The sequence below is a fragment of the Papio anubis genome, chromosome 10 (genome assembly GCF_008728515.1).
Source record: "Papio anubis isolate 15944 chromosome 10, Panubis1.0, whole genome shotgun sequence".
NCBI lineage: Eukaryota > Metazoa > Chordata > Mammalia > Primates > Cercopithecidae > Papio > Papio anubis.
This window is the reverse complement of record NC_044985.1, coordinates 121,706,291-121,776,898: the sequence shown is the minus strand read 5'-3', so window position 1 is coordinate 121,776,898 and position 70,608 is coordinate 121,706,291. Positions and strand designations below refer to the sequence as shown.

Sequence of the window (70,608 nt, the reverse complement as noted above, 5' to 3'; positions counted from 1 at the left end):
TGACAGCAGGGGCAGTGGGGCTGCCCGTGGGGCCAGCTTGTGGTGGCTGGGGACTGAGCTGTGCCTGGAGACACACAGATTCCTCCCTGGGCTGGGTGGCCTTATGGTCCCAGCGTTTTCCCATAACTTGTCCTGGCTGTGGGGCTGAGCTTGCCAGCCTTCCTGGGGGAACAGGGGGCCAGGGCGGGACTCCATCCCCAGGAAGCACAGATGAGGCTTACGAAACAGGTGCAGGACTTGCAGACACAGCTCCCCTTTCCGCACACCCTGCTGAGAGGCAGAACGGAGGAAACAGAAGGTGCCCCAGTTTCTTCTCCCGGGTAAGACTTAGACCTGTCCTTGAACCTGATGGGCCAGAGAGAGTGCCGAGGAGAACCAGAGCATCCCGTGGGGTTCCCTGGGCTGGGCTCCGTCAGGAGGGTTTCCCAGGAGATCGGCCGTGACAGCTGCTGTGTTGGGCACTCCTCCAGGGCAGGGGTGGCCCTGGGAGAGCTTGGGCAGGAGGGGGCATGAGTCACGCAGAGGGTGGCCCACTAGGTTGATGGTACCCGGAGTTGCAAACACTCAGTTGTGAGCCACCCAAGTGTACACATGGCTGGAGGCACACAGCCTCCCTTGTCCTCCCCTCCTCGAATCCCGGTTCCTGATGGTTCTGCTCTCTCCTGTGCCAAGGAGGTCCGCACAGACTCGTTAGCGAACCGGGGGTCCTGGAGTCGGAGAGCTGGCTTCCAATCCTGGCTCTAGTACCTGCGCTCAGGGACACTGGGCACATGTTGTCACCTGCCTGTGCCTCAATCATCTTAACTGCAAAGTGGACATAACCTCCAGGCTGATGAAGACTAGGAGAGCAGAGGTCAGGGACAGGCCCCTTCAGAGGGGCTCAGTGCCTTTCTGTTCCTCCATTGCTTTCTCCCGGGCTGGCCTGCTGTGTGAGGCTGGCCGGCAGACATCTGTCTCTCTCAATGTAAAAAAAATTTTAGTAGGGACAGGATCTCACTGTGTTGCCCAGGCTGATCTCAAACTCCTGGCCTCAAGCGATCCTCCCACCTTGACCTCCCAAAGTGCTGGGATTGCAGGGGTGGCAACTCTTGGCCTCAGGAAGCAGGCCCAGGCTGCACTCCTGCCCTCCTTCCCCACCTCCTGCTGCAGGTTGATTTGTCGGTCCTGCCCTCTCTCCCCGCCCCCGCCATCCCCCATAGGGAACATGGGCATCAGTGAAGAGGAGAGTTGCCCATTTTTCAGAAGTGGGATGACAAGCCCTGCTGCCTTTCACCAGTGCCCGTGAATGCACCTGCTTGGGAATCCTCTTTGGAATCTCCCTGAGGTCTTGCTGCCCCTCCCCGTGGCTCCCTCATTAAACCACATTTTCCCACAATGAGAATGTGCCATGATGTGCATTGATGCAAAACAGGTCTTTATTCAATCTTGTGATGTTTCTGTAGCCAAGGCCTTACTGCAGTGCTGTTTTCCATGCCTTTTCACGTGAATTACAACACTTTAATTCCATCCCACCTGAAATTGGCTGTGTTGGGTCAGGTAGAAAACCCCACTGCTGTGGGTGACACTTTTATGGTTGCGGAGGTGGCTCTTGTCCTGGGCTAAGTTGTGTACCTGCCTCAGAATGTGACTTCACATCTTGAAGTCCTAACCTGAAGTACCTCAGAGTGTGACTGGGTTTGGACCCAGGGTCTTTACAGAGGTGACTAAGGTGAAATGAGGCCACTGGGTGGGCCCTAACCCAATGTGACTGTGCCCTTGTAAGGAGAGAAGGTTAGGGCCAGTTGTGATGGCTCACACCTGTAATCCCAGCACTTTGGGAGACCAAGATGGGTGGATCACCTGTGGTCAAGAGTTCGAGACCAGCCTGGCCAACATGGTGAAACCCCGTCTCTACTAAAAATACAAAAATTAGCCAGGCGTGGTGGCACACGGCTGTAATTCCAGCTACTTGGGAGGCTGAGGTGGGAGAATTGCTTGAACCCGGGAGGTGGGGGCTGCAGCAAGCAGAGGTTGCACCACTGCACTCCAGCCTAGGTGACCGGGTGAGACCCCGTCTCAAAAGAAAAAAAAAGAGAGAGATTAGGATGCAGGCACAGAAGGACGACCATGTGAGGCAGGGAGGAAATGACAAGCCGAGAAGAGAGGCATCAGAAGAAACCAACGCTGCCGACCCCTTGATCTCAGCCTTCCAGCCTCCACAGCTGCAAGAAATGCACTTCTGTCGTTTAAGTCCCTAGTCTTACAGCAGCAGCTTGAGCAGACCCTGACTGCACTGCTGTATCCTCAGCCGAGCCCTAGGAGGAGGAGAGAATCCCCAAACTTGATCACATCACCGCCTTCTGACCCCACCCGCACCTCTGCCAAACACCGCATGCACTCCACGATGTTCATGCACCTGCAGCCACAGCTCCCAGCCCTTCTGTGAAAGTGGACCACCTGCGGCCCCAGTTAGCAAGCAAGCCCGCATCGCACAGGCTGTTCCTCACTGTGAGTCCAGTGTCCATTTCACCCTCTGCACACCAGCCCAGGGTTGAGGATGGTTCGCTTTTCCTCCCTCCCTCTTCTCTCCCTCCCTCCTCCCCCTCCCTCCTCCCTCCCTCCCTCCCTCCTCTTCTCCTCCTCCTCCCTCCTCCTTCCTCCTCTTCCTTCCTTCCTTCCTTCCACCTGTCTGTTTGTCACCCAGGCTGGAGGCAGTGGTGTGATCATGGCTTTATTGCCTCGGCTCTCGGCCCTCCCCTACTTGAGTAGCTGGGACTTCAGGCACATGCCACCACACCCAGCTAATTTTTACATTTTTTTTTGTAGAGATGGGGTCTCACTATGTTGCCTAGGCTGGTCTCAAACTCCTGGGCTCAAGTGATCCTCCAGCCTCAGTCTCAGCCTCCCAAAGTGCTGGGATGACAGGTGTGAGCCACTGCACCCTCACCTGCCTCACCATTTTTAATTGGCACAGCCAGCATTTTGTTTGAACTCAGCTTGGTGCCATCACTTCTATGCTACAACTTTTGAAAAAATTAGTTTTTAAAAACATTTTATTTACATTATATACTTTCACACCTATGACCATCTGAAACTTTTTTCTTTTGAGATGGGGTCTTGCTCTGTCACTCAGGCTGAAGTGCGGTGGCACGATCTCGGCTCGCTGCAGCTTCCCACCTCTGGGCTTAAGTGATCCTCCCACCTCAGCCTCCAGAGTAGCTAGGAACACAGGTGTGCGCCACCACACCTGGCTAAGGTTTTGTATTTTTGGTAGAGATGGGGTTTTGTCATGTTGCCCAGGCTGGTCTCGAACTCCTGAGCTCAAGCAATCTGCCCTCCTCAGCCTCCCAAAGTACAGGGATTACAGGTGGGAACCATTGCACCCGGCCTGACCATCTGAAATGTTTTAAAGGTGGCACTGCTTCTTGTAAGAAGAGACCTTAGGTGTCAGGGGCAGGGCTGGGATGTAGGTGCTGTCACGGCAGGCTGCACTGGGGATGGAAAGCAGCTGCCACCTGTCATGGACATACACCTCCAGTCACCCCATCTGCCTCCTGCCCTGCCCCCAGAAAACAGGGAGCAAACTTCCCCAGCCTCCTGCCAGGGTGTCTGTGGGGAAGGGATCCACCTGGGGGCATGAGCGCTGTTCCCAGGCCCAAGGATTGTGACTGGTATGGGGCAGAGAGGGATGCTCTGGAGGGCTGCCCTCTTTCTGCTGTTCCTCTGCACCCCCTTCACATTTTTGTAACTCAAATAAAGACGGGCACCCATGGCCCACCTCGCACAGGCCCAGGAAGAAAAAACAAAGTCAGATCCAAGTTCACCTCCTAAAATAGCCTTGAAAAGCAATTTAGGTCCTTCTTAAATTTGTTCTAGGGGGAACCAAAGGGCAATTTTGTTCACAATCTAGAGAAAAATGTCTTGAAACCTCTTTCCTCTCACATTCTCAATGCTCTCAGCCTACATGTGCTCTCTTCTTGCATCCCATCCTCATCCCTGTCCCCGCAAAATGCGGGTCCTCTGGCAGGTGGCCTGCTCTTTGGAGCTCAGACACCATCCTTGGAATAGGGCATATGACCAATGCTAAGGCATCTTTTCCATGCACATAAAATTATCGAAAGATGAAGAAGTTGCTCAAAGTCACACAGCTAAAAAGGGGTCCAGTCAAGACCCAGAACCTGCTGGGCATCGTGGCTCATATCTGTAATCCCAGCACTTTGGGAGGTCGAGGTGGGTGGATTACTTGAGGTCAGGAGTTCAAGACCAGCCTGACCAACATGGTGAAACCCCATCTCCACTAAAAATGTAAAAATTAGCCAGGTATGGTATCGGGTGCCTGTAATCCCAGCTACTCGGGAGGCTGAGGCAGGAGAATTGCTTGAACCCGGGAGGCGGAGCTTGCAGTGAGCGGAGATCGTGCCACTGCACTCCAGCCTAGGAGACAGAGCGAGACTCCGTCTCAAAAAAAAAAAAAAAAGGGCTCAGAACCTACTAAATCTGATCTAATGCCAAAGAGTGACAGCCCAGTAATGGGGATGTGGCACCTAGATCCAGACCATAGCCCTGTTGCTACCGTTTCTGCTAGTTGTATATGTGCTCTTCCCCCACTTGGATATGGCCTGGGGAATGTGTTCACACACACTCCAAAACTGAGATCAGTTCACTCTCCTTTTTCATAATCTGCCTTTTCCAATTAACTCTACACTATGAAAAAAAATTCCCATGTACTTAATTTAAGAACTTGTTTTTCTTGGCCAGGCATGGTGGATGGCTCACGCCTGTAATCCCAGCACTTTGGGAGGCCAAGGTGGGTGAATCACTTGAGGTCAGGAGTTCCAGACCAGCCTGGCCAACACGGGGAATCCCTGTCTCTACTAAAAATACAAAAATGCAGCAAGGCGTGGTAGTGCACACCTGTAATCCCAGCTACTTGGGAGACTGAGACAGGAGAATCGTTTGAACCCGGGAGGTGGAGGTGACAGTGAGTGAACCAAGATCGTGCCACTGCACTCCAGCCTGGGTGACGGAGCAAGACTCTAAAGAAAAAAAAGAACCTATTTTCCCTGTCATCTGGATTGGATTGAACAGTTCTTCCCTGTCATCTGGATTGGATTGAACAGTTTTTCCCTGTCATCTGGGTTGGATTGAACAGTTCCTCCCTGTCATCTGGGTTTTAATCTGATTGACAGTCCTCCAGTGTTGGGCATTGAGGGTGTTTCCACCCTTTGCTCTTATAAATAACTCCAGGTGAAGAGCTTTCCCTGCAAGTCCTTTTGCATATCTTTAATTACGTCCTTGGGATACATCCTTAGAAGGGAAGTTACTGGGAATAAGCATTTCAAGACTTTTGGTACATATTTCCAACTTGGCCTCCAGAAAGATGGTACCATTATCTATCTATCTATCTATCTATCTATCTATCTATCTATCTATCTATCTATCTATCTATCGCTATCTATCTATCTATCTATCATCTATCTATCTATCGCTATCTATCTATCTATCTATCTATCTATCTATCTGTCTGTCTGTCTGTCTGTCTGTCTATCTATCTATCTATCTATCTATCTATCTATCTATCTATCTATCTATGAGACGAGTCTCACTCTGTCTCCCAGGCTGGAGTGCAGTGGCGTGATCTCAGCTCAAAGCAAACTCCGCCTCCCGGATTCAAGTGATTCTCCTACCTCAGCCTCCAGCGTGGCTGGGATTACAGGCGCCTGCCACCACGCCCAGCGAATTTTTTGGGAATTTTAGTAGAGATTGGGGGTTTCACCAAGTTAGGCTGGTGTGGAACTCCTGACCTCAAATAATCCCCCCCGCCTGCCTCAGCCTCCCAAAGTGCTGGGATTACAGGCGTGAGCCACCGCGCCCAGCCCAGTTTTCATTTCTGATGAACGAGAGGCAGAGCGCATCTCCAGAGGCCTCAGGGCTTTCTCTCCGGCAGGAATGACCTGTTCCCAGGCTCAGACTCATTGTGCATTCTGGTGCTGCCTCCGCCCCTACGTTCCCAGGCTGTCTGTGGCCTCCTTAGTGGCAAATCCAACAGGGATGTCCTTTCTTTGAAGATTTTTCCAATCCAGAGCTGCTTCTTGGTTTACAAGAAACGCTGTCCCCAGAGCAATTTTATTTCTGGGAGCTCATTAAGACAAGCGACTTTGGGAGCAGTGACGTAGTTGGGCAATTCCATTTCCCATGCTAAATTCCATATTTTTCCCTTGCTTTTTAAAGATTTTTTTGACTTCCAATTCATTTTTTTTCCTATGGATTTCTGACATTCTATGACATGGATTTTTATGATAAGCTCTGGATAAGGGAGTGTTTCTCCAGCTCAGGACACAACAAAGCCACTCAATCTTATTTTTTTAATTAGAATTGCCTTTGGAGTCCAGGTGCGGTGGCTCACACCTGTAATCCCAGCACTCTGGGCGGTCAAGGTGGGCAGATTGCCTGAGCTCAAGAGTTTGAGACCAGCCTGGCCAACATGGCAAAACTCTGTCTCTACTAAAAATACAAAAATTAGCTGGGCGTGGTGGCACAAGCCTGTAATTTTAGCTACTCCGGAGGCTGAGGCAGGAGAATTGCTTGAACTCGGTAGGTAGAGGTTGCAGTGAGCCGAGATCACGCCACTGCACTCTAGCCTGGGCGACAGAGTATGACTCTTTCTCAAAAAAAAAAAAAAAAATTAATTAAAAAAAAGAACAACAACAAAAATCCCCAAATCAAAAATCACACACACACACACACACACACACACACACACACCTGCCATTTGTTTCCCAATCAGCTTAGCAGAGACCCCAGGCCTTCCCTGTGTCAACACTGCCTCCTGTCCTGGGCCCATCAGAGAAGGCTGGAGAAGGAACAGTGCTTCCAGGCCCAGTCCACCTCTCCTTTACCACCTTACGTGCTGGCATTCAGTCCTTGGTTCCCAGCCTTGTGACATGCAAATACTTGACTAGGAACCTGATCAGACAGGGTACCCTGGTAAGGGCAGAGTTTTGCCCATCCCAGCCACGACAGGCCTTGCCTGTGGACTTCACCCGCTGCCCATCGTGACCTGACAAGGAAGAAGGAAAGCCGAAAGCCGTTATTGTCCCCGTGAGTTGAGCGTTGTGGAGGCGGGACAGTAAGGAAGACCTGGTCTCAGCACAGTCTTTTCTGTCGCGTTTCCCCTCCCCTCCCCTCCTCTCCTTCCCCTCCCTTCCCCTTTCTTTTCTTTTTTCTTTTTGAGTCTTACTCTCTTGCTCAGCCTGGAGCACCATCTCAGCTCACTGCAACCTCTGCCTCCTGGGTTCAAGTGATTCTCCTGCCTCAGCCTCCTGAGTAGCTGGGATGACAGATGTGCGCCACCACGCCTGGCTAATTTTTTGTAGTTTTAGTAGAGACGGGGTTTCACCATGTTGGCCAGGCTGGTCTCGAACTCCTGACCTCAAGTGATCTGCCGGCCCACCTTGGCCTCCCAAAGTGCTGGGATTACAGGCATGAGCCACCATGCCCGGCCTGTCACATTGATTTCTGACGTCTATTGTCATCTTTTCCAAGTGGTAGAATAGGCATACTGTCCTTCCAGAACAGCTGACACTCTGAAGTTTACGAAGTTGGGTGAAATCTTTTGGATCAGACCTTTCTGATCAGAGTGCTCTGGGAACACCTTCTTCTACATAAAACCAGCCTCTGAATTTCAGTGTCTCGATTCCCTTGGTCTGTTTCCCTATAATGGGGCAGTGGTCATGAGGGTCTGTCAGTGCTGTGATGTGAAAAGCAGCCAGTGTCCTGGTGTCCTGGGAAAGGTTACTTTCCTTAATCAGAACAAATCTTATTAATCTGAGGCAAGTGGTAGCACTGTGAGTGGCCACCTAGAAAGATGTGTGGCAGGAGATTCATGTCCACAAAGTATAACGCACCCCTCCACAACCACAACCAGCAGCAAACAGCAGGCCTGGAACCAATGAAAAGCCCATGTCGTGACCAGTGAATAAAACAATAGAACTTTGGAGGGGATAGTGCCACCCGAAGTTTACTGTTTTGAAGACAATAATAATACACGCCACATTCACACATACACATGCATGCACATGCACACACACGTACACACACACATGCACACACATGCACGCACACATGCACACACACACACATGCACACACACACGGCTGGCAAAGCACATGGCAAGGTGAGGGTCCTTGTCCTTGAAGATGCCACAGCCCTAAAACGGATTCTGGAAGGATTCTGCGTGTGCAGCTCAGCCCTGGGTGAAGCAGTGGGCTCTGCACCCCCACCTGGGGGCCCGGGGGCCGCGGGGCTGCTCGAGCCAGGGCCTGGGGCTCTGCCACTGGTGGTGTGACCTTGGGCTAGCCACTAGGGTCCTCAGGGCTCCCTGGCTTTCTGGGGGAGAAGTGGGGGATGAGCCGAGACACTTGTCCCATTTTCTTCCAGCTCTCATAACCACAACCACTTTGTGACATAAGAGTACAGGTGGGTTGCGACTGGCTGAGGGCTCAGGGGTCCCTGGATCCCAGGGAGGGGTGAGATTTCTGGAAGTGGAGATGGCAGAGTGAATGCTGTGGACTGGACAGTGTCTTAAAAAGCATGGTCAACTAAGGTGACAAATGCTCACTGGTAAGAGGACAGCCCCAGCCTGGCTTCACTGATAATGTGCCTGGAATGGACCTGTGGGCCACCCCCGTAGGTGCTGTTCTGGTGGTAATTTTCAATGAATCCCTCTTTTCCCCAGTCCCATGTGGGAGGAGTCCATCCGAAGCTCCCAGGCCTGCCTAGCCGACCGACCCAGCCATGGCCCGGGCTCCAGGGCGGCTCAAGGGCTACCTCCTCCGGTGGTCCCTGACTCAGGTCCCAGCACAGCACCCCCACCCAGGTTGGCCTAGCTGCAGTTTGAGAGATGCCGGCAGTACCGCAGGTCGAAATCGTGTGAGAAGCTCCCACCTCCTGTCTCCTCGCCCTCACTGGGGCCTCTCAGGAAAGGCCAGCTTGTGAGCACAGGGGCAAGGCCGGGCCCCACTGTGGCCCAGGGGGCAGGTAGGGGAGGAGCTGAGGGGGGAATAGAGGAGAGAAGGGGGAGGTGCATCCCGGCCCCTCTTTGCCTTCATCTGTCCTGTGTATTGGAGTATCTCAAGGAATCTTATTGGACAGATTCCTGAGAGAACTCGGGCAAGTGACTTGAACTCTGTTTTCCTCTTCTGTGAAATGGGGACAAGGACAGGCCCTCCCTCAAGGGGCTTCTCTGAGAGTTTCATAAATACAAGTTCACACTGCAGTGCCCGGCTCACGCAAACGCTACTGCTGTTCTTGTCATACTTATTCTTTCCTTGTGGCCCCAAACCACTGGCCCTAGGGGACCCTTGGCTTCTCCACTCACAGGTGGTCACATCCTAGAAGTGGAGGAAGCTGGGGCCTCGCGCGGCAGACTGACCAGACCCTCACTGAGGCCCCAAGGCTGAGACTGGGTCATGGACAGTGGAGTCCTGGCGGTTCCCAACAAGACAGAGACGAGGATCAGCCCCTGAGGCCACCGCCCACTGTCAGCAACCCTGGGTTCCTCTCCTGACCCAGTGGAAGGCACAGCCACGCCTGCTCCTCTGGGGAAAACGGGCCCACACCACAGCCATGGTTCTGCTGGAGAAGCCGAGAAGCCACTTGGGGCTCCTTCTGGTCTCTTAGGCTGGGGATGCCTCTTGGGACTGGCTGGGTGGGGAGGTTTGGGTGTACCTAGTGGGGGTGGGGTGGGGACTGCAACACCCAGGAGGAGGCTCAGGGGCTCTATCGGGGGAGGCTGCTGTGATGAGCTGCCTGGCGTCTGATGGGCTTAGCCCAGGCTGGGCGGTGGGTGGCCTCACGTGGCTGTGGTGTGCTGAAGCTGAAACTACAAGGCCACGGCACTGGCTGCCGTGTTTGGATGCGGCTGTCATGTGGGGCAGCGGGAGAGGCCAAGTCGAAGGTGATGGGGGAGTGGACACTCTTCTCAGTCACTGGAGAAGGGACAGGTCCTGGGGGCTGCAGAGGCCCGAGAGGCAGGGTCTGAACTCAGAGGACACCCAGGAGGGACCATGGAGGGGCTCCTTTGGGGAGCCAGAACCTTCTGGAAGCCCAGCTACAGGTGGGGACATGGGCAGAAGTGTGGATGGGGTGCAGGGAGGTGAGGGACAGAAGGCTAAGCCCGGTGATGCCTCAGGGACAGACAGGAAGAGCTTGCACCCGAGGCCCCAGGTATCTGTGGGGAGGGGCCCAGCCCTTCCTGGTCTGTGATCTCAGTGTATCCAGCCCTGGTGTATGCAAGTGTGACTGTGTGTGCAGAGTGCTTAGAGCTGTATTTATTCTGTGTGTGTGTGACTGTGGGTGTGACTGTGTTACTCTGTGTGACTGTGTGTGCAGGTGTGACTGTGTTACTCTATTGCTTGACTGTGCAGAGTGTGACTATGTGTTACTCCTGTGTGACTGTATGTGCAGGTGTGACTCTATATTACTCTGTGTGACTGTGTATGCAGGTGTGACTGTGTTACTCTGTGTGTGTGACTGTGCAGGTGTGACTGTGTTATTCTGTGTGACTGTGTAGGTGTGACTGTTATTCTGTGTGTGACTGTGTGTACAGGTGTAACTGTGTTATTCTGTGTGACTGTGTGCATGGGTGTGACTGTGTTATTCTGTGGTATTGTGTGACTGTGTGACTGTGACTGTGTTATTCTGTGTGTGACTGTGTGTGCAGGTGTGACTGTATTTATTCTGTGGCTGTATTGCATGGGTGTGACTGTATTATTTATTCTGTAGTAGCCTTGACTGTGGGTGTATTTGTATTTACTCTGTATTGTGACTGTGAGTGTGACTGTTATTCTGTGTGTGTGACTGTGTGTGCGGGTGTGACTGTGTTATTCTATGTGTGACTGTGTGTGTGGGTGTGACTGTGTTACTCTGTGTGTGGGTGTGACTATTATTCTGTGTGCTTGACTGTGTGGGTGCTGAGCTGTGTTATTCTGTGACTGTGTGTGTAGGTGCTGCAACTGGCTATCTATATGACTGTAATGTGTGGGTGTGACTATGTGTGTGACTGTGTATGTGTGTGACTCTGTGTGTGTGTGTGACCATTATTCTGTGTGTCACTGTGCAGGTGTGACACTGTTACTCTGTGTAACTGTGTGTGGGTGTGACTGTGTTATTCTGTGTCACCGGGGGCAGCAAGGGCCCCAGAATCCCCAGGAGCACCTCAGTGCACTCAGCACTGGCTCCAGTGTCACCCCCGAGCAAAGGCCCCTGATTCCTCCTGTCAGAGGAAAGAGAGTCCACAGGGCCTGGGTTGCCACCCTTCTCCCAGTGATGGGCACTCAGAGGTAATGACTCTTTCCAAGTTCAAGAACATCCTTTTAATCACAAACCACTCATCCACAACTGTGGCTATGGGGTAAGCAGCCTGGGCTGGGACCCTTTCCAGAGGTAAGTTGGGGTCACGTCCCTGCCCCCTTCCTAGGGTGGAAGTGGCCTCCAGCCAGGGGGGCTTCCAGGTTAATGCCAGAGCCTCGACTACTTTGGACTCCTGTGAGCTCTTCTTGGTTGGAAGAAGGGGGGGTATTGCGGGCCTGCTCTGTCCCAAGGCTCCAGAAGCTGCCCCCACCCAGGCCTGCCTGGCCTCACCCTGAAGCCTGGGTGCACAGCAGCCTGGGCCCTGCCTACACGATGCCCTCTGTGTGCTTGCTCTGCCAGACCACCAGTGCCGTCACCAGCAGGGTCACCGTGATGGGGACCACGATGAAGGGGTAGAGGACGCTGCCAGGCGGGTCCCGCACGGCCCTGCCTGAGATGGGGCAGGCCCTGAAGTAGTGCCCGTGCACTGCCAGGAAGAACCTGTCCACCTCTGCGTTGGGCCAGAAGCAGCCTAGCTTCTCCGCCATGTGCCAGGTGCAGTCGGCCAGCTCCCTGTAGCTCCTGTGGATGGAAGAGGAGGTGGTGAGACCGTGGGCAGGCAGGGGAAACAACGCGGGACCCCAGCCGGGGGCGCTGCACCGTGGCCCCTCACGCGGCCCTGGAGCTTGGCTTGGAAAAGGCCCGGCACCGAGGCAGTGGCCCTGGATCCAGGAGGGCAGGGCCCCAACGGCTCCAGGGGGACTCCCAGGCAACCTGCATGGCGGCCTGTGGTGCAGGAAGCCCTGGCGTGGCTGTGGGGCCTCTCACAGCTCTGTCTGCACCGGAAGGACGACCTAGGCTGGGTGGCCAATGAGGCCCACACCTCTGCCACTGGCTCCTCCGCCACCAGCTCCTTCTGCTACCCCGGGCAAGGTCACAGGCTGGTGTCGCGTCTGTGTGTGACTGTTATTCTGTATGTGACTGTAACCGTTGTTCTTTGTGTGTGACTATGTGTGACTATGTGTAACTGTTATTCTCTGTGTGCAACTGTGTGACTGTTATTCACTGTATGACAGTGTTATTCTCTGTGTGACTGTGTGTGACTGTTATTCACTGCATGAGTGTTATTCTCTGTGTGACTGTGTGTGTGACTGTTATTCACTGCATGAGTGTTATTCGCTGTGTGACTGTGTGTTATTCACTGTATGACTATTATTCTCTGTGTGACTGTGTTTGTGACTGTTATTCACTTTGTGACAGTGTTATTCTGTGTGACTGTGTGTGTGACTGTTATTCACTATATGACAGTGTTATTCTGTGTGACTGTGTGTGACTATTATTCACTGTGTGACAGTGTTATTCTGTGTGACTGTTATTCTGTGTGTGACTATTTTCTGTGTTACTCTGTTTGTGCTTTGTGTGTCTGTGTGTGTGACTGTTATTCTCTGTGTGTGACTGTTATTCTGTGTGTGTGTGTGAGACATTCTATGTGTGACTGTGTAACACTGTGTTATTCTGTGTGACTATGACTGTGTTATTCTGTGTGTGATTGTGTGTGTTATTCTCTGTGTGTGACTGTGTAACACTGTTATTCTGTGTGACTGTTACTGTGCTATTCTCTGTGTGTGACTGTGTTATTCTCTGTGTGTGTGTCCCTGTGTGTGAGTGTAACTTGTTATTTTCTGTGGGTTTGTGACTGTGTTATCCTCTGTGTGTGTCCCTGTGTGTGTAACTGTCATTTGTGAGTGGTGTGACTGTGTTATTCTGTGTATGAACCTGTGTGTGCAGATGTGACTGTGTTATTCTGTGTGTGACTGTGTATGAATAGCTGTGCTATTCTGTGTGACTGTTATTCTGTGTGTAACTGTGTAACTGTTATTCTCTGCATGTGACTATAATTCTGTGTTACTGTGTGTGTGACTATATATATATATAACTGTGTTATCCTGTGTGTGACTGTGGGTGTGACTGTTATTCTCTGTGTGTGACTGTTATTCTGTGTGTGTGTGTGAGACATTCTATGTGTGACTGTGTAACACTGTGTTATTCTGTGTGACTATGACTGTGTTATTCTCTGTGTGTGATTGTGTGTGTTATTCTCTGTGTGTGACTGTGTAACACTGTTATTCTGTGTGACTGTTACTGTGCTATTCTCTGTGTGTGACTGTGTTATTCTCTGTGTGTGTGTCCCTGTGTGTGAGTGTAACTTGTTATTTTCTGTGGGTTTGTGACTGTGTTATCCTCTGTGTGTGTCCCTGTGTGTGTAACTGTCATTTGTGAGTGGTGTGACTGTGTTATTCTGTGTATGAACCTGTGTGTGCAGATGTGACTGTGTTATTCTGTGTGTATGACTGTGCGGGTGTGATTGTGTTATTCTGTGTGTGTGACTGTGTGTGTGGACTTCACCACAGGGCCCCTGACCCTATCCTGCCATGGCTGCAGGTGCCTTTACCCACAGGTATGGCTGCCACCAGGCTACAGGGAAGGGAGTGGAGGTGGCTGTGCTGAGCCAGGGGCCCAGGTGGCACGGGCAGAGGGTGTGCCATTGGGGTGTTCCTTGGGCTTGGCTTGGAGAGCAGCCAACGCAGAGTCCCCTCTGCTCCAGGAATTCTAACTCTCGAAGCCGCAGCAGATGAACTCATTCCCACCCTGCCCCTTAGGTGCTCTCAGGACTCTGCTCCCCCAGGGTTCTGGGAGAGCAAACACCATCTGTTTCTGAACAACTTTTTCCATAGACAGGGGTTTATAGGCCACAGCCTGCCCTTTGAAATGAAGTGGACAAAACCCAAGTGGACCCAGCCATCGGTGCTTTTCTGTGTCATCTTCCAACCCAGGACGTGGGTGCCAAGTGCCTCTTCCAGCAGAGGAAACTGAGGCTCTGAGACAGCACTGGACATGGGTAGAACCCAGACCATGCCGGCTCCTTCTGCCTCCAGCCCTGCATTTCCCCCAACCCCGTGACCTCCTGCTTCACACAACAGCCCTGAGACTCAGGAAGAAAGGCCCCTCTGGTGTTGCATGGGGCTCAGAGCCTGTTCTCAGGGACTGACTGCCTGAGGGGTCTTGGTGTCACCATTCCATGATAACTGCTGTTATCATGCAGATCCACTGGGTGCCCCTGCATGATAGGCACAGGCTCAGCAGGGCCTGTGTGTGATCTCGCTCACGCTTGGGGACCGCTGTTACCCATCGTTTTATAAACAGGGAAACAGAGGTTTGGGAAGGCTGGAGGGCTTCCGGGTGAGAGGGCCAGGGTGTGACTGCACAGGTCTCACACCTCACCACTGTCCCTCGCCCTTGGTGGCCAAATCTGGCCACAGCTTGGACACTTCCTTGTCTGGGTCCAAGTCGCACTCACTGGGGGTTGAGGCCACAGTGGGCATCCATAAGCCAGTAAGCCTTGAATGAGCCCTTGCCCCACAGGGGCAGCCTGAGTGCCTCTAGGGCAGTTGTCAAGTCCCCTTCACCCCCGTATCCACGATGCTAGTGTGATGCCAGGCTTGCCGTGGCAGTTGTGCCACCAGGGCTGCAGCCAGGGTAGGAACAGGCTCAAAGCCCTTTCCACCATCCCAGACTCTTCTCTCCTGGGACCAGATGTCTTAGGCTGCTGAGGGAGGAACAGCACAGCCTGTCGCCCCCAGGGCACAGACAAAGACCATGGCTGGTGGAAGGATAGGAAGGAACTCTTTTTCTTTGGAAGGGCACCAGGAAACCATCCTGGCCTAGGATCCTGCACCATACAAAACAGAGGCCTTGGCTGGGCATGGTGGCTTATGCCTGTAATCCCAGCACTTTGGGAGGCCAAGGCTAGTGGATCACAAGGTCAGGAGTTTGAGACCAGCCTGGCCAAGATGGTGAAACCCTGTCTCTACTAAAAATACAAAAATTAGCTGGGTGCAGTGGCGGGTGCCTGTAATTCCAGCTACTCAGGAGACTGAGGCAAGAGAATCGCTTGAACCCGGGAGCTGGAGGTTGCAGTGAGCTGAGATGCGCCACTGCACTTGAGCCTGGGTGACAGAGCAAGACTAAGACTCTGTCTCAAAACAACAACAACAAAAAACAGTGATCTCTTCTCGCTGGGGAAGGGACAGGACAGTCGCACCCAAGACCCCAGCAGGGTTTGTCCGCCACAGGAAAAAGGGGTAGGAATTCTGAGGCGAAGGCCACAGGGAAGGGCCTGTCTAAACTGAGGCTGGATCAGGACACAGAGAACCCTCCCCAAGCCTTTGAACATAACCTTGGTGTAGAATAACAAGCAGTACCTGTCTACTGCCAAGAGAAAGTGGGGCGAGATCCATGCTGCTGCACAGGCAGGCAAGGGAAAGCTGAAAGCAGAGGGTGGGGCACCACACTGAGAAATCTCCTCCAGTGCCCTAGTCCCAACCCTGGGCACAAGGCAATGGCAGCTCATTGCTAGAGGTACTTGAGGCCTATGGTACATTGAAGATAACCATAACAATGACAAATCCCAAACCCAGTTCAATTCCTAACAAGATTGACTCAAATCCCACACTAACAGTCTGACAGAAGAGGCTTACCCATTTCCACAGGTAAATACTATCGACTGTAGTCACCTCTGTTCTATACGTGAATGTTCAGTATTCAATAAAAATTATATATATATTTTTTTGTTGAGAAGCAACAAAAAACAACCAATCCATTGCCAAGAGGCAGAACAATGAATGGAATTAGACTCAGAGATGACCTAGATGTCAGACAGGTATATTAGAATGGCTAGTATGATAATGGGTCTAGTGGAAAGGGTAGACAATATGCATGAACAGATGGAGAATTTAAGCAGAGAGGTGGAAACTCAAAGTCAAAGACAGGTTGCTAGAAATAAAAAGACATAGCATCAGAGAGAATTCCTTCAGTGGGCCCATCAGTGGACACGAAAACTGAGGAAAGAGAGAAATTGAAGATATGTCAGTAGAAATTAACCAAACTGAAACACAAAGAGAAAAAAAAAGTTGGGGAAGACTAGAGCATCCAAGAGCTGTGTAACATGACAATCCTGTAAATGACATCAACCTCAACTCATAATGTGAGAGTCCCTGAAGGAGGAGAGGGAATGGAGCAGAAGAAATATTTGAAGAGGTAATGGCTGAGGCTTTTAAAAAAATAATGAAAGACATAAAATTGCAGATCCAAGAAGCTTGGAGAATCTAAAACAGGACAGAAAACAAAGCAGCTACAATAGCAAACAACCACGTAGACACATCAAAGTCCAACTGCTGAACACCAAAGAAAAAGGAAAAAATCTTGAAGTCAGAAGAAAAAGATATATAAAAGAACAGTGAGTTATAGCAGATTTCTTAATTTCTTATCAGAGGCTTGTCATGCGGGAAGACAATGGGCAACATTTTGAAAGTATTAGGGGTTGGGGGGAGGGGAAACACATTCTTGTTTTCTATGCCTAGGAATTTTCTATATTCTAGGAATTCTATACCTAGAAAAAAATACCTTTTGAAAATGAGGTTGACGCTGGGCACATTGGCTCACACCTGTAATTCCAGCACTTTGGGAGGCCGAGGCAAGTGGATCACTTGAGGTCAGGAGTGAGAGACCAGCCTGGCTAACATGGTGAAACCTCGCCTCTACTAAAAATACAAAAATTAGCTGGGCGTGGTGGCGGACACCTGTAACCTCAGCTACTCAGAAGGCTGAGGCAGGAGAATTACTTGAACCTGGGAGGGGGAGGCTGCAGTGAGTTGAGATCATGCCATTACACTCCAGCCTGGGTGACAGAGCAAGACTCTGTCTTGAAAAAAAAGAAAAAAGAAAAAAAAGAGGTTGATATAAGAACCTTTTGAGAAAAAAGCAGCTGAGAGAATTCATTGCCAGCAGACCTGTGCTACAAGAAATGTCAGAGAAAGTTCTTCAGTCATAAGAAAGAATTTGAGATCCACATGAATAGATGACGGGCTCCAAAAACAGTGAAAATGAAGATAATAGAAGGATATTTTTCCTTATACTTAATCTGGAAAGTGAGTAAATGGATCAGAGGTCATAAATCAAATGTGAGGAGACCCTCGGGGGCTTTAAGAGGCTATACAGAAAAAGTAGGGGCCTCTCCAGCATCCCAGCGCCCCTCTACCCCAGCCCCTGTCATACGGTCACTGTTTTTCCTCCCTGGCCGCCCTCTAGGTCACTGCCCTGAGTGCATAGTGCCTCCCTTAGCCCATGCAAGAGGCCCAGTAGATGCGGCATGAGGAGGGACAGGCAGCAGAGGGTGTGCCCTGCCTGTGGGCACTGGGGTGTGTGGTCTTTCCAGGTGAGCAAGGACTCATGTTTCAAGAAGAAAACAGAAGTGGAAAAAGCCACAGGAAGTCGTGACAGTCTGAGTCTCATTGTGGGGAAAAAACCGAAAGAGTACATGTTATGTGGCTGGTCCACGGTAAATGTTAGACATGTTATTGTTGCTGAAAACCAAGTCTAGGCTTCTCAGCTACAGGGTTAAACAGTGAGAATGCTGCCTCTTTTTTTTTTTTTTTTTGACAGGGTCTCACTCTCTCACCCAGGCTGGAGTGCAGTGGTGTAATCTCAGCTCACTGCAACCTCCGCCTCCCTGGTTCAAGTGATTCTCCTGCCTCAGCCTCTTGAGTAGCTGGGACTACAGACATGGTCCACCACACCTGGCTAATTTTTGTACTTTTAGTAGAGATGGGGTTTCACTATGTTGGCCAGGCTGGTCTCGAACTCCTGACCTCAGGAGATCCACCTGTCTTGGCCTCCCAAAGTGCTGGGATTGCAGGCGTGAGTCACTGCATCTGACCAATGAATGCTGCTTTGAATGATGATCCTCTCCCATATCTCAGACCCTCCAAACCCACAGGCAGTTTAGGTTTTGGTGTTCTGCAGATCTAGTGATACGTGATCCTCAACACTGCCCCCTGTCCCCTGAGGCGCGGAGCTGTGGCATTTTTAGGAGGAGCTATTGCCATCTCTGCACCGGCCAAACAGAACAGGAAGGAGCGGATGCAGGAAGCCACATCACCACAGAACCCACGCTGAGGCCACGCTGAGGCAGATAGGGCCGTGTGTGGGCGGGCTATTCTGGGACCAGGCACTCTCTCCTTGATACGTTAGCCTTCTGGATTGCAGCGCCACCCGCGTCTAAAAATATCTCTAATGTGCTGTCGGCTGCCCACTTCATCCTGTTTATTTATACAGAAGTGACAGCTGAAACTTTCAATAAATGTTGTGAGCTCCGTCAGTGAGGATGCGATAAAAAATATTCCCCTCAGAGGACAGACATTCTTCTGCCCAACAGAACACAGAACTGACTGAAGGACCCAAAATAGTCATGAAAGATACACCCTGACTCTAACTCCCTAAAGTTTCAGTTCTCATGTCACTGAGCAATGATCCTTTTTTGGCTAGGACTTTCCATTCTGGGGCTCGAAGCGAACTTTGCTTGGAATGTTCCTGAATCCTCTGGTGGGAGTTTCCAGCATATGTGGGTCCCAAGTCAAGGCCCGGCACCGCAGTTCATGGTGGTTTACTTGCTGGTAAGAAAGTCTGATCGCCGGCCAGGCGCGGTGGCTCACGCCTGTAATCGCAGCACTTTGGGAGGCCGAGGCGGGCGGATCACGAGATCAGGAGATCAAGACCATCCTGGCTAACACGGTGAAACCCTGTCTCTACTAAAAATACAAAAAATTAGCCGGGCGTGGTGGCAGGCGCCTGTAGTCCCAGCTACTCGGGAGGCTGAGGCAGGAGAATGGCGTGAACCCGGGAGGTGGAGCTTGCAGTGAGCCGAGATCATGCCACTGTACTCCAGTCTGGGAGACACAGCGAGACTCCGTTTCAAAAAAAAAAAAAAAAAAAAAGTGTGATCGCTGATGCTCACAGGTGAGTCGTCCACTCTGGGGACACCCTGAGGTTGCAGTTGTCCCCCAGCTCCCCCCGGCTGGCCCTAATATGAAATATGAGAGCCTGGGCCCTGTCACCCACCCACAGACCTGGGTTCAAATCCCAGCTCCACTTCTTACCCAGAGTGACCCCGGAGACCTCATTTGCTTGTTCAAGCCTTAGTCTCCTATTAGGATGAAGAGACAGGTCCTCACTTGACTGGCTCATGAAGTATACATTTCTCGTCCTTTTTGAGTTTATACTTAAGCAAAAGGTGACCAGGCAATGTGTGTCTAAATCATCAGAAAATCTGAGGGGAAAGCACTTTTGGCTTTAAATTCACTTTTTACAATTTATTTATTTATTTATTAACTTTAGACAGGGTTTTGCTCTGTTGCTTGGGCTGGAGTGCAGTGTGGCATGATCTTGGCTCACTGCAACCTCTGCCTCCTGGGTTCAGGTGATCCTCTTGCCTCACCCTCCAGAATAGCTGGGATTACAGGCGTGCACCACCACACCTGGCAAACTTTTATTTATTTATTTATTAAGTACAGACAGGGTTTCACCATGTTGGCCACGCTGATCTCAAATTCCTGGGCTCAAGCGACCTGTCCGCCTTGGCCTCCCAAAGTGCTGGGATTACAGGCATGAGCCACCACACCCGGCCTCAGTTCACTTTATCTGCATCAGTATTTGCCTCCCTCTGCCCTGGAAGATTCAGCCTGGTGGCTTCCAGCAGCTTTCATTACCTGCTGGGGCGGGAGGTGCCACCCCATGTATCCTGACAGCCAGCGTGGGTGACCCACTTGAGGCCGGCTCGGGGAGCTTGTCCCAATGCCAGGCAGACATGGGGTAGGGATTCAGATAGGGCGGTGTATGGGTGGCTACAAAACAGAGAGGAATCCCCATGAGGCATTTAAATCACAGTTTCTTCTAGAAATACAAATGACTACTAGGCATGTGAAATGAAGACCGCACTTCCAGATGGCGCTCCTCTTACAGATGAGAATGCTAGGCTGGGCGCGGTGGCTCACACGTGAAACCCCGGCACTGTGGGAGGCCCAGGCCGGAGGATTGCTTGAGCCTAGGAGTTTAAGACCAGCCTGGGCAACACAGTGAGACCTTGTCTCTACAAAACAATACAAAAATTTGCCAGTGATGGCATGCACCTGTAGTCCCAGCTAGTTGGGAGGCTTAGGTCAGAGGATCACATGAGCCCAGGGAGGTGGGAGATTGAGGCTGCAGTGAGCTGTGTTCCTGCCACTGCACTCCAGCCTGGGCAACAGAGTGAGACCCTGTCTCAAAAAAAAGAAAAGAATGCTGAATGCTAGTGAAGGTGTAGGACACTGAGGCAGGCACTCACAGCATTCCTCACAGAAGATAAACTGGTACAATTTTTCTGAAACACAATGTGGCAATATGTATCAATAATGTGAAACTCATAGATGCCTCTTGACCCCATAATTCCATTACTGGGATTTATCCTAAATTAATAATGTGGAATATAGATAACAGTGATCTAAGAAGGTGTCCACTGCAGATTTATAATTATGAAAAACAGCGAACAACAGGACAGTGGTCACAGAAATGATTTATGAGCAGCTCTGTTATGTATCTGTTAAAATTATATTTAGGAAGAAAATTTTAAGATATAGAAAAATATTTATGTTCTAAAGCTGGGCAAAAGAACAGCTCTCATGCCTGTGATCCCAGCACTTTGGGAGGCTGAGGCAGGAGGATCGCTTGAGGCCAGGAGTTCAAGACCAGCCTGGGCAACATAGTGAAACCCAGTCTCTCTGCTAAATAAAGTTTTAAAAAGCAGCAGCAGGGGCCGGGCGCGGTGGCTCAAGCCTGTAATCCCAGCACTTTGGGAGGCCGAGGCGGGTGGATCACGAGGTCAGGAGATCGAGGCTATCCTGGCTAACATGGTGAAACCCCGTCTCTACTAAAAATAAAAAAAAAAAAAAAAAAGCAGCAGCAGGTTAGACCAGATACCATAAATAGCCTGGATTGGGGTAAAATGGTCCACATGGGAAGGGGACACACCAGAATGTTACAGGGGTGATCCCCACCAGAATGGTGATAACACAAAGGACTTTTCTCTCAACTTGTTTGGATTTTCTGGGTTTTCTACCTTGAGCATACATACTTTTTATAATTATATTTAACAGCTCATTTTAGCAGGAAGGCTCACAGGAAACTAGATGTTGACGTCACTGCATGTGCAGCTACCGCGCCTGGTGTCTGGGGCAGCCTGGGCCGTCCCACCAGAGGGCTCTGATACGCAGGTGGGGCTGGGACCCTCTGGTGACAGTGGCTCACGGGGCAGGCGTGCAGTGCAGACAGGGAATGGGGACAGGGCATTGGGCCTCTCCAGTCTCAGTGGCCTCCTGTGTGGAATTGGGGGCCCTGCGGGACCCACCTCTGAGGCAGGAAGGGGCCCTGTGGGAGGGTGAGTGGGGGTGCAGGGTGGGCCCTGAGGGCAGGACCCCACTTTCTTCCTTGCTCTAACCCCCCCACCCACCCCCTCTGCAGGGACCTCTGCATCCTCCTGGTCCTCCTGTTCCCTCCTCCATCTCCCTGTCCTCCTGGCCCCTCCTCTTCCTCCCGATCCCGCTCTCCTCCTGGCCCCTCCCTCCTCCTCCCAGCCCCTTCTTCTTCCTCCCAGCACCTCCTCCTTCTCCCAATCCCTTCCTCTTCCACCTTGTCCTTGCTCCGGGCCCCTCCTCATCCTCACTCCAGCCTTGCTTCGGGTGGCAGTGGGGAATCCTCACTGACTTAAGCCCCCCGCCCTTCCCAGCCCCCGGAGGACAGGCCTCCCCCGCGAAGCGCTCCTTCTGTCTTGGCCCTGGGCTGCACCTGTGAGCTCCCCATGTTCCCTCCTCCACCTGAAGCCTGGGCCATTCACTTCTGGCTGTGAACACATGTGACTCAGGGCCCCCATGCCATGCCTATCCCCTCAGTTATCGTGGCTCCCCTTTCTCTCAAGGTTGCCCTCCCCTCCTGAGGCCCCATCACTGTGCCCAGGATGGGGCAGAAGTGACTTGTCCTGGTGGATGGATTATTACAACTCACATACCAGCTTCCACCTTTCTGCAGTGAGTGAGTATGTGGGGGCCTGGCATCTATGTACCCCTTCTTCTGCCTCCTCCAGTTTAGTCAGGGGCAGCCATCAAACCCCTCCACCGCCCTCAACTCTGCATGCTGGGCTCAGCCACAACGGGCTCTCCAGGCCACATCCCACACCTGGCACCTGCCCTAACCCACCATCCACACCTTCCCACCCCTGCTTCACGCCTTCAGGGCTCACCATTGCAACTGGCCCGGATTCAGAAGCCTCTGTGTGGGTTGCTCAACTGGGACCCCTCCCTCCTGCTGGCCACATTCTAGCCACACTCCCCGCTCACCTGGGTCCCTTCCCTCTTGCTAGCCACATTCTGGACATGGCGGCCAGCGTTCTACCTCGGGACCTTTGCACGTGCTGTTCCTTTTACCTGGAAAGCTGTTAGCCTCATCTTCACAGGCTCACCCTATGCTCACCCTTCACTTAAATGTCATGTCCTCAAAGAGGCCTTTCTGGACGCTTCCATCATATTTGGCTCCCCCAGCAAAGTGGGGTTTTCCTTCCTAGATGTGTGTTACTTTGTGCCTGTCCATGGATTCATGTGATTATTGAATCACTGTTGGTCTCAACAACCAGACTGCAGACACCACCAGGGCAGGGAGGGTGACAGCCAAAATCCCACTTACTCTGCTCACAGCGGCCACCTCCAAGGCAAAGTGAAACAAAGGCTAAAGGAAGACAGCGAGAGAGGGCTGTGCCCAGGAGACGCAGACAGAAGGTGAGCAGGGGTGCAGGCTTCCCAGCAGACCCGGCCCAGGCCAGTGAGAAGGGCCATCCGTGGGGCTGTTGGGGATACTGCACCCAGAATAGCCGCAGCGCACAGATGGCCGCAGCTGCCAGGAACGCAAGAACGTGGGGGACTTAAACACACCTCCCAAGGCTAGGTAGATAAACAGTAGCATAAAATGATTATGAAAAATAATGTTAATAAACTGATGCAGTGACTGATAAAGGTTCCATTCTACAGAGACTCAGCCAGCTTTGCAAAGGCCCCTGGGTCCGTATTAGGCAGCAAAAAGAGACTCTACTCATCAAATCCCCAGAGAATACATCATAAGTCAATATTCTTAGGCTACAATATTGAAAACTAAAAATTAGTTTTAAAAAAAGGATATATTTTAAAAAACGGAATTCTTAGAAATGAAAGATCGTTTACATAATTTTGAAGTCATGCGAGAAGTTAAAAATTCAATTACAAAATATTAAGAAACAAGAATGGCAAAATACTATGTGTACAAATGAATGGAATGGGGCAAAAGTGGATTCTGAGAAAAATTAACAGTTGTAAATTATCTTATTAAACAAAAATAAATAAACAAAATAAGTATCCAAAGCAAGATATTTTTTAAAAAGAACAAAATAAATCTCTCCAAATGGCAAATAATTTGTCCATCAATAATTATTAAAAGCTAATATTGGCCAGGTGCGGTGGCTCACGCCTGTAATCCCAGCACTTTGGGGGGCCAAGGTGGGCAGATCACTTGAGGTCAGGAGTTCAAGACCAGCCGGGGCAGCATGGCGAAACCCCATCTCTGCTGAAAATACCAAAATTAGTCAGGTGTGCTGGCACACACCTGTAGTCCCAGTTACTTGGGTGGCTGAGGCACAAGAATCCCTTGAAGCCAGGAGGCAGAGGATGCAGTGAGTCGAGGTCGTGCCACTGCACTCCAGCCTGGGCAACAGAGTCAGACACTGTCCTAAACAAACAAACAAACAAATAAAAAAAGAAAAGAAAAGAAAAATTATAAGAGATTAATGTGTAAAAAAAGTTTGTTAACAATTGGAAAATCCTCTGTGAATTGGGATACTTTTTGGGAAATTATAAACTATCAAATATTGACTTAAAAAGGAGGAATTCCAAGAAGAAAAATGGAAAATGTTATTAAGGAATTGCTGTCTCAAAAGGCCCTAGATCCCAAGCAGTTCTTTCAAATTCTTTTTTTTTTTCTTTTTAATTGAGACAGGGTCTCACTATGTTGCTCTGGCTGGTCTCAAACTCTTGGGCTCAAGTGATGCCACCTCGGCCTCCCAAAGTGCTGGGATTACAGGAGTAAGAGGCATGAGCCACTGAAAATTCTTAATGTGAAAGAAAAAGATGTGGAGCTTCCCAGTTCGTTTAAAAAAGGTAAGAAACCCTGATCCCACGCCTCTTAAGATGGCATGACATGTGTCTCAGCGCATGCGCACACGGACAGAACAGATGCCCTTCACTTCTACCTATGACTAGGCACTCAAGTCCTCTATCCAACACTAACAAGTTTCATCTAGCCACATAGCATATTTTATTTAAAGGAGGGCTAATCTCAGGAATGCTTTAAGCCTGTTACTACAAAATCACACTTTAATACGCCATGGGAAAAAAACACACCATCATTTTCGTACACATTGAGAAGGCATTTGAGAAAACTCAACATTTGTTTCTGGTTTTAAAAAAAGCCATAACCCTGGAAACACAGAAAGAGACTATTTTCTTAATGTGATAAAAATCTCTCTCGGCCAGGCATGGTGGCTCACGCCTGTAATCCCAGCACTTTGGGAGGCCGAGGCGGGAGGGTCACCTGAGGTCAGGAGTTTGCGACCAGCCTGGGCAACACGGTGAAACCCAGGCTGTACTAAAATACAAAAAATTAGCCGGGTGTGGAGGCGTGTGCCTATAGTCCCAGCTACTCGGGAGGCTGAGGCAGGAGAATTGCTTGAACCCAGGAGGCAGAGGTTGCAGTGAGCCGAGATCGCGCCGCTGCACTCCAGCCTGGGCAACGGAGCGTGACCCTGTCTCAAAAAAAAAAAAAATCTCTCTCTCAAACCAATAGCACGCATCCCATTTAGGACTGGAACGCGGGGCATTTTCATGGCATCCAGCAACAGGCTTATTTCGCGTTTAGGCGGCCGGGACTGGCTTCTCCCTTGTGGTTTCTGCCTTTGGTGTCAGGGCTCCCACCCAAGATTCTGTGAATAGCGGGACCTTTCCAAAGCAGGGAGGGGCTGGCCACTTACTGCGCCACTTCCTCTGTGGACAGAGAGCCACGCTGTGGCCTGGCCTGCGTCAGGCGTGGGCAAGCGCAGGGCCGGCTTGTCTTTAAGAGGCCTCAGCCCAGGCCCTGGGGATATGAAAGCCCACGCGCTGTAGCTTCCCACCTACCTCTGCATGTGTGAGTCGGGAGCCCGGCTTCCTGTCTCACTTCTGCCCAGCACTGCTGGCGGCAGCAGAGAACTGGGCACCTTTTGTTTTTCTTGACACTGGGGAAATGTATAAGGAAGTCTTGTTAACTGTCTGATGAAAAACACTTCAGCACACTGTTGCTGGCCTGGGAAATGTGGGCTGGGCCAGCAGGCTCTGAGCCAGCTGTGCACACTTGGAACTCCTACTGGGACTTGCAGCACACGCCGGGAAAGGCAGATATTGTACTATCAAACCCTTCCTAAATCAGGCTGGTCAGAGAGTACAATCAACCTAGGGAAAAGGGCCAAGCGTTACAAGTCCTATGTACCTGTACCAGCCCAGGGATGCCCACACATTTGAACTACCGCACTGCGGAGACAGGAATGCTTTGAAATAAGTGTCATCATTGCATGCAAATGAATATGTTAAACAGGAATTTTCCCCAGGTTCTGACTATGGTTTATCTATTTAAGTTGTATTAACAGGGACTTCTGACATCTTAGCAAAGCCATTTTCCCAAGAGCACAAGGGGAAATGCCAACTCCATCCCTCTCCAAAGAATTACAGCATCTGGCCAGGCACGGCCATATGGTTCCACCTATAATCCCAGCGCTGTGGGAGGCTGAGGCGGGTGGATCACCTGAGGTCAGGAGTTCGAGACCAGTCTGGCCAACATGGTGAAACCCTGTCTCTACTAAAAATACAAAAATTAGCCGGGTGTGGTGGCGCACTCCTGTGGTCCTATCTACTCGGGAGGCTGAGGCAAGAGAATGACTTGAACTGGGGAGGTGGAGATTGCAGTGAACCGAAATTGCACCACTGCACTCCAGCCTGGGAGACAGAGTGAGATTCAGTCTCAAAAAGAAAAAAAATTTAAAAAAAAAAGGCTGGGCACGGTGGCTCATGCCTGTAATCCTAGCACTTTGGGAGGCCGAGGCAGGTGGATCACGAGGTCAGGAGTTCGAGACCAGCCTTACCAACATGGTGAAACACCGTCTCTACTAAAAATACAAAAATTAGCTGGCTGTGGTGGCATGTGCCTATAACCTTAGCTACTCAGGAGGCTGAGGCAGGAGAATCGCTTGAACTCGGGAGGTGGAGGTTGCAGTGAGCCGAGATTGCACCGCTGCACTCCAGCCTGGGAGACAGAGCGAGACTCCATCTCAAAAAAAAAACAAAAACAAACAAACAAACAAAAAACCAACCCCCCCCCCAAAAAAAAAGGATGACAGCAACCGTGAGCATGTGTTTCTGAGGCTTCCACTAAGACTCTTGGATCTGTAAACAAGAAGCCTCACCACAGGCTTCTTGCAAATACTTCGCCAAATCATGGAAGCCAATTCCATTCCACACCTTTGTCACCAGCTGAATACTGCACTTCACCAGTGACTAGGCCCTTGCTGAAAAGGAGGCCAAAGGCCTCTCTCTTGCAGGAAAAGGAACAATGTGAATAACGCACTGAAGAAAGAATCTTGGGAGGGTTCAAGGAAGACAGATGAAAATGGGCCCAGTGTTCTCACTGCTGTGGCGGAGGCCACAATTCCTCCTGTGACACCTGCAGTGACTGTAGAGCATGCTAATAAAGTCAGAGAAAATGGCCAGCCTTCTCTGCATGTTGAGCAGGGAAGGCAGACATGGGACCACCTGTGGCCTCATTTCCACCTCCCCTCGCTCATGGCCTGTCTGGGCCTCAGGCTCTGTCCTGCCCCATGTCATCTGCTTCAGTCTCTCTCTTTCCTGGCCTGAAGTGTAGCTGGTTTTCCCATTCCTGGGATGGAGGCTGAGGCCCAGGCGGGGCCTGTGGTTGCATGCTGGGCTCTGGGGTCCGCCTGGACTGATGGACACCCTGTGATAGCTAAGAGTGCCACACGGAGCATCTGGTGAGCTGCAGGCATGTAAAAGAGGGACCCACTGAGGCTGGGGCGGGTGACCCCACCATCCTCACGGACAGCACACCACACCCCCAGGACATTTAAAGGCCTGGCTCCTCTGCTGTCCGAAAGTCTAAGAGGCTGGGGGCAGTGGCCACGCCTGCAACCCCCGCACTTTGAGAGGCCAAAGCGGGAGGATCGCTTGAACCCAGGAGTTCCAGACCAATCTGGGCAGCACAGAAAGTCTCCCTCATCTCTACACAAAATTTAAAAAGTTAGCCAGGAGTGGTGGTGTGTGCCTGTAGTCCTGGCTACTTGGGAGGCTGAGTCAGGAGGATTGCTTGAGTCCAGGAAGTCAAGGCTGCAGTGAGCTAAGATCATGCAACTGCATTCCAGTCCAGGCGGCAGAGGGAGACCCTGCCTTAAAAACGAAACAAAACGAAACAAAACGAAACAAAAAAAAAGTCTAAGAAAATACTAAGACCTGTTTCCCCGGGTGAGTGTGACCCTAGGGCAGGTGTTCCTATCCCCTCCTTATGGACAAGGGCGCTTGTTGAGGTGGTGGGGAGGTCCCCGAGGCAGCAGTGCAGAGTGGGGAACGGTCCAGGGGTCTGCTGGGGACTGCTTGGCCTCCTCCACTCAGGGTCCTCCCTGGGCCTAGCTTCCTTGCCTCCCTCCCCTTCTCCTGCTATGGTGGCCCCAGGCCGGGAAGGAATCTGGGCGCCTCTGCCGATGCTGGGAGGAAGCGAGAGTTTTCTAAATCCATCCCTGGCTCCATGTGCAGCCAGGTCTGGCACCAGACACAGCCTGGGAGCTGCCAAGCCAGGCTCCCCACAGAGCAGCCATAGCGGGTGGGTAGACGGGCACAATGCCTCCTCTGAGAACAGGCCTGGGCAGCTCCCTGGCTCCGGGGCTGCCAGATGAAGTGTAATTTTAGGATGCAGTGGGCGTCCCAGGCAAAGTCACAGACTGTCCTATGCTGGCTGCATCTGGGCCTGAGCAGGGGGTGCATTGCGTCCCGGGGTCCGAGGATCAGGGAATGCTGGGAGATTGCCGAGCTGTGCCCACTGTGGGCTGGGCGCATGTGACCCCAAGGGCTCACTACAACCCCTGGGAGGTGTCCTGGGACCCCTGTGGGGACACCTGGGTCTAGCTGCCCAGCTGTGTGATGGGGCTGAGACCACACTCAGGCCTGCCCAGGCCCCAGGGTTCCCACCTCATGGGGACATGGGTGTGACATGTGTCTGAGTCTCAGGATTAAGCATGACAGCCGGGAAGCTATATTTGGACACTAACACCCTGGGGGCATTGTCCTTGTGAAGCAACACTGGCCTGGAGGCTGGACGGGCTCTGCCTTCCCACCCACCCCCGGTCTCAGCACCAGCCGGCCCAAAGCACTCTCGCCCTCCCCGCGCAAGAAACTCTCTCCCTGATGCCACTGGACTCTGCAGGTTCCCCCGCCAGGCTTCACGAGCCTTCAACAATCCACCCTGCGCACCCATGGGGCGCCCTGCCTCATGCTGGCCCCTATACCGGCATCCCACCAACTGGCCGCCTCCATCTGGGTGGCAGCCTTGCCGCCGCTGCCCTCCTGCCCCAATCTCGCCGCATTTGGAGCTCAGGGCACCACTGAGTGTGGGGAAAGGGCCAGGCCAGGAAATGTCCCACCATGGGGTGTTCACTGTGGGGGCTTCGAGGAGTTGGCAATTACGGAGCCTCGGTGTTTTCACTTTTAAAATGGGTTCAGTGATCCCTGGCGCCCAGCAGCAGCGTGGTGAGAACCCCCTCAGAGGGCCACTACCACGCCGCTCTCTGATGGGAGCCCATGAATGACTCCCCATAGGACCCCTTTGCACAGCAGGGGGTGGGCATGTGACTCACACTGCCCCGTCTTTGGATGGGAGCCCCACACAGGCAGGCAACACGTGGCTTCCTGTCTCGCTCCTGACTCGTTCTACAATCCCCACCATAGGGCTGACCTCAAGGGAGGGTGAGGGGCTCCAGAGGCCATGGTACTGGGGGCCCGTGGCTCCAGGAGGGAGGGGGAGGTCCTGTGGCACTGGGTCCTTAGTGGCTGGCACCACTGGCCAGGTGTCTGCTAAGTCCTCAGCAAATGGCTGCTGAGCTGAGTCAGGTATCTGGGTCCTGATGAGTACCCTGTTACCAACGTGCCTTCACCTCACTTGTCAAAGGAGAATTACAACCAGACAGGAGCAGAAACAGGCCACCCCTGTTCCCCAGGGCTGTCAACGCTTTGTCTCACCTCCTGTGAACACGTGGCCCTCTGTTCAGTCTCAGAACGTGTTTGTGCACCACGGGGAGCCACCCTCACCCAAGCAGCGGAGAAGGTTCCAGCCGTCCAGGGGCTTCTTCACAATTTAAAAGCCGCCCTGGGCAGCCTGGGCCTTGGAACTGCCACAGTGCACCAGGAGGGTGAAGATGCCAAGAAGTAAGTGTGGCGGGGACCCACAGAACCTCAGGCCCGCCTGGTTTCTGGGATGGAGGGGTGGCAGGGGGTTCTCACCCCCCAGCCAGGTCCAGCTGGGGCGGGGGATTCAGGCGCTGGTGCTGCCTGTCAGCAACATTCCCTGGTGGTCCTGGCTGCCCCAGGTCTGAGGACATATGGCCTGCGAGCTGCCCAAAGGGCCCTTCCACAGACAGCCTCGCCCTGGCCTAGCTCCCACCCCAGCACTGCCCCCGGCTCCTCCTGCCTCCTTCCCACAATGGCAGAAATCCAGCCTCCCTGTAAAGAAGTGAGTTAATATGTCCATTAGGCTTGGGGATAAAGGAAACTCTAATTCACTGCCGTATAATTAGTTTCAATCACGGTATCCTAATTAAAAACTACTTTAGGCTGGGCGAAGCAGCTCACGCCTGTAATCCCAGGACTTTGAAGGGCCAAGGTGGGCTGATCACTTGAGATCAGGAGTTCAAGACCAGCCTGGGCAACATGGCGAAACCCTGTCTCTACTAAAAATACAAAAAATTAGCTGGGCATTGTGGCATGCACCTGTAGTCCCAGCTTCTAGGGAGGCTGAGGCACAAGAATCATGTGAACTTGGGAGGCAGACGTTGCAGTGAGCTGAGATCACGCTACTGCACTTCAGCCTGGGTGACAGAGGAAGACTGTATCAAAAAAGAAAAAAGAAAAGAAGCTATTTTTATTTTTTTGAGACAAAATCTTGCACTTGTCGCCCAGGATAGAGTGCAGTGGCGCAATCTTGGCTCACTGCAACCTCTACCTCCTGGGTTCAAGCAATTCTCTTGCCTCAGCCTCCGAGTAGCTGGGACTACAGGTGCATGCCACCACGCTCAACTGATTTTTGTATTTTCAGTGGAGACACGGTTTTGCCAAGTTGCTCATGCTGGTCTCAAACTCCTGACCTCAAGTGATCCACCTCCCTTGGTCTTCCAAAGTGCCGGGATTACAGGTGTGAGCCACCACACCCGGCTGAAACTACTTTAGAAAGAGTAAAAAGCAGAATTTGCATTGCAGAAAATAAAAACAGATTATCTGGAAAAATGTATCCTGAAAGAGGATGTAACATGTACAGGTAGAAACAGTGCAAGACGTGACAAAGAAGTGAAAGAAGGCAAAAATAATTCCAGTGGAGCACGGAGGGGCTAGAGGAGGGGCTGGAGGAACCAGGTTCGGAAACCTCAGCTATCGGGGAATGTCAGCGTCTGGTCCTGGAGAAAGGAGTCCGAGGAGGAAACTGCGCTCTGCACACCAAAGCCTCTGCAGGCTCAACGAGGCCATCAGCAAAACAAGTTCTCACAAAATGTTCAAACTAAAAAGAATACTGCAAGCAACCACGCCAGGAAGGAGGAGGTCAGATTTTAAAAATACACATAAATCACAACCCCTTCTGCCTTCTCTGATGACATCCCAAACACCCAGAGACAATGGAACAACAGCTACAGGAACTTCACAGAACAAAGTTGCTCCTTGGAGATTTATTATCTTGCCAAGCTGTCACTCACGTTGCAAAGACGACAGAGAGCTCCTTAGAAATTGTTGAATCCTGAGAATGTATTAATCACATGGCTTATTTCTAGGACCCACTTGAAATAATCGCCTGAATTTAAAAGGTAACATGTAAAAGGGAATGATGCTAAAAATAAGACATGCTTGAATTAACAATCTATTTGCAAAGATAAGTAAACAAGAGCCCTATCAGAGCAAGGCTTATTACTGACAAAAGTATGCAAATAGTGCAACTGTCAGAAAAATGGTGTAAAAATTAAAAACCAAATTACATAGAAGATAGAAAGGACAAAGTAGGTTTTAGAACAGTAATTGCAATCAATGAGAAGGAAGACGTGGGGGAGGCGAGAGAAGGATGGAGAGAGAGAGAGAGAGAGAGAGAGAGAGAGAGAGAGAGAGAGAGGAAGCCCAAAACCCAGAGATTCCTGTTCTCTCACACAGGGGAGGCCAAAGTGTGTGGTTGGACAGTGTAAGATAATAAATACAAGATAAGAACATCTGGTTGCTTCACATTTCATGGCTGGTTGAATGACAAATAGCTTGCCAATATTTCAATAATAATAAAAGAGAAAACACGGGCTGGGCACGGTGGCTCACACTGTAATCCCAACACTTTGAGAGGCCAACATGGAAGGATTGCTTGAGCCCAGGAGTTCACGACCAGCCTGGGCAACATAGTGAGACCCCATCTCTACAAAAAATAGAAACAATTTGCGAGATGAGGTGGTGCATGCCTGTAGTTCCAGTTATGTGGGAGGCTGAGGTGGGAGGATCACTTGGGCCCAGGAGGTTAAGGCTGCAGCAAACCATGATCACACCACCGCACTCCAGCCTGTCTCAAAAAAAAAAAAAAAAGAAAAGAAAAGATAAGAAAAAACACATGGTGTTTCAACAATTGAGAGAAAGAAAAATAATCTGCATGGAAAGATAAAAATTAAGAAGACAAAAATTAGAGTGCCTGAAGACTGAAAAAATACAACTTAATTTCCTTTGTTAAAAGGCTCACCATTCTCCAGAAGAAAAAATGAAATCCAGCAATAAGCTGTGGGTGAGAGAGGTCATTAAAACAAAATAGGAAGACTAAAAAGAGTTATCGGTAAACTTCAAGTAGTTGAAACGCTGGGATTTCAATGTTAATATGAAGCAAAAAATAACTTAGAGCAAAAATGATTACACGTGGTAAGGAGAGGTATCAGGATGAGAGGCATGGGTGATGGCAGCATAGTTACATGGACTCTAAATGCCATAAAGACACAGCAAAACATATATGCAAACACCTCCAAGAAAAAGTAGAAATGATAAAAATATGATTACAAAAATAAAATACTTCATTATCAACTACATAAGAAATTCAGCAACACATAAAGGAGTTGAAGATCAAAACAAGGTAACATTAATGGTTGTTTTGAAGGGGATTACATGGAATAAACAGATAATTTATTATTTTTCAAGAATTCATGGTATGTTCACAAAAAGTCATCATATACTAGTCTCAAATAAAATCTCCATAAAAATACAAAAGCAGAAATGATTCAGGCTACATTTCCTCCCTATGGCAAAAAAAGAGATAAAGAACAAACAGAAATAGAAATAGTATATTTTAAAATATACTTACCTAAGGAAAAAATTGTCTTAAGAAGAAAGTCAAGAAGACAATAGCTGTCTATTCAGGAAAATACAATAGGCGAAGCATGGTGGCTGACACCTGTAATCCCAGCACTTTGGGAGGCCGAGGCGGGCAGATCACGAGGTCAGGAGATTGAGACCATCCTGGCTAACACGGTGAAGCCCCCTCTCTACTAAAAACACAAAAAATTAGCCGGGCGTGGTGGTGGGCGCCTGTAGTCCCAGCTACTCGGGAGGCCGAGGCAGGAGAATGGCGTGAACCCAGGAGGCGGAGGTTGCAGTGAGCCAAGATCACGCCACTGCACTCCAGCCTGGGTGACAGAGCGAGACTCTGTCTCAAAAAAAAAAAAAAAAAAAGAATACAATGAAAAAAACTAACATATCAAAATCTATAGAAAGTGATGAATGAGGAAGGTCCTTAGAGAAAAACATCACAGCCTTGAATGCTTTATTATGTTCAAGAAAAGTGAGAAAAATGATGAACTAAGGATTTAAATCATATCTTAGGAAAGAAGCAATTTCAAAAAAGGGAAAAGGGGGCAAGTGAATGATAAAAGTTAAAGAAAAAAAATTTAGAAAAGACAAGGTGATGCAAAATGTAGCCTATTTTCTGAAGACTACAAAAAGGGGCATGTTTGGTTAATTAAAAAGTGGGCCTCCTCGATTCCTTTTGATGAATGAAATAACATGTAAACAAAGAAAAAAAGGGGAAAGAAGAAAAACAGAAAAAAACAAAAATGGAGGCATAAACTTGAATCTAAGGGATATTAAACATGTAAAGAAATACTACACATCATGTTTCAGTTAACTGAGGAATCTGAAGGACACAGGCCAAATAAACACAGATGAAGACAACTGTTAAAACAAGAGCTAGAGAGGCAAAATAAATCAACAGTGGAGGAAGTAACTGGAGAAGGAAATCCCCCAAATTACTGAGGTTTGATGGTCTTAGTGATGAATTCATTCAAACTTCTAAGGAATAAATAATTCTCACATCACAAATTATTTCTGGCTGGGTGCAGTGGCTCACGCCTGTAATCTCAGCACTTTGGGAGGCCGAGGCCGGTGCATCACTTGAGCCCAGGAGTTTGAGACCAGCCTCGGCAACACAGTGAAACCCCATTTCTACCAAAAATACAAAAATTAGCCGGGTGTGGTGGTGCACGCCTGTAGTCCCAGCTACTCAGGAGGCTGAGGCAGGAGGATCACTTGAACCTAGGAGGTAGAGGTTGCAGTGAGCCAAGATCACACCAATGATCTCCAGCCTGGGTGACAGAGTGAGACCATGTCTCAAAAAAAAAAAAAAAAAATTATTTCCCACCCTTGATTTTAATGCTCAGCTAGCATATCTATTCCATTAGGCAAACATGATTCTAACCCTAAAACCTGATTAAGGAAACACAAAGAGGAAAATCCGGAGCTTCCTTATTCATCACTTTCTACACCCGTTTTACTGGGGAGGCCACAGAGGCTCACAGTGCTGAAGGAGGGATGCAGCCAGCGGGGTTCCTGCAGGTGGGCCCCACTTTGCACTGCATGCCTGGTCCCCACGGTCCATGGTAGCTTGCCTACTATTCGCTAAAAAGCAGTATCAGGTAACAACCCATCAAACTGTAATCCCAGCACTTTGGGAGGCTGAGGCAGGAGGATTGCTTTAGCCCAGAATTCAAGACCAGCCTGGGTAACATAGGGAGACCTCGTCTCTACAAAAAACAAAAATTAGCTGGGCGTCATGGCACATGCCTGTAGTTCCAGCTATTTGGGAGGCTGAGGTGGGAGGATTGCTTGAGCCCAGGAGGTCGAGGCTGCAATGACTTTTTATGGAGTTTAGCAACATGATTCTTAAGTTCTTTTGGAAAAATAGGCAGAAAATATATCAAAGCATGCAAAACATAATGTAAAATATGATGAAACACGGTAGGAGAGGCCTTCTAAATTGTAGGAAATATTGTAAAGTTGCGGTAATTTAAATGGCGTGGTACGACCCCAAAATGTAAGTAAAAATTATTTCAAATAGACTCTAACGCACATAGGAAGGTATTATGTGTTACATTAAGCAACACAAAACAATGGAGGTTGGCAACATTATTTAACAAATTCTGTTAGGATAATTGAGGTGGGAAGGAAATACATTTCTGTCCATCCACTGTGTTAAGAAGATAAATATCATTTCAAAACACAGAACAACTACAAAATCACAGAAGATAATCTTGTGGGCGTATGACTCTCACAACTGAGACAATGGAGTCTGCGGACAGTCACAGTTATGCAGAGATCACACGGCCACTGACTGATGAGGGGTGAATCGGAGCATCCATGTGTTCACAGATTAGCTAATTAACTACAATGTGGAAAATGAACATCAAAAGAAACACCAATGAAACAAGAAAATATTTAGAGCACAATGGCAAACAGTTAATATTTATATTCTTCAAGAATCTGTGGCCGGGCAAAGTGGCTCATGCCTGTAAACTTGGGAGGCTGAGACGGATAGATCACTTGAGGTCAGGAGTTTGGGACCATCCTGGCCAACATGGTGAAACCTCGTCTCTACCAAAAATACAAAAAATTAGCCGGGCGTGGTGGCGGGTGCCTGTCGTCCCAGCTACTCAGGAGGCTGAGGTAGGAGAATCACTTGAACCCAGGAGTTAGGGGTTGCAGTGAGCCAAGATTGTGCCACTGCATTCCAGCCTGGGCAAGAGAGGGAGACTCCGTCTCAAAAAAAAAAAAAAAAAGAATTTGTAAAAGAAGATTAAAAATACATCCAATGGGCATATGGGAAATCTCTGTACTTTCCTCTCAATTTTGCTGTGAACCTAAACTGCTCTAAAAAATAAAGTCTTAAAAAAGGGAAAAAAGCACAGTGACTCACAGGACAAACAGGAAAGGTCATAGTGACGTAACTTGCACTTGAGAAGAAACAAATTCCAAATAACTGTCAGAGATTAGTTCAACTTTCCTAATTGCCAAAGACATGCAAATTAAAACCAAAGAGGAAATCTCCTTTTGACCTGCAAAAACAAAATCTCTACAAACTCAATACTCATGAACCTATGAGGAAACAGGCATTTTCATATGTTGCTGATAGAATTATAAACTAGTAAAACTCTTTAGAGGAACAACTGGCAAAAATCTATCAAGAACCACAGAATGGGTTCTTGAGCCAGGCATGGTGGCTCACGCCTGTAATCCCAGCATTTTGAGAGGCAGAGGTGGGTGGATCACCCGAGATCAGGAGTTTGAGGCCAGCCTGGCCAACATAGTGAAACCTTGTCTCTACTAAAAATACAAAAAATTAGCCGGGCATGGTGGCGGGCACCTGTAATCCCAGCTACTTGGGAGGCTGAGGCAGGAGAATCGCTTGAACCCAGGAGGCGGAGGTTTCAGTGAGCTGAGATTGTGCCATTGCACTCCAGCCTGGGTGACAGAGCGAGACTCCATCTCAAAAAAACCCCCCAAAACCACAGAATGTTCATGGTACATGCTACAGTAAGCCCACTTACATGAATTATTTCTCCCAGGAATGTTTAACAATAAAATTAATGTTAAAAAAAAAAAACAACAAAGGATATATGTACACAAGTTCTTATAGTGTTGTCATTTATTTATTTCAGACAGGGTCTCACTCTGTCACCTGGGCTGGAATGCAGTGGCATGACCATGGCTTCCTGCAGCCTCAACCTCCTGGGCTGAGGCGATCCTCCCACTTCAGCCTCCTCAGTAGCTAGGACTACAGGTGCATCCATTACACTCAGCTAATTTTTACATTTTCGGTAGCTACGTGGTTTCGCCATGTTGCCCAGGCTGGTCTTGAATTCCTGGGCTCAAGTGATCCACATACCTTGGCCTCCCAAAGTGCTGGGATTGCAGGTGCGAGCCACTGTGCCCAGCTGCATAGTTTCTAACAGCAAGAACCGGGAAATGGCTTTAATTTGAGCAGGAGTAGGGAACCACAGCGTGCCGGTGTGGCCTGCCCTGGAGGGAGGCGGCCTCCACTGCCTGGGCACTGAGGGTAAACTCAATCTCTTTTTCAGAAAGTGCATGCTCCATTTTTTGATTGAGACAAGAAGCTGAAACAAGAGTGGACTCAGACCCAAGGCCTGTCCCAGGACGCAGCCCAAAGGGCACCCTGTGCTTAGGTCCCGCAAGACACTCAGTGTCCTTGAATTATGCACGGGGAAGGCTGCGAGGTGCCACTGCTCCCTGGAGGCCCTCCCACAGGGGACCGAGAATGTTGTTGGCCCTGCCTGTGCCTGGGAGATGTCTACCATCTGAGTGATGAATGGATAGATTCTGGGAGGTGCCATGGCCCAGCCTGGGGGCTGGAGTGAAGGTCAGCATTAGGAAGGGGCATCTGCTCCATACTCCACCCGCTGCCCTCCCCACACAGGACCCACAGCCAGAGGTATCGCACACTAGGGCACATCTTCATCCTCTCTCCCCCACTCCCACCCCTTCCCCATGGGCAACGCAGGAGGCTGCCTTCGGGGTTCAGTGAAGCCCGTGTGCACAAGCTGGCCTGTGTCCCAGGACAGCCAAGTCCCATTTGCACAGCCTGGATGGTTCTAGGGCTTTCTGGGGGCATGGCTGCCGCAGTGGAGTGTCCACAGGGGAGGCGGGGGTGGATGCTGAGCTGCAACGAGCCCCCACCACCAGACACGTTCCACCTGCCCACCCTTTCACTCACTGCCGGGATCTGCTTAGCGTCACCCCATGTCTGACCTTTCATGTTGACGCACAGGCCTGATTTCATCCCCAAACTCAGGAGGATGTGAAACCAGGCAGTTAATCACCTGACGGGAAAGATGCCATGGTGGGCTCAGTGCCACACTCAGCACTAAGTCACCCCAGGGTCTGGAGAAGGTCTCTCCATCTGTGCCTCCCCCCAGGGCCAGAAGACTTCAGATAAAAAGGTGCCGAGGACGACACAGTGGTCCCTGGGTGTGGAGGTGTGAGGCCAGCAGTCGCCCGCCCCAGCCACAGCCTCCAAGCTCCCCCAACATGAGGGCTCCTCTGCTGTGGGTCCTCACAGATGCATTTCTCCCAGAGCTTTCTGAGAAGGGAAACGGGGCTCCTCCTCCCCATCCCAGAGACCCCCAGCCCAGCAGGCAGGTGTCATCAGATCCTCTGGGGATCCTCATCAGAACCCGCCACGGAGCACACATGTTAAGTGAGGCGACCCTGACCTGAACACATTCCAGGGGCGGCTGCCAAGGACTCTGAGCCCTGGTCTATTTCCCCAGTGCTGAAAACCAGCAGAAGCTCCCTGTACAACCGCGGCCACTCGCGCCAAGGAGACTCGGGGAAGGTGGAATGACACCCCCAAGGGGCGGCCTGGGCAGGGCCGGCATATCCCCAGCCACTGCCCCACCCTGCCCAGCTCTGGACAGCTGTGTCTACAGCCCTTCCCCATGGGGACCGGGCGCCCCAGCTGATGCCTGTGCAGGCCTCGGGAGTGGCGTCCTCAGGGGAGCCAGACTGCGCGAGCTGGATGGCTTTCCTGGCACAGCCACCTCCGTCTCTCCTCCTCCGCCCCCTTCTCTGTAAGCCACAGCCTGGAGTCTTCGAGGACCCGGCTCCCAGGGGCTCTTCCTGCTCCTCCACCTCCCGCTGGGCTGGCTGTCAGCGCTGAAGGCCCCGGGAGGTCAGGGGTCAGCAGCCGGGTTTCTGTGTCCCTGGGGTGCTCTCTGGAGATGCCTGGAAAGATTCTCCTACCCAGGGGGCGCAGAGGGTGGGGAACAGGCATCCAGCCAGGCCTTTCCTCACAATAACTGGCTTCACGCCCAGTGCAGACCACACAGAGAGGGGCACGGCAGGAGAGATGGTGTGGCGGTGGGCAGGGAGGGTGGTGGGCAGGAAGGGCAGCCTCGGCCTGGGCAGTGCTCACCTTTGGATCCTCTGAGACCTGGCTGTGCTGGGCACTGCCATTTGTCCTGTCCGCGCCTGCGGGCCTTCCGTGGAGCCCACGCTATTCCATCAGCACACACAGGGACAACAGCACCACAGCCACCAGCAGAGCACAGAGGAGCCCCAGTGCTCGTGGGCACACAGCAAGTTCCAGGGCGGACACCTCCATGAACAAACCCACGAGGGCACCGAGGCAGCCCCAGATGCTGTGCTGGGGGCTCCTGATGCGCAAGACAGGCCTCAGGGAGGTAGGGGGGCTCCAGTGCCAGGCCAGGCAGGGGCAGGGGCAGGCGGTGGGCAGGACTCTGTGAACAGCCCATCCCGAGACCTCGCGGGGTATCGAGCTCAGCAGGAATCCAGGAGGACGCCACGCCCTCAGTCCAGAGAGCCCTCGTGATTTCAGAAGAAGCCTGCCTCTCAGTTCCTGCTCAAATTCAAAACACAAGCAGCTGTTCCCATGTTGCTGCTGAGTTCTGAAGAATTTCCTGACTTGACTCTTTTAGCGGGAGACACAAAGAAGGCAGCAGGAGGGAGATGCAGCAGGCTGGGAAGAACCCCGAGGTGTTGGTGCACCCTGCCCAAGTCAACATCGTGTGGACCCAGAACATCATGACTGGCGCTGGCCATGCTGAGCCGCAATACCACAGCAGGCACTGCAGACATTTGTCTCCCGTCCCGCAATTACCACGCCGGGCTGCAGCCCCACTCCCAGGGGCCTGGAGCCCCATCCTCTGGGCAGCTCCTGGGGCTGGGGGAGGGCCCATCATTGCCCAGCACGGGGTCAGCAGGGCAGGGCAGGATCCACAGTGGCAGCCTCAGGTAACCGAAGCTGAGGTGACCTGAGGCTGCCATGGTCAGTATTTACAAACCTGGAAGCTTTAGGGCAGAGGGATGGGGGCATCCCAGCTGGTATGGAAGTGAAGTCTGGTTCTCTGGGGCCCAGTGACCTCGGAAGCCTAGCAGGGCAGGCTGTGGCCCCATCCCTCTGGCATCTTCCCCCAGGACACCTTTCCCCTGCCTAAGATGGCACTCAGACCCTGAAGCTGTATCGGGTGGGGTGGGATAGGTGTGGCCACTTCCCTCTTAAATCAACCAGCATTTCTTGTTTGGGTGAGGAAATCTGATGTGAGGCTTTTTAAAACCCGTGTTTTATAGCTGAGTCCAGCACATTCCAGATTCTTCTCTTGTCTGTTCTGCCTTCTCTCTCCCTCCCCTGCACCCACAGGAAGGTCTCTGGAACTGAGAGTTCCCGATGACACATTTGTCATGTTTTCCATACCTCCTCAAATTAGATTGCAGCCCCAGTTAATACATTAAATCACATCATGCCTCCATCAGCAAACCAAGGCTGCAGCTTAATAAGATGATAACCCCTGGTAAATGACACACCAACCAGCTTGCAGGGGAGCCTGGCCCCGCTGAGCTTATTCGGCCACTTTTCAGGGACCCATTCCATGCAGCTGAGTGGAAGACACCCCGCACATGTTAGAGAGGGCTCAGGAATCACCCCCAAGCCTTGCTCACAACAAACAACCTGACAAAATCCACCAACCAGGTAATAAAGCAACAGGATGAGCAGAGGAGCGGGGTCACGGTCAGGGCAAGGGCTGTCAGAGCCCAGCAAGCACCTGCGTGCAGACCCACGCCGGGCACCTAAGGTCCAAGGGCAAGTGCGGTGGCTACAAACCCTAAATGAGGAAAAAAAAAAAAAAAAAGCAGACCCACAGCCAGGGCAGGGACCCAAGAATGACTCTGTGCAGAGGAGTCTCTCTCTCTCTCTCTCTTTTTAATTATACTTTAGTTCTAGGATACATGTGCACAACGTGCAGGTTTGTTACATATGTATACATGTGCCATGTTGGTGTGCTGCACCCATCAACTCGTCATTTACATTAGGTATCTCTCCTAATGCTATCCCTCCCCCCTCCCCCTACCCCACGACAGGCCCTGGTCTGGTTCTGTCACCCAGGCTGGAGTGCAGTGGCGCCATCGTGGCTCACGGCAGCCTTGACCTCCCAAGCTTGAGTGATCCTCCTGCCTCAGCCTCCCAAGCAGCTGGGCCTACAGGTGTGCAACAAGATGTACAACTAATTTTTACTTTTTTTATAGAGATGGAGTCTCACTTTGTTGTCCAGGCTGTTCCCAAACTCCTGGGCTCAAGTAATTCTTCTGCCTTGGCCTCCCAAAGTGTTGGGATTATAGGCGAGAGCCACTGCACCAGGCCATGAGGAGTCTTCCATTCACTTTTTACTTCTATTCAATGTCCCGAGTAAAGCAGGGGTCACAGGGGCCCTCCTTCCCATCTGCTTTGATAGAGGAGGCAAGCCTGCCAGGCCGGCACCAGGAGCTGGCACGAGCATGTCTCAGTCCCCGCTTACTCCTGTGTGTGTATCCCACAAAAGGCTGGCCGGCCGCATTTGTCTGTGTCACTCATGGGAAGGTGAGTCCCCTCTGACACACAGTTGTTTAAATGAGATCTCTGATTTCAGAAGAGTCTGGAAGCTTCCCTCTGCCATATACCAAGATACCTGCAGGCCCAGCCCAGGGCCCCGGGACAGCTGTGACTTTGGGCAGCAGGCATGTGGCGGCTCTGGCCCCGAGGCTCCTGCCTTCAGAGTCCCCTGCCCTCTATGTCAGCCTGGTTTTGGATACCAGACCCCAATAATTGCCTGGTTTTGCTTGCTTGCCTTCTGCCCCAGCTGCCAAGCCTCAACTGCACTTGGCTTAGAGAGGGGTCTTTCCCAGAGCCTACGTCCCCCATCAGGTCACCTGCCTGGCTCACAGTCCTTGAGACCAGCTGGGACCCTGCTCGGTCAGGAGCAGCCCCTGAGAGCAGCCGGCTGTCTGGCTGCATGCCGGTCGGCCTCACTTTGGGGTCCCGCTCATCCAGCAGACATAGTGCCACCTGCCCACACCTGGCGATGGCCCACACCTGGTGATGGCCTGCCTGCAGGCAGCCTAACGCCTCTCACCCTATTTGTGCCTTTGTGTTCTCTCCAGGGCCCTCTTCTCCTCCACCAATCACTTGGACAAATGTGCCCACCCTAGAACCCCAGACCCTCACTGCTATAGGAGACCCCTGGAAGGCTGCCCCTGGCCCACTGCCAGGCTTGGCAGTGTCTCAATGTGATGGACTGCACCAGGTTGGTGGGGACGTTGCCAGGGTGGAGGCAGCACCTGAAGGCTGGCATCCCCATCTCAGGAGGCCACAGTTACATGGAGGCAGGGCATCCCTCCACCTCCGCTGGGAACCAGGAGGGCACCCTGGGTACCAGCTGTGTGAGCCTAGGCAGGTGTAGCAGCAATCACAACAGCTCCGCCTCCGCCAGGCTGCTGCTGACCTGAATAAGTCAATGTAAGTTACGTGCTCGACACAAAGCCCGGCACGTGGTAATAAACGCCAGCTACAGTAAACGTGTTTCTTGCAATAAGTTAAGGGATAATTAGGTAAACATTCAGCAGGCGGTGAGGACTCACTGATAGTTTGGAGAATAAATCAATATGAGATTCAGGTGAGATGAGGAAGGTTTGGGAAAGGAACGATTTAAGAAGGCACGGGCCAAGTGCACAGGGAAACTTAGTGCATGACGAAGGTGTCATCTCAGGTCACCGGGAGCAGAGATGGACGTTTGCATAAATGGGACAGGTGGGTAGCCCATCCAGAAAAAGGTAACATTTGATTCACAGTTCACACCATACACAAGAATAAACTGGAATAAACTCCGATGGGCCAAGGATTTGGATGGAAGCAGTGGCATCACACAGGATAGAGACAACCTGGCAAATTCCTCTTTTCCCTGAATGTGGGGAGCGGCTTTCCGTTATGACTCCACTCCAGAGGCGATCAAAGATGGATGGTTTTGACATTAAAAAAATTGTGTGGCAACAAAAACACCAAAAGTCAAAGTTAAAAGACAACCAACAAACTAGGAGAAAATATCTACTGCACATGAGAGGCAGAGGCCTAACCCTCATCTCACATCCAAAGAACTCTTTAAGAAGGACCTGATAGAAAATAGGAAAAGACACAATTTGCCAAAAAGATAAAAGAACGACCTGTAAACATACGAAAGATGTTCAGATTCGCTCCTAAGTACAGAAATGCAAATGCACATGCTGCTGAGACATCGTTTCTCACTTATCAGACAGCGACACTTCTACTGTACGACAAACAGTCTGTTGGTGGGTCTGGGGAAACGGGCACCCCACACGCTGCTGGTGGGAACGCAAACTGGCATAAGGCTTCTGGAGGGACGTTGCCAAACCTAACACGTTCCTCCTGTTCTCACCTCTGGCCCTGCGACTCCACTTCTGTTATCTGTTCTGAACAGTCAGCTCTGGTGCTGGGAAAACACGGATGCACGAGGCCACTCACGTCGATGCTGAAATGGGAAAACACTGGCCACAACCTAAGTGCCTCCGCTCGCTTGGCTTCTGCCCCGGCTGAAAGGAAAATGGCTGAAAATCTCTGCACGGCGGAGTACTATACAGCTGTAAAAATGAGGGAGGAGGCTCCCTCTGCACTGACAAGGAGAGATTTCCAGATTATGCTGTTAAGTGAAGAAAAACCAAAGTACAAAGGAGTGTCATTAGTACACAACCCTTTATACAAGAAAGAAAGGGATATAAGAAAAAATGCAGGCGGCCGGGCTCAAGCCTGTAATCCCAGCACTTTGGGAGGCCAAGACGGGCGGATCACGAGGTCAGGAGATCAAGACCATCCTGGCTAACACGGTGAAACCCCGCCTCTACTAAAAAATACAAAAAACTAGCCGGGCAAGGTGGTGGGCGCCTGTAGTCCCAGCTACTCGGGAGGCTGAGAAAGGAGAATGGCGTAAACCCGGGAGGCGGAGCTTGCAGTGAGCTGAGATCCGGCCACTGCACTCCAGCCTGGGCGACAGAGCGAGACTCTGTCTCAAAAAAAAAAAAAAAAAAAAAGAAAAAATGCAGGCATCTGCTCATTTGTGCAAAAGATATACAGGAAAGAAAGACCAGAAACTGATGAGATAAGTTGCCCACAGGAATTGGGTGGGAACAGGGTGAAAGGAATGAGAGAAATGGGAAGGGGCAGTAGGAGGAGGGACAGTGCCAGTTGTCCGAACTCACCTTTGCGCAGGGAGCTCTGCCCCTGGAACCAGTGTGATGATTAGCTTTATGTGCCAACTTGGCCAGAGTACAGTACCCAGTGACTCAGTCAAACACACATCTAGATGTCACTGTGGGAGTATTTGGGAGATGTGGTTAACATCTATCATCAGCTGTCTTTAAGGGGATAATCCTTGATGCTGGGGGTGGGGCCTCGCCCAGCCAACGGGAAGGCCTTACCAGCGCGTTCGGAAATTCTGCCTCAAGAATCCTGCATGAGCTCCCAAGAGCCTCCAGCCTGCTGGCCTGCTGGGCCCCGTGATCAGGCAAGCCAATTTTTTTGAAACAATATTGTTTTACCCAGCCTTTCTCAATACCATGGCTTAAACAGAGATTCACCCATGTTTTATTCTAGCACCTACATGGTTCCATGGGTTCCATCTAAATCCCTGGTGTGTGTGTATACCCACACATATACATATATGGCTTGGTCTCTAGACACCATTCTCCAACAAAAGGAACCAGGGTTCCTTGGGGAAATGACTGACTTCAGGGCTGGGGCACAAAATGTATAAGATAAGCCTGGAACATCTTGTGGTACCAGAAGAAAGAAAGTGCTCAAAAAAAGTCAGGGGCAGGCCGGGCGCGGTGGCTCACGCCTGTAATCCCAGCACTTTGGGAGGCCGAGGCGGGCGGATCACAAGGTCAGGAGATCGAGACCACGGTGAAACCCCGTCTCTACTAAAAATACAAAAAATTAGCCGGGCGCGGTTGTGGGCGCCTGTAGTCCCAGCTACTCGGGAGGCTGAGGCAGGAGAATGGCGTCTACCCGGGAGGCGGAGCTTGCAGTGAGCCGAGATCGCGCCACTGCACTCCAGCCTGGGCGACAGAGCGAGACTCCGTCTCAAAAAAAAAAAAAAAAAAAAGTCAGGGGCAATGTCAAAAAGACACAAAAAAGGCTCTCCAATAGCCAAGCCTGCGACCAACTTAAGGGGCCTTGTGATAGCACTGGGCCCCCCAGACGATCCGGATTCTCGCATCTCAAAGCCACCTGATTAGTGTCGCCAGTTCTGTCTGTGCCTTCATTCCCCTTTGCTGTGTAATGTGACACACTCACAGTTCCAGGAATTAGGCATGGACATCTCTGGGGGGCATCATTCTGCCAAATGCAGACCCCAGGGGCTGGCAGGCCTGGGCCGACCTGCTGAGATGCTGTTGTGATGTGGACTTTTCCTTCCTGGTTCCTAAAATATCTTGATTTTTTTTTTTTTAGACGGAGTCTCGCTCTGTCACCCAGGCTGAAGTGCAGTGGCGCTATCTCGGCTCACTGCAAGCTCCGCCTCCCAGGTTCACGCCATTCTCCTGCCTCAACCTCCCCAGTAGCTGGGACTACAGGTGCTCACCACCACGCCCAGCTTTTTTTTTTGAGATGGAGTCTCACTGTTGCCCAGGCTGGAGTGCAGTGGCACGATCTGATGTCACTGCAACCTCCACCTCTTGGGTTCAAGCAATTCTCCTGCCTCAGCCTCCCGAGTAGCTGGGATTACAGGTGTGTGCCACCACGCCCAACTAATTTTTATATTTTTAGTAAAGACGGGGTTTCACCATGTTGGCCAGGCTGGTCTGGAACTCCTGACCTCAGCTGATCCACCTGCCTTGGCCTCCCAAAGCGCTGGGATCACAGGTGTGAGCCACAGTGCCTGGCTAGATTTTTAAAAAAATTATTATTATACTTTAAGTTCTAGGGTACATGTGTACAACGTGCAGGTGTGTTACATATATATACACGTGCCATGTTGGTGTGCTGCACCCATTATGGGTGCACATGTATACATATGTAACAAACCTGCACCTTGTGCACAGTTATCCTAGAACTTAAAGTGTAATAATAAAAAAAAAAAGAAAGAAAGAAAATTCCTCCAGTTCCAGCTATTGCCACTCGGCACCTCCGAGGATGGCGAACTCTCTGGCCTCAGGGCTAATTATTCCTGTTTGCGCTCTGGCACTGTCGGAAGCCATCTGTGGTGGCTTCCATTTCTAAGGACGCCCCACATGGCTGCTTGTAGAACACTGCGTGCGTTACCCTGCCGTCTTCTGCCAGGCCTCTGTTCACAATCAATCCACACAAATCAACCATCACTTCCACAGAGCTGGCTGGGGAGAGTGCTTTTCTCCAGGGGCCCCCACTGTGCCGTCCCTGGATCGTAATAAAATGCAATCTTAATTTAAATACAAATGACTCAGCTGTGGCAGAAAGCCAGTTAGCCTAAAGAACAGGCTGTTCTGATTTTTAACAACCTCTCCCTGCTCAACTCATTTTTCAGCTTAGAAAAGGAGACCCTGAAATCTTGGAGAAGCCTTGAGTACAGTAGAGTGAGGAGACGCTGCTGAGGGCACAGGGAGGCCCCGAGAGACCCCAGAGTGAGGAGACCCTGCTGAGGGCACAGGAAGGCCCCCAGAGACCCCAGAGTGAGGAGACCCTGCTGAGGGCACAGGAAGGCCCCCAGAGACCCCAGAGTGAGGAGATCCTGCTGAGGGCACAGGCAGGCCCCCAGAGACCCCAGAGGGTTGGGGTGGGCTCCCTGGTTCACTGTGTCTCATCAGGGGCCTTTGAGGCTGGAGCCGTGACTTTGGCCCTCCCACCTTTGGGAGCACCAACTCTCCCACCCAAACCGGGGCAGAGGCTGTGGAGTTTCCGCTGTTTAAATCCCAGGATGCACACCTGCATATACCCCATGCCTTCCTACTTTTTAAAAAGTTTGGGCTCCCAAGGTAGAGAGTTGCCTCAACAACAGTGCATTGAGCATGGACTCTGCTGGGACCAAAGGAGTCCCCGAGGTGGACGAAGCAGGTAGAGGGCACACAGCCGACGGGAGAAAACAGAGGCCACTCATCTGCCAGCCTCAGTAAGAGAGAAGAGGGCAGGCTGTGGCCAGCGGGGCTCTGAGGGTACAGGGAGGCCCAAACCCAGGCCCAGAGGGGTAGTGGGAGCTACCCAGCCATGGGCTTTCTCCCTGTGCTCACACCAGCCCGCAGCCCACAGGGGAGGGGTGATGAGCCCAACCAGGGATCTTCAATCCCACAGACATGTGCCAGGTGTGTCCTGGACCCTCAGGGTACACCACAGCCACATGTACTCTTGGTGTGGGACCTTGGTGCAACCTTTCCTCCCTGAAGACCCTCCTCAGGGCCTCCTCCCTGCCCCTGGCCCTCCCTACTGGTCCCCAGGGCTCCCTTTCTCTCAGGCACTGCGGAAAGCGCTTGTCATCAGTGGGGCACCAGGACTTGCACTGCGCTGTGAACCGATAGACAGATTTCTATGTGAATTTCGTGTGGCAGGGAGGCGGTGGCCGTCAGCTCCACACACCCTCTGTGGACCCCACTACTCACCCACTGCAGCCCCAGGACACCCCAGCACCTCCCACGGAGGCAGAAACAAGGACTCGAAAGTCGATCGCGGACATGCCGAGTTCTGATCCCTGCTCTGGAGGCAGAGGAGCCTGGGCCTGCTGGGGAGAACCCCCAGGCCTGCTGATGGGGGCCCAGTACCCAGGAGGCTGAGGGAGGCAATGAGGGAGTCCCTCAAGTGGGAAGAAGGGCCCTTGGGCAGGAGGACCGGGCCAGGTGGGGAAGGGTTTGGCTGAAGTCGTCCTGCTGGGGGCTGTGGGTGGTGACAGCCTGCTCCATTACCAGAAGCTCTTAGCCCTGGACAGGGTGGGGCCAGGAAGGACAGCTTTGGCCTGATCACGGGGATAGAGGGAACCAGCAGGGATGTCCCTGAAGCCAGGCTCCAGTCAGAGACCTGGCCACCTGGGCACGAGACCCTACTGTCAGTCATTCCCAGGCGCCTGCCGTTGGAGAGGCCATGGGCATCTCTGGCTGGACATGGCCCAGTCTGAACCCTCTGTATCCCCTGCCTTAGGGCTCCACCATCCACCCAGAGGAGATTATTGAGGCCGTGGCCTCCTCCCATCGCCACTCTTCACATCCACCTGCCACCAGCCCCCTCCTCTGTCTTCATCCCGGCACCCCCCGGGGAAGAACCCTTCCGAGGTCTAGAGAGGATCCTCCATGGCCCCCATGTGGTCCACCCCTCCCCCGCTTGCCCCTTCCCTCCCCAACCGTGTCCTGCCCACCAGCGGCCATGGGACTCACCCGATGGTCCTGCCCCAGTCACACCACAGCGTCTCCCCGACGGCCTCCATGTCTACCTGGAACTGGGTGAGGCAGAGCTCCTGGAGGAGGGCACCGTAGTTAGCCTCCTGGCAGGCAGTGGCCATGAAGAGGTGATGGGCTGCAACAGACATGACCATGAAGAGGTGATGGGCTGCAGCAGAGGCCTAAGGGCATCACCGCCGGCCCACCCGCTCCCCGCAGCCCAGGCTCCATGAGAATGGGGCCTCTGAGAGACCCCTGGAGAGAGCAACTGTGGCTCCAAGTGGACGCTCTTCATCAATCGTTCTGTGACCTGGCAAAGGCCCTCCCTGCCTGCTAAAGGTGGCTTGGCCCTCAGTGCCCATGCCAGCTTGGGACAGGGCACTTCCCATCCCACAATGCCACTGGGCTGCCCCAGGCATGGGCGGCATGAGAGGGGCCTGGCTGCCCCTGTTCCGCTGGTACCTGGGCATGGGCTGGGCTGTGTTGTGCCCCCCCAGCCCAGGAGCTGCAGGCACGTCTCCTGTCTAAATATCTGCGGGCTATGAACCCAGCTGACAAATGGAATCACGAACTGTGCTCCCTCCTCCTGCCTCAAGCCATACACCAGAGCAAAAGTGACCTGCCCAGCGGTGCCCCTCATAGAATCAGAATTCACTCATTTACCCCGTAGCTTGCTACTGGCTGGGGGTGGGCGGGGAGAGCATGGACCTTGGTCCCCCACCCACCAGGCCTCTTCTTCCCCCTCAGGCTGAGCCCAGCTTTCTTGGCCGATCTGTAGGGCAGCTGGGCGCAGGGGCTTTGCATTCCCTGTTTAGAGCTTGGCTCCTGGCCCTCCCACCATCCCCAGGTTCCCCTCCTTTTCCCCCCAGGCCATGCTGCGTATCCTCTGCCCCGGGTGACCCCCAGCCCCACCCCTACTGGCCTGGCCCTTCCGAATTCCTGGAAGGAGCTTGGTGCTAGGAGGCCAGGGCTGCCCTGGGAGACGCTGGGGGCACCCAGACCCTGCAGCCTGCCGCCTGGCCCCACCCTGGGCCTCATGAGTGAGGACACCAAGCTGCCCCTTGCAGCCTCGGGCCCAGGGAGCCCACCCAAGGAGAGGTGGCCGCCCTTGGGCAGGCAGACTGGGGGGGTTCTGCAGTACCAGTCTCTGGCACATGGCCCAGGGAGGGGTGTGAGCTTGAGAGGCCCCTCAGGCTGCGGAGTAGAACGCAGAGGAGCTGGAGCTGCCCTGATGCGCCGGGCGCCCTGGAGCTCTTCACCGGCAGCCACCTCAGAGTGGATCTGGCTGCGATCGGCAGTTGACAGATGTGGGAACTGAGGCTTTGGGGTTCAGAACCGGGCCCCAGGTCCCATGGCCGGAAGTGGTGTGGACCAGAGAGCAGACCAAGTGGTCTGGGCACCAGGTGGGAGGCGGGAAGCACAGGGAAGGGCCTGATGTCCCTGGAGGTGCACCTGAGGGAGGGCGAGCAGATGGCCATGCGGGGGGGGGGTGGGGTGGCGGTGCTGTCGCAGAGCACCACTCCAGGCCCAGTGGCTGGTGTCAGGGTGAACAGATCCCACACACTGCACACCTGGGCACTGACCTGGCCCACAGCTGCTAGAGAGAGCAGAGTGCTGACCAGGGAGGCTGAGCGCTGGCCTGGGCCGAGGCCATGAGTGGGTCCCAAAGAGCCAGGTGTGTTGGATCAGGGACATTTAGCCCAGGAAGCCAGGGAGGAATGTGGGTGTGGTTGAGCCTGCATGGAAGGCTGGGATTGGAAAAAGCCCCTTGGAGGAGCTCAGGACAGGACCTGCTGGCAAGCAAGACGGAGTCCCCCCGCCCCCCACTCCAGCAGGTCACCCACCCTTGACCCCTGGCATGAGCGCCCAGCACTGGAGTTTGTGGCCACAGAGGGAGCTGCACCTGCCCCTGGGAAAGCTGAGGGCAGAACAGTCTCCCCCCAGCGCCCCAGGGACCCCTCAGGAGTCTCTGTACCCACCTGAGGGCATGCTGCTTCCTGACAGCACAGGTGTGTCCCCACTGTGTCCACACCAGCACCGTGAGTGCACCCTGGGGCCGGCTGGTCCCACTGTGGATGCACCCCCACCCTGGGGGCTTCTTTCACCCACAGTCAGGGCAGCCTTGGAGAAAGAGCTATTTCTGACACCTGCCCCATCACAATGCCCCCTAGGAAAGCCCACCTAATGGGGACAGTGATGCCCCAGGGGCTCCTAGGAGCTCAGGAGGACTCAGACACTGACTCGTCAACTCATGGAAGGAATTCCCGGCTGCCTGTCCAGCTGCACTTGGAGAATCGTCCCTCTGTTTGTCCCCCACCCCTCACTGCTCCTGGCATCCCACCCCCGCTCACTGCCTTTCTCTGGTGAATCCCAGGCCCCTGTCCTCCTCCGCTGCCCTCCTCCGCTGCCCTGTCCTCCAAGAGGCCCCCGGCTGACCCTACCTGTGGGAAGCCATCCCCCACCCTGTCCCCCAGCCCATTTCCTCAGAGCCTCTCTCAGGGCTGGTGGAAGGTCTTTCTCTTCTCAGAACTCTCTTGGCCGCCCTCTCATCTCCCACTCCTTTCTGACTCATGCATACATCCTCCCTGGCACCCAGTGGCTTTGCACATTAATATTTGTCAAATGAAGCAGCAAATAAGTAAGACAGCCATATCCGGCTTTCTCAGTGGCCATTCTGCCTGGGAGTGAAGCAAGTGTGCCTCACACTGTCCTGCGTGGAGTGGACAGATTGGGTGCCAGGGTCACGAACCACTGCGGACTCCCCTCCTCCTCTGGAAGAGCCGCTGTTAGGACAAATGAAGATGAACAGGCACGTCTGTGCCTCAGTCAGGATCCTCGGCTGCACGCAACAGAAACCACTGGGGCTGGTGTGAGTGGTGGAGGATCTGGTAAAGGGACGCTGGTGGCTCCCAAGTCCCCAGGAGGGTCTGGGAAGTGGGGTCTGCACAATCGCCCTGCAGAGCCAGTCCCCGTGGGGAGGCCGAGCTGCTCCTTCTGGCGGGGTCCCCAACAGGCGAGGGGAGTGCAGGTGCAGGGGTCAGAAACAATGACAGTGATCCCTTCACCCCAGGCCACAGGGTGTCCTTCCCTGTCATATTTAGGTCAGTCTCCTGCAGTCCCCTGGGCTGTCCAGAGCAGCTGCCTGCCCCCAACCTACTGGGCCTTCCTGTCCTGCAGCCCAGCCAGTTCTAGCTTCCACCACCCATGCAGCCCCCTGTCCTGGTCTGGCTGCAGGGCTGGTCCGGTGGCCTTGACCCTGGCCTGGCTCTGGGCTGGTCTCTCCTGGATGCATCCCCCACCTCTCTTAAAGAGCCACTGTGCCTCCCAAGGGGCGGGACTACCATGCCCAGCCCATGTCCCTTGCTCCTTAGGGACAGAGCCCTCCCCGACCAATGCTGCCCATTCTTTCCCGCCCTATGCGAGCCCAGAGTCCCACAGCTGGGATGAGGCCAGGGGCAGCCGTTCAGGCAAATCTGGAAACCTGTTTCATTTTTTAGGTACAGGCGAAGAATGCTTGGGTTTTTCTTAAACGAGACTGATGTGGTTTCTTTCCTTGGAGAGAGAGGTAACATCAAAGTTTTAAAACAGAATAAATTGCCAAAGTTTTAAAACAAGCCATTCAGGGCCAAATAGCTTCCATTCCTCTGTGTGACTGCAAATGTAATCATTCATAAATCATGTCTTTCAAAAGCCGTGTGCAGAGGTTGCTGGGTAGACGGCTGCATTCCTCACTCCGCACTCGGCGTGTTAAGACAGGAACCTTTCCTCGAGCTGTGCAGAAGTTAGGAACTCAGTGTTGCTTGGGGGAGTTCAGAGCAATGGCCTCCTCTCCACAGCAGGCCAGCGCCCCTGAAAAAAGCATACATAGCAGGCACCCCAAAGGTGGAGGGCCCCTCAAGCAAAGTGAGAGAGTGGGGACAGAACTACAGGGCAGCCGGGCCCCCCACAGGGGACCCCTGGACTCAGCTCATCAGATGTTTGGACAAAGGAGACAAGAGGCACTGAGCGGATGGGTCTCAGACCCAGCCAATGCACTTGACGTCCGCGTTTGGTCTGTGCCACATGGGGCAGGAAAGGCCAGTTCTGCAGCTGTGTATTTTAGATTTGTAGAGAGAGAAGCTCAGACCCCATCACTGTCCTCCTCCCAGCTGGGGTGGTGGCTAAATGGAGAGTGCAGGTCGGGTTCTAGGACAAGTTCATGCAAATTCCTGAAGCCTGCTCCCCTCCCAGCAGCCAGTCCAGGATGCTGATAGCTTCAGCTCACAGGCCACGTCCTGGCCTAAGTCCCTTACATCCATTAGCCCATTTATTTTGAGACAGGGTCTTGCTCTGTTGCCCAGGCTGGAGTGCAGCAGCACAATCATGGCTTACTGCAGTCTTGACCTCTTTGGGCTTAGGCGATCCTTCTGCCTCAGCCTCCTGAGTAGCTGGGACCAGAGGCACATGCCACCACACCCGGCTAATTTTTCTATTTTTTGTAGAGATGGGGTTTCCCCACGTTGCCCAGGCTGGTCTTGAACTCCTGGGCATCGTCCCACCTCAGTCTCACAAAGTGCTGGGATTACAGGTGTGAGCCACGGTGCCTGGCCACTATTAGCCTATTTAATCCTCGCAAATAACCCTTACGGCAGGGACAGGGGCTCAGACAGGTTAAGAGTCACACAGCCCAGGAATGGTAGAGCCCAGATGCAATCCCTGGCACGCTTATCTCAGAACACGTGGGAGGCATGATGAGGTCAGTGACCTCTTGCGGAGACCCCAGCAGCAGCCCCAAAGGCTATGGGTGACCCATGTCTGTGGAGGCCCTGAGACCCTGGGCCAGGAGCCCCGGCTGAAGGCGGGCTTCCTCAGGGTGTCTGCCTCCCTCAGGCTTCCCAGGAGTGGCTTCAGGGGGCTCTCACTGGGCATGCGTGAGTCCACGACCTGGACAGTCACCTGGCCACTCCACACTAGTGCCCAGCAGTACAGGGGCCCTGGGAGAGTGGGTGTGTGGCCATCGTCACCGCCACTGAGTGGGCGACTTTTGCGAAGGGGCATGGACTGAAGAGAGCACGAGGTGCCTCTGGCAGCACCAGGGCAGGCTGAGAACAGGCTGCCGAGCTGCCTCTCCTCCCCGTGCGAGGCCCTCCTGGGCGGAGGGACTGGCATCGTCCATCTAAGCGCAGGCTCGATCCACACTCAATCCTGAAGCCCCCGCTAAGAACCGCTACCGTCCTTAAGACATGGACGAGGCCGGGCGCGGTGGCTCAAGCCTGTAATCCCAGCACTTTGGGAGGCCGAGGCGGGTGGATCACGAGGTCAGGAGATCGAGACCATCCTGGCTAACATGGTGAAACCCCGTCTCTACTAAAAATACAAAAAACTAGCCGGGCGTGGTGGCGGGCGCCTGTAGTCCCAGCTACTCGGAGGCTGAGGCGGGAGAATGGCGTGAACCCGGGAGGCGGAGCTTGCAGTGAGCCGAGATCGCGCCACTGCACTCCAGCCTGGGCGACAGAGCGAGACTCCGTCTCAAAAAAAAAAAAAAAAAAAAAAAGACATGGACGATACCCTTGCAGGAGGGCGGAAAGATGGTCATGACTATAGTACACTATTCTCAGCATCTCTCCTTTCAAAGAAGCCTATGTTTTTTCTCTTCTAAAACACACCTTTATTGAAGTATAGTTTATATACCACAGATTCACCCATTTTATATAGACAATTCAATGATTTTTAGTAAATTCACGAAGTTGCACAACCATCACCATATCTAGTGGTTTTCTTTCTTTATTTTTTTTGAGACAGGGTGTCATTCTGCTGCCCAGGTTGGAGTGCACTGGTGCTTTCTTGGCTCACTGCAGCCTTGACTTCCTGGCCTGTTTTTGCAAACATTTTATAACACATAGCGCAGTGGCACAGGGGTCTAACTTATAAGCAAATCCTGGAGGAGCATGTCCAGATTATTTTACTGGCAGGGGCAGGACCAAGAGAGTTGGGGACGACTGTTCCAAAGGGTGAAAGTACCCAGGGCCCAAGGGAGTTGGGGCAGAGGTGTGGTGGAGGAACCCGGAGCTCCCCAGCCCACAGGAACGCCTGCTCCTGCCTCCCTGATGTCTGGCTCTCCCGAACAGGGCCCCTTCAGTTGCCACGATCTGTCCCTGATGGGTTGCGAGGCCTCTGCCCCTGGTGAGTGTCTGCTCCCTGCATGGCCTGGTCCGTTTCAGGCATGCGAGTGCCCGCGTGAGGTGTCAACCACAGCCTGGCATTTCCTGCGTGGCCAGGATATCTCCCCAGTGCTTCCCTCCGGCTCAAACTTGACATCCTCTGGAGTGAAAGCACTCAGCAGTCTGAGCTCCCCCTCTCCCTGCCCCTGCTCTGTCTAAAGTCCTGTCTCTCCAGGGGTCACCTTGGTACTCTCCTTCCTCCAGCAAGACCCTCTCATTCCAACTTCTCAAGCCCAGGCTGAGAAACTCTCTGCCATCCACTGACGCCTCTGAGCATCCAGTACTGGGGCGGCTGCCAGAGGAGGAAAGGTCCTTGGGGCCGTGGGCCAGGGCCGGGCCGTTCCCCTCCCACCCACACAGCTGCTTACCCCACCAAAGCCTCCACCAAGTAGATTCTCCTCCACCTGTCACCTGATTTTGGGCCTCAAAGACAGCAAAGCACTGCATTCCAGCCCACCGTCCCCTCTCTTGGGCTCAGAGCCTGTACCCCCACGAAGTGCCTGCTTTGTGCCGGATGGGGGTGCTGTGCACAGTTCTTTGTCCCCGTCTTGGTCTGTGTTGCCCACTCTTACTGGGAATGCCCAGGCCCTTCCAAGTCCTCACTCGGATAACTGTGGCAGCCTCCAGCCTCACCTCCAACCTCAGGAACCTGGTGGCAGACCCCTGACTGCACACAGCACCCTCCATCCTCCTCCCCAGCCTTGGTCCTGTCCACAACTGTCACTCAGTAAAATTCTATGCATTGTCAACAGGCACTCCTCATTTCTGAAGTTGACAAGCCAAGAAATCCTCATTTTTTTTTAAGTCATAAAATAAAACACAGGTTGAACTAAAAACATACTGTCTACCTTCCAAATTACCAGAGAACAACAAGGAAAATACCGACCTGGAGAAAAATTAGGAAGCCCCTGTAAGTATTAAGGAAAGAAAATGGAAAATAAGATGTTAGAAGAGCTCCACTTCTTAAAGCCAGAAGGGCGGGTGAGCAGCATCAGGGAGCCGCGTGGGCCAGGCCCTGCCACCACCCCCACCGAGGCCTGGAGAGTCCTCAGGCCGGGACATGGGTGCTCCCACACCGCCCTGTCCTGTAGATCAGAGCTGCACAGGACGGGAAGCGGCCTGCCCAGGGTCACCAGGCCCTCAGGGCAGGCGCCGGGATTTGGTAAACAACATTAATGTGTCCCTAAAATCCACAAGAAAACCGGATGCTAAACCAGGTCAAAGAGCTAAGTGACTCAGGGGAACATCCAAAAGATGGGTGGCGGGACATGACACAGAAAAAAGACTAGACAATGAGAAACCACCATGTTGTCCCTGACAAAGCTGCCGCTGTCCACGTATGAAGTAACAAATGGCTCTTCATTCCTGTTAGAACGGCCACCATCGAAAACAAAACCACAAGCTTTGCCAAGGCTGTGGAGACGGTTTTTCTTTGCCGGCTCAGCGCTCCAAGGTTGGCTCCCCCACCGCGTGCCAGGGAGCCGGCAGCGTGGCAGAGGCAGCCTCACACGGCCCCTGAGAACCAGAGCCTTGTGCACTGCTGGTGGGAATGCACAATGCCACAGCCACGAGGGAAACGCGGTGGCAGCTCCTCAAAACATTAAACACAGAACCACCTGATGATCCAGCAATCCCACTTCTGGGCATATGCCCAAAGGAATTGGAAGCAGGGTCTCAAAGAGATATCTGCACACCCATGTTCACAGCAGCCTGATACACAACAGCCAGAGGTGGGAGTAACCCAGGTGTCCATGGATGAATGCACAAACACAATGTGGTCTATCCGTAACAGTGGAATAACGGATGAATGGACAAACACAATGTAGTCTATCCATAACAGTGGAATATTACTTGGCCTTCAAAAGGAAGGAAATTCTGACTCACACTACAACACAGAAGAACTTTAAGGACATCAGGCTAAGTGAAATGAGCCAGTTACAAAGGAACAAATGCTGTATGATTCCACTTATACAGGTTCCTAGAGTAGTCGGATTCACAGACAGAAAGTAGAATCGTGGGTCCAGGGGCTGGGGGAGGTGGTAAATCAGCAGGAGGTTAGGGTTTAACTGGGACAAGTCTCAGTTTTGCAAAATGAGAAAAGTTCTGGAGATGGATAGTGGCGATGGTTGTACAGCAATATGAGTGTGCTCAGTGGCACAGAACTGTACACTTAAAAATAGGTAAGATGGTACATTTTATGTTGTATATACTTTACTGCAATTAAAAAAGCCTGACTGGGACAGAGGTTAGGCTATAAGAAGTCACTACGAAGCTGTGACTGTCAGGGTCACATATGGAATTCCCCATCTTCTCCCCTGCACAGAACACACAGTGACATGTGCCCAGGGAAAGTAGGCAGGATCACAAACACAGCGCAGGGTTTTCACACAATGTGCACAGATGGGGAAGACGAAAATAAGGATACGGAGGCCCTAAGTATTAAATTTAATATGATGACTGGGATGGATGCATAAAAACACCACAGTCCTCCCATGGGCTTATGGGTCATTTACAACAGGAAAAATCTGCAAGACAAGAAAGAACCCGCAATGCACACTAAGTTGTGGTTGTGGTTCCTGTTCTGCCCCAACCACAGTTCAATAAAACCAGCAATGAGTATCGGGAGAGAAACCAAAAAGCCCGAGCCCCTGAGATTTGCCAAAACTTGCTTCTAAACAATTCACGTGCTACAGAGGAGACAGAAACCACAAACACAGAGAATCCAGAGGGATCCAGCCAAGCTGCCAAGCAGAGAACTGATGACGTTTCATTCCCACGCCAGAAAGAACAAAAACAAATGCGTTAGGCATTCAAGAAAGTGTAGGAGAAGTAAACTCAAGAACTGGTTTTGTTTTGAGGGGGAGGCGGGCAGGAATCAGTGGGGAGGAGACTAATCACAGATGAACCACTGTCCATTCTGATCAAGAAATAACATGAAAATACAAAGTCACAAAATTGCACTGAAAAGGACAAATGTTCACAGATGTAGAGGGAATTAGAAAAATAATCATCCACATAATGATATGTTGGATAAAATGAACAATTTCAGAGGAAAATGTAAAACAACATCATTGCTACAAGACACACAAAACCCCAGCCGGGTGCGGTGGCTCACGCCTGTAATCCCAGCACTTTGGGAGGCCGAGGCAGGTGGATCACCTGAGATCAGGAGTTTGAGACCAGCCTGGCCAACATGGCGAAACCCTATCTCTACTAAAAATACAAAAATTAGCTGGGCGTGGTGGCAGGCACCTGTAATCCCAGCTACCTGAGAGACTGAGGCAGGAGAATCGTTTGAACTTGGGAGGTGGAGGTTGCAGTGAGCCGAGATCACACCACTGCACTCCAGCCTGGGCGACAGAGCAAGACTCCGTCCAAAAAAAAAAAAAAAAAAAGGAAAACCCAAAGGGACCAATAACACCAGAAAGATTCTGAAAAGGTTGCCAATTATCTATACCATGAAAAGGAGCCTGGCCGCGGTGGTTTTGCAGGTGAAAATGAAGACCCTCTAGATCTTCAAGGAACTGCTTATTTCCATCATCCTGACTGTCCTAGCACACAGGAAAAGAATAAAGGTCCAAAACCCATATCTTGGGAAGAAAACCCAAAGCTGGTAATAAAACTCCCAAGGGAAAGTACAGAGCAAGCTCACTCAGGAAGAACGAAGCCACACTCAGAACAAACAGCGGCCAACAGACACCCGAGGCTGCGGAAAGGCTGCACAGGAATGAAGGAACACTCCATTCATCCCAGAAACACGGTAGGTTTGCAGTCTCTGATCACTTCTCCTGTGTCACAGCCTCACCAGTGCCAGCGGCCTGCCAGCACCGAGGCAATGCCCAGCTGGGCAGGTTGCTGTGTCACATCGAATGGTTCTTCCTTCACATGACAGAAGCTTACTTTATACATGGGAAGAAGACGCATTCTCCATCCCTCTCCCACCCCTACCCCCGCAAAAATACAATGAAAAAGCATCTGGCCCGCTGGGTGCGGTGGCTCACGCCTGTAATCCCAGCTCTTTGGGAGGCTGAGGTGGGCGGATCACAAGGTCAGGAGATCAAGACCATCCTGGCTAACACGGTGAAACCCCGTCTCTACTAAAAAAAAAATACAAAAAATTAGCTGGGTGCGGTGGTGGATGCCTGTAGTCCCAGTTACTTGGGAGGCTGAGGCGGGAGAATGGCAAGAGCCCAGGAGGCGGAGCTTGCAGTGAACTGAGATTGCACCATCGCACTCCAGCCTGGGTGACAGAGCGAGACACCATCTCAGGAAAAAAAAAAAAAAAAAGCATCTGGCCCCAAAGGAGAAAGACAGAAGGTTTAAGGTGTTAACTCTTGACCACATGGTTCTGAACTGTGGGTCACCTATATTAAGCTTCTCTTCTGCCTCTGCTGCCACTGAGACAGCAAGACCAACCCCTCCTCTTCCTCCTCCTTCTTGGCCTCCTCAACATGAAGACCTTATGATGATCCACTTACACTTCATGAAAAGTATATATATTTTCTGTGGGTTTTTCCTTTTTGAGATGGGATCTCACTCTATCGCCCACGCTGATTGCAGTGGTGTGATCTTGCTTCATTGCAACCTCCACTCCCTGGGCTCAAGCAATCCTCCCACCTTGGCCTCCCAAAGTGCAAGGATTACAGGCGTGAGCCACCATGCTGGGTCTAATTCTCTTAATAACTCTTTTCTCTAGCTTACTTTATTCTAAGAATACAGTATAGGCCGGGCACAGTGGCTCACGCCTGTAATCCCAGCACTTCGGGAAGCCAAGACGGGTGGATCACTTGAGGTTGAGAGTTTGAGACCAGCCTGGCCAACATAGTGAAACCCCGTCTCCACCAAAAATACAAAATTAGCCGGGCATGGTAGCGGGCACCTATAATCTGAGCTACTGGAGAGGCTGAGGTAGGAGAATTGCTTGAACCCGGGAGTCAGAGGTTGTGGTGAGCCAAGATCGCACCATTGTGCTACAGCCTGGGCAAAACAGGGAGACTCAGTCTCAAAGAAAGAAAGAAAAAAAAAAGAATACAGTATACATACTTGTCACATACAAAATATGGGTTAATTGACTGATAATGTTGTCAGTAAGGCTTCTGTGCAATAGTAGGCTATTAGTAGTTAAGCTTTCAGGGAGTCAAGAGCTACACTCGAATTTCTGACCATGTGGGGGGTTGGCGCCCCACTCCTGCGTTATTCAAGGGTCACTTGTATTGTCATCACCAGTAGCAAAGGAATGCAGCTGCTGTCACTCCCCTACTCGGCAATGAGTCGCTCTCCAACACAGTAAGACTGGAGAACAAAACACAGAAAATTGTGAAGAGGTGGCAGGACCACCCTAGGTTACGGGCGACCTTATGACCAGCCTGAAAAAGCCAAGCAGGAAGCAAAACAACTGAAATAAAAAAAACAGGCACAGGGCGACAACAGTCACCAAACAAACACGCAGAAGGGGAGCTTCCTCCTAGCCGGCGACGACCAGCTAGAAAATAAACTGGGGGAAAATATCCCACTCACGGTCATGGCCAAAAAGCACCAGATTCCTAGACACTGAATGAGTCATCTGCAGGAGAACGAAATCTCTGGAAGGGCCTGGATGCAGATGTGGGGGTGGAAAAACAGACCGCTGTTTCTTGAGCTGGTGGTCTTGATTTAACTCTCCCTGACCAGTTAATACTTTCAGTGCAACTACCATGAAAATCCCCCAAATATTTAGCCATTGAGAAAAATTGCTAGGAAATGAAGGTAAATTCCAGATGCATCAAAGGTTTGCGTATTTAAAACCATAAGGCACTGGAGGAAGCCTCCACAGGCATGCTCTCTGGTTTCACCTCCTCGCTGCCTCCTAAGGGCAGCTTTTGCTGCTGCCTCTTCCGCAAAGGACCCTGCCATCTGCCTCCCCCAGCCACCAATCATGTCAAGGTACCCAGTGGTGCCTGGGGCCCATTTCCTTCTCTGTCCTCCCTGGCCAGTCACCAGGAGCCTGGGCCTGTCTCCACCCACTCTTACTGGCCATCCCTCCAAGCAAGGATTTGACATCGTCCAGGCCCTGCTGCTGCCAGAAACACCTATCTTGGCCATACCTCTTTCTGAGCCCTAGATTTGCACAGACTCCTGCCTATGTACCATCACCCCTCAGCATCCAAGGGGAACGCTGAACCCCATGTGGCTACTGAGGACGGGTCTGCCAGGTGCAGCAAATGATAGGATGCCTTGTGAAATCTGCATCTCAGAGAAACGGTGGTTTTTGATGTATGTCCCTGATACTGTATGAGACAGGCTTATACTCCTTATTTATCTGAAATTCCAGTTTGCCTGGGGCTCCCATGTTTCCTGGCAGCCCTGGCTGTGGCCCGGGATGTCATCTCCCCTCCCCTCCTCTCTTCTTTTCTCCCCTGCCCGCCCCTCCTCTCCTCTCCTCTCTTCTCCCCTGCCCTGCCCTCCCTCCTCCCCCAGGAGCTCTGCCAAGTGCTGTTCTTCATTCCTCAGTGCTCACTTCCTGCATCCAGGCCCAGGGACTGGAGTCCATCGCTTTTGCCTCTGGGACTCCCTGGAACCCTCCCACCCGTATCCTTGCCTGGCCTCCTGCCCATGCTGGGGGCCACAGCTGAGGGTTCCTTTAAACCACACCTTCTGTCCTGTCACCCCCTTTAATGCCCTTCAAGGTTTTCCCACTGCCCTAGGAATGAGATCTGAATCCTTAGAGAATGGATCCTTCCTCCAGCACCAGCTTCGGCTCAAAGCCCTCTTCGCCACCATGCTTCAGTCAAATAGGCTTCTAGGAACTTCCAAAAAGCAGGGCCTCTGCACAACTGTCCTTGCCCTCTGCCCTCTGGACTGTGCTGCTGCTGCTCCTCAGGCTTGGACTGTGCTGCTGCTGCTCCTCAGGGCTCTGCTCCATGGTCTCCTGTTTATTTCCTGCTGCATTTAAGTGGCACCACATGTCTAGATGGTTGACACGCAGCAGGGCTGCCCCGCCTTGGCACTGTGGACATTTGATGTGGGATCATCCTCTGGGGGGTTGCCCTGGGTTGTGTGTAGGACACCCTACTGTAGCAGGCTGCTCTGCACCCCTGGTCTCTGCCCTTCTGAGTACTGACCTGTGCGTCCCACGTGAGAGTCCTGACCCTGCGTATCCCACGTGTGTGTGAGTCCTGACCCCGTGCATCCCACGCGTGTGAGACTCCTGACCCCATGTGTCCCACATGAGTGAGAGTCCTGACCTTGTGCGTCCCACGTGTGTGAGGTGGCAGATGGGTGTTTCCAGGAGAAACGGTGCAGGGCTTTCCTGGCACTCCCTCATCTGTCCACCTCTCCTGCTTCCCTCTCACAACTGTCTCCTCCAGAGGCAAGAAAATCCCTGCAGAGAGAGCCCAGCCGGCTGTCAGTCACCAAGTGTCCGTTGAAGAGGCAGTGCTTTCTAGGCCTCTTCCCCTCCCGGCCTGGGGCCAGGGTACCCGACAGCGGCAGGCCTTACGAGGCAAACACTTGCATGGTTGGGCAAATCACTGACTTTTCTCCTCCCAGGTGGTGTCAGACTCAAGACAGTCCTTCCTGAGACTCGTGTGGGGGTACGTGGTCTGGGAGAACAGGGGGCAGGGCTTCCTGGGCCAGCTGTACCCCACCCCCTGGAGTGAGCTGGCCCAGGCCATGGGCCAGGTCACTCTGCCTCCCCTCCTTCCCCCATGGTTTTCCAGAACTCTCAGCTAATTCAGGAGCTGCTTCCTCGGAGCCAAGGCATGGGGGCCTGAACATGGCATATATGGGGGTGACACGAACGTACCCTGAGGGTCTGTTGGGGGCACAGAGGAGGACCCCCTGTCCCTGGGGTGGTGGGTGGGGTGGGGGTTCTGGGAGGCTGGGCATTGCCCCTGTGAGGGATGGAGGTGGTGCTAACCCTGGCGGAGGGCAGAGTGGATGGCCAGGGCCTGGGATTTCGGGGTTCTGGTTCTTGGTCCCAGAAAATCCACCGTGTGACTGCCCGTGGGAGGCAGTGAAGCACTCTTGAAGCACGGTGAGGAGTCACCGAGACAGCTGAGAACGCAGAGTCAGTGAGGCTGTGACTCAGGCCCATAGCCCTGCACCCCTGCCACGTCTAGAGGGCTGCGACTCAGGCCCATAGCCCTGCACCCCTGCCACGTCTCAGGGGCTGCGACTCAGGCCCATAGCCCTGCACCTCTGCCACGTCTCGGGGGCTGCGACTCAGGCCCATAGCCCTGCACCCCTGCCACGTCTCCGGGGCTGTGACTCAGGCCCATAGCCCTGCACCCCAGCCACGTCTGGCTAGTGTGTCCCCGTGGACCCTGCTCCAACAAAGCCACCCAGAACCCGTGATTTAAAAGATGGTTAAAATGATGCTTTTTGGATGCTGCAGAAATTACTGAAATAAAACATCTTAGGAAAAACATATTTTTCCTGAACACAAGAACATCATTCGGTGAAGTGAGCACGATTTTGTTTGGGCTGGGAGCTCTCCTATGGTGGCCGTGTTGATGCGCCCTCCTCAACAAGGAGAAACAGGTCCTCCAGGAACATCACCCAGCTGGGGGTCCTCCTGTTCCGGAGCGGAGAGGGCTGGGGACAAGGACATCCCTCCGGGGCTTCGTGTGTCTGCTATGGGATGTGTCAGAGGTAAGCAGGGGGTATGGCAGGCTGGGAACTGAACAGTGCCCTGGCAGCACCATCTCTGCCTCTTCATTTGTCACCAAGAAACTGATGGGCAGGGGCAGTGGGCACACGGTCCAGCAAGTGCTGGAGCCACTGGGGCCACTGCAGCCCAGGCTCCCCTGTCCCCTTCCCAGCTCCCACTGTCTTCCTGGCTGCAGCGCCTCCTCCTTCAGGAGGACTCCCTGGGTCCCCAGTGGAGGAGGAGGCTGTTAGGCAGGATTCCCACAGTCCCCCAGGTACGCCATTCTGGGAGCCCCCTGAGCCTGCTATCTACCAGACACCGTCCCTGCAAGGGACAGACACCCATCTCAAACGTTATGGGTCACATGATGGAAATGTGTACTGCATGAGCTCGATCTAGGGGCTCAAAAGGTGTCAGGGGGCTCTGTCTGTGTCACGGACAGGTGCTCCCCCGTGGCTCACAGGGTAGACTGTGGCAGCCCCACTCAGATCTAGCCTGGAGGAAGGACGCAGTTTTTCCCCGTGGTTCCATCAGAACACTGGCTGTCCAGCCTGCGGCCAGTCTCCTCCCTGGGACCATCTGGATGGCCAGGCCTAGCTCAGGGCCCACTGAGGGCCAGCCCACCATACCACAAGGACCATCAGGAAAGAGGGGTTCTAGGTCTGAGTTGGGGGTGGTGGCACTGGCGGGGGCACTGGCAGGCAAGCCCGAGGGGCTTCACTCTCTGGGCTCAGTATTTCCACTGGAATTCACACTACACACGGCACCTGCATCACACAGTCAGCCAGACGCCAGTTGTAACTGATTAGAAGCTAAGAAATGGGTGCATTCTGGGGAAAAAAATCAGGACAGACTTTTCCAACTAGCCTTAAGTAAAGATTCCACCTCAAACACTTCCCGGAGCTGAATCCACCATTTGCACTGCGGATAGAAATGTTTCTCAACAGCCCTGGCCTCGGACTGGCAATAAGCACACTGACAGGCATGCGCCTATGGAAAGAAGACAAAAATCCAGAAATTTCCTCCTGCAGCTAAACACACAGGGTAAACAAACACACTGGGTTGATTAGCAAATAAGAATCCTTCAGATTTGGACTTTGGCATGAGAACTGTGTCCAGATTTAAAACCACATGGCATCTGAAGCAGTCACATAGCATTTCCTGTGATGTCCCCGTCATTCCAATTCTACTTGTATTTATATAAAGTCATATATTTCAATTAATGTTGCAGCCATTAAAAAACCCCTAGCTCCCACACGACAGACAAGGAAGGCATGCATTTCCCAGGACAGATGACTGAGTTCATGTGTGACAGCACCAGCCAGCACTCCCTGAGTGAAGATGGACTCAAAAAACCAGGGGCTTCTGACGCATCCTTCTTTCCTGATTAACGAACAGCTTTTCGGTGTCTATACACAAACCTTTAAGAATGCATGTAGAGTCTCCTGTAAACACAAGAGTACACAGGATGCTCAGAGGGAAAAGAACTATATATGGATCCTAAGTTTTTTTTTTTTTTTTTTCTGAGACGGAGTTTCACTCTTAGGCTGGAGTGCAGTGGCATCCCAGCTCTGCCTTCTGAGTTCAAGTGATTCTCCTGCCTCAGCCTCCCAAGTAGCTGGGACTAGAGGCGCCCGCCACCACGCCTGGCTAATTTTTTTGTATTTTTAGTAGAGACGGGGTTTCACCATGTTGGCCAGGCTGGTCTGGAATTCCTCACCTCAGGTGATTCACCCACCTCAGCCTCCCAAAGTGCTGGGATTACAGGTGTGAGCCACCATGCCTGGTCAGATGGTGAGATTCTTAATAACTACCTAAGACAAATAGCTTGATTGTAAAATTGTCACAGATAAGTTCTCAAACCTGTAAACTAGAGTACTTTAAAATAAATTCCATGTTGCCATTCTGGGGAGCAAAATCTTCATCACCAAGGAGATCTGGCTAGTGCTGCAGCTTGGGAAGGAAACAGCCTGTGCTCAGTAATTCTACTAATTACAGCTGGGCTCCAATGACATTCATTTACTGATAACCTCATAAAGTTGTGCTTGTTCTTCCAAGACATAACATTAGCCAGGCCACTCAAAATAATGTTAAAATTACAGGACTTTGGACTTTCGGCAGAACATGACTAGTTTTCTTGATAAACAAGTAAGGTCTTTATATGTGATCGTGACATAGTGTTTTATTTACACAAGCTTTAGAGGGTGCAGCCTCTGGACACTAGTAAAGAACATTTATTTATCTGGTTATTTATATAAAAAATATTCCACAAGCCAGCTCTCTGCCTTGCTAACAAAGAAATGTTTGTTTCTTAGGAAACGAAAACAGTGAAGGCCATGTCAAGCCAAATGGAGAGAATAAAATTACTCTGAGATTTTGCTTTCCACGCAACTTCAGCCAAAACTCTAAAGTGGCAAGACCCGCTTTCAGTTTATATTATATTGGCCTCTGAGGATTCTATGCAGATCTGCCACCCCTTGGAGAGGTTTACAAATAGGGACCAGAAATCCATGGCTCCCAAGAAGCCCTGGCCCCTCTCCTTGCTGGGCCACGAACTGCTCCCCCAGCTACAAAAACAGCGCCGGTGGTCACTGCTTGCTCAGTGCCAGTGCCAAGGAGTCTTGTGCGGCAGGTGCCTCTGACCAACATCACTGTTTCTGGGGAAAGGCCACACATACCAGAAACAACTGCTCCGGCCTTCCCAGGGGCACTGGGTTCTCCCACGCCAAGAACCTATTCCGTTTCCGTTAAAAGGGAGCTAAATACACGGAATAATGCAATAACCAAAGCGGCTTAGAAGGGGCTTGAGTTAGCATTTTAGAAACACGTTACAGACAAGGGAAGTGAACAGGACCGTTTCTTGCTGAGTGTCTGGCCAGTTCCTGTGGCCATTGGGCTGTTGATAATCTCCACTTCTCCCTCCAAGTGGAAAGCCAAACATGTTCCACCACTTCACCAAGGGACCCGTCCTTCTTTAAATTTCTATTAGCCAAAAGTGCCAAGTTAACAAGCAAACCAAAAGAAAAAAGAAAAAAAAGCGATGGAAATGTCCCGAAAAGACATGATTTGCAAACAAGCAACTGCTGCATGCGACAGATTGTCAGTGTTGACTAATTTCCATACAAACGGGCTGTGGTTCTGATTCCCAAACACTGCGTCTTCTGCAAGGTGCCTGCCTGCAGGTTTTGCAACGCGGGACCCTAGGGAAGGGAGCCTGCGCTGGCGGTCACCGCGGCGCACAGCCTGAGAAACGGAGGAGCGGGGCTGGGGAACCCCGCGTCCTTTTTTTCCTTCTGAAAACAAGTTCTCCAGTGTGCAGGGCTGACTTGCCCCAAGCTTTTCAGAACGCCCGCTTCCTCGACGTCCCCAAAGCCGTCCCTTCCCCAGCGAGAAGCGCAACCCGGGTCCGCGCCCTCCGCCTCTCCTGTGCCCTGGGGCCTCCAGCCTGGAACCCGGGCGGCTCGCGTTCAAGGGCAGCAGATCCGTGCGCCCGCGGCGCCCGCCCTCCCCGCCCCCTGCCGCTCCCCGCCCCCCCCGCCGCTCCCCTCCTCTCCCCTAGAGGACACCGGCTGGCCGGGGGAAGGGAGCTCGACCGGGACCCCCGGCCCTACTCACCCAGGAGCAGCCAGAGGCCGCGCTGCGGGAGACGGCACAGGGCCCGGGCCATGGTGCACAGCGGTGCCAAGCCGAGTCCGCTCGCCACGCGCCCCGCTGAGGACTGAGCCCGCCGCCGCGCGGGCCAGGAGGAGACGCGCCGGGGGCGGGAGCGGGCGCGGGAGCGGTGGGAGGCGGCGGCCGCGCGGACCGGCCCACTGCGGCTCCCCGGGTGGGTGCCAGGGCTGGGGACGCCCAGGGCTGGGAAAACCTTGCAGGGGGGCCGCGCGGGCGTCTCCAGGCCCCTCCCGGGGGGCGGCACACTTGGGCTCCGAGGGATGACTCCTGAAATGTTCTCCGAGCAAATAAACACTTTTTAAACTAGGAAGGGTCTCCTAGACGACTCAGCGTGAGCAGCATCTTGGTCTCCACCTGGGGATCTTCCCCTCCTCCTCCTCCGAGGTTCTCGGCATTCCTGCCTGGTGTTTGCCTTGCAAAAGGCTAAGATCTCCCAGCTGTATCTACCTCTCCGCCCAGGTGCAGGCGCTGGGGAGCGTTGGGGGCAAAACTCGCCGCCGCGCCTGGCGAGACTCGTAGTAACCCAAAATGGCGCACACTTACCAGGCCCTGGAATGCTGCTCCAGATCTGCAGGATGAGTGGGTGGGCAGAGGCGGGGACAGCACCGCAGGTGAACAGAAGCCGTGGGGCTGGAGGGAACAGAGCTGTTTGCGGGGATTGAGATGGCCTGGGGGTCTTGCTGTTGATGGATAGCAAGAGCCTGGCAGGAGGCTGTGAGGGCCTGGCCAGAGTCCTTAGAGACGTGGTTTGCTTTGGGGGCAGTCACTCTGGCAGCTGCATGGAGAACTGATGGAGGATCTTGGGTACATTCGTTTATGTAAAGTGGTGAGAGAAGGGCGCTCTGGAGATGGGCTGGGGAAGCCTGGGGAGGAGCAGGTTCTGGGAGGCACAGGCCTGGCCTCTCAGGGCATTACTGGTGGCTGGATTTCACTTGCAATGGTTCCTTCTTGTATTATCCTGTTCCAATAACTCTTAGCAACAGTACATTTATACTTGCGCTAAGGAATGCACCATTGCCCTTGGAGGGGGAAGAATCACCACCCTGGTGCTGCAGCCACAGCTGTCTCTTTTGTGGTGGAAGCTGCAAGCACACAGCATTGCTGAGTGACCCACGTTTCCTCCTAGGAAAGGGAACAGTCTGTGGCTGAGAGGCTGCTGCCACCTGCAGTAAGCTGAGAGAAGGGGAGACAGCCGACAGCGAGGTCATCCACCGGTTCTTCTAACACAGGCTGGGAGGGCACTCAGGGCCAGCATGCCTACCACCTGCGCGGGGGCCCCAAGTGTTCTGAGAGTGAGGGGTCTGGGTGAGATGGTGGGGGAGGTCACACATTCTCTTGACTTGATTAGCCCCTCTTCTTGAACCCTAGGAGATACACCCCATTGGGTGGCCTGGCCTCCCTACTTTCTTCATTTAACAGACATTTGTGTCCCTATGTGCAAGACAGTGTTAGATCAACAAGCCCTGCCCTTCAATTGGTGAATCTAGGGGTGACCTCTAAAACTCTCAATAACATGAGCGCCACAATACAGGAGCCATGCAGAACAAGGGACACTTGCCTCAGCTGCAGTGCAAGTAAGGAGACAAAGGACTCTGGACAAAATACAGCCCAGGCAGTCCTGAGGGCTGGGTGGAGAGAAGTGCACAAGGGAAATGCAGGCCCAAGCACAGGCCTGGCAGCCAGAGGCCGTGCCATGTGAGAGCAGCACAGCTAGTGGGAAGGGTGGATGCCAGCACAGCCCTGGGACAGGGCCACCGTGCATCCTGCACTAGGCGATAGCCAGTCACAGTGGGGGAGAAGAACCTGCATCTTTCTGCAGCCATCACTCGCACTCCATACCCAGGGACTCTCTGGCTTGAGCCACCCTTTCTACTGTAGCTTGTGGACTTCGGCTGCATGTTTTTGGTTGGCAACTGGGACGCCTCTTTCATCAGGCTCAGCAGGAGTCTGTCTTCCCAACGTTTTCTCTTTGAAGCTTGACTGCAAGGAGGCAGGGCCAGAGGCCCCTGTCACCGCCATTTTCTCAACACTCCCTAAAGGATACATTTTCCTAAGAAGACAAGGCCTATTTCTCAAGTTCACATGCTTTAGAAATTCATGGTTCTCCGGAGAATGCTGAAGTGAGGCACACACCTAGAGGCAGGTTCTCTCCTAATGATTTTCCTGTCTGTACCTTGGGTCTAAGTAAGAGATTCCTTAGCAACTACTATGGGCTTCCCTTTTTCAAAAGTTGTAGTCCAATGTATCTGTATTTCTAATTTGTCATAGGTAGCATGGAAAATCATTCCTCTCCCAGGGTACCTCAATCTAGAGGGACATTAGGTTAAACAACGGAAGAGATTAGAAAATGGCCAAATGCTTTACTGCATACACAGTAGGGCTAAAGATAACAATCAAAGCCCGGTCAACACTGCTAAAAATTCACTATTAACATAAGACTCCTGCTTCCAGCCAAGATGAAGTTACAGGGACTGGACTTACCGTCCCATCTTAAACTAAAAAACTGGATAAAATGTATGAAACAATGGTTGTCACAGTGGACCACAAGAAGTGCAGGGACCCCTGATAGCAGGGTAACAAATAGAGTGCGAGAACTGCTCACTGCCTGGAGTTTGCAGACCACAGAGAGAGAAAGGAAACCCAAAGAGAGTTTGGGGAAGCCAGGCAGTTAACGCTGGCAGGGCGTAGTACCAGAGAGGAAAGAGCTGTGCAAAGAATGCACGTGAGAGATCACAGAGGGTCCCACTTGAGTCTCAGCCCACACATCTAAGGACGCTACCCAAGGGAAAACAGCCTAAGAGCTCACACCTGACTGGGAATAGTTCCAGTTCCCACCAACCATAGTGGAAAAATCTTGAAATACACAGAACATCAGAGCATAATTAGAAGGGTAAGGCCCTCTCTGTAGTCAGTAAAAATTACAAAGGCTATTCTGGTGCTGCCTAACAAAACTTAAAAGCAAGAAATAACAGGATCAAATGATTTCCCAATGATGTAGCTATTACATTCCAGAACTTAAAAACAATCAAAGGACAAAGCATCACAGAGCCATGAGGCAACTCCAAGTGGCAACTCCAAGGTGTAAGTGGAGCCCCAGAGGAAGGTGGGTGGGAAATATCTGAAAAACCACCATGTGGAACAGTTTCTATGAACCCATGAGCCAAGAACATCCCCAAACTCCAAGCACAAGAATCATGAAGAAAAGTACGTGAAAGCACATCACGATCAAATTGCCTAAAGCCAGTAATAAAGAGAAAACCTTAAAAGCAGCCAGAGAAAGAAGACATTATGCATAGCAGGGGCCCCCACCCCACAGGAATACCAGATCATGGCCTGTTAGGAACCTGGCCCCACAGCAGGAGGTGAGCAGCAGGTGAGCTAGCGAAGCTGAGGTCTGCATACTGTTAGATCAGCAGCAGCATGAGATTCTCATAGGAGTGTGAACCCTATCGTGAACTGCTCATGCAAGGGATCTAGGTTGCACTCCTTATGAGAATGATGATCTGAGGTGGAACTGTTTCATCCCTAAACCATCCTCCTCTCACCCCATGGAAAAACTGTCTTCCACAAAACCAGTCCCTGGTGCCAAAAAAGGTTGGGGACTGCTGATGTATGGAACACAGGTAAGGGTGACAGAAGAGTTCTCATGGGATATAATGCAATCAGAAAACAATGGAACATTTTTAAGTACTGGAAGGAAAAAAGCATCAAATATTCCACAGATAGTTTTTCAATAACTTGCTGATATGAAGGGCAAGACTCCACTGGTGTCCTCATTATCAGGCCTACAATTTAAAGGCTGAACTTCAATCATTATCAATAATGAATCAGTGGTTCTGAAGATAACATGTTTATAATCAATAACAACTTAGTTCTGTGAGTTTTTTAAATTGTGCAATTGCTAGATAAACACTAACAAAAACAGCAGCATCTCAGGGAACTCCGGTTCATCAACTATCAGTGTTTCAAGTCCTGCAGGAAGTCTCACTGTTAAAACCAAAAC

The 70,608-nt window shown here is 52.2% G+C and overlaps 1 protein-coding gene and 1 non-coding gene across 4 annotated transcripts; both read right to left on the bottom strand.

Annotated features, from left to right (window-relative positions):
• Positions 1-11,331: 11,331 nt before the first annotated feature.
• On the bottom strand, positions 11,332-67,498 carry RAMP1 (receptor activity modifying protein 1). Of its 3 annotated transcripts, none has more exons than XM_031651639.1 (3): positions 67,149-67,498; positions 48,102-48,240; positions 11,332-11,913 (listed from the first exon to the last, which is right to left on the bottom strand). In XM_031651639.1, exons 2-3 carry the CDS (start codon positions 48,224-48,226, stop codon positions 11,658-11,660), a joined length of 381 nt encoding a protein of 126 aa, XP_031507499.1. In that variant the 5' UTR covers positions 48,227-48,240; positions 67,149-67,498; the 3' UTR covers positions 11,332-11,657. The 3 variants fall into 3 exon arrangements, with proteins under 3 accessions (XP_031507499.1, XP_031507498.1, XP_031507497.1); XM_031651638.1 differs by lacking the exon at positions 67,149-67,498 and adding an exon at positions 66,549-66,727; XM_031651637.1 differs by lacking the exons at positions 48,102-48,240; positions 67,149-67,498 and adding exons at positions 43,151-43,304; positions 47,337-48,001.
• Positions 55,739-55,817, bottom strand: LOC116269291. Its single transcript, XR_004176770.1, has one exon. It is a non-coding gene; the product is annotated as a small nucleolar RNA SNORD55/SNORD39 (small nucleolar RNA).
• Positions 67,499-70,608: the final 3,110 nt, after the last annotated feature.

Excerpts from the sequence above, each read along its gene's own strand:
- RAMP1 (XM_031651637.1), bottom strand. The coding sequence starts at position 47,919 with ATGGGAGGAGGCCACGGCCTCAATAATCTCCTCTGGGTGGATGGTGGA. Across the intron at positions 43,305-47,336 it reads GTGTCCTGGGGCTGCAGTGG|CCGGGGCAGAAGCCAAGCGA; the intron begins GTGAGTAGTGGG and ends TTTTCCTTTCAG. Across the intron at positions 11,914-43,150 it reads GTGGAGTCGCAGGGCCAGAG|GAGCTACAGGGAGCTGGCCG; the intron begins GTGAGAACAGGA and ends TTCCATCCACAG.